The sequence below is a fragment of the Quercus suber genome, unplaced genomic scaffold (assembly GCF_002906115.3).
Source record: "Quercus suber isolate HL8 unplaced genomic scaffold, Cork oak 2.0 scaffold_371, whole genome shotgun sequence".
In the NCBI taxonomy this organism is placed as follows: domain Eukaryota; kingdom Viridiplantae; phylum Streptophyta; class Magnoliopsida; order Fagales; family Fagaceae; genus Quercus; species Quercus suber.
Genome location: NW_027069823.1, coordinates 493640 through 565728, shown reverse-complemented (window position 1 = coordinate 565728; position 72089 = coordinate 493640). Strand labels below are relative to the sequence as shown.

The 72089-nt window shown below is 35.6% G+C and overlaps 4 protein-coding genes and 3 long non-coding RNA genes across 15 annotated transcripts in view; all 7 read left to right on the top strand.

Moving 5' to 3' along the window:
- The window catches only part of LOC112036377 (disease resistance protein RPM1-like), a 69730-nt gene extending 55927 nt beyond the window's left edge, over window positions 1-13803 (top strand). For 5 of the 9 annotated variants that reach the window (XM_065760531.1, XM_065760530.1, XM_065760534.1 and 2 more), the window contains 3 exons: window positions 3782-3854; window positions 9832-12717; window positions 13337-13803. In XM_065760531.1, coding sequence (XP_065616603.1) covers window positions 9856-12672 — 2817 coding nt within the window. In that variant the 5' untranslated portion in view covers window positions 3782-3854; window positions 9832-9855 and the 3' untranslated portion in view covers window positions 12673-12717; window positions 13337-13803. The other 4 variants (XR_010623840.1, XM_065760528.1, XM_024069180.2 and 1 more) reach the window with 4 other exon arrangements.
- A 6556-nt stretch (window positions 13804-20359) lies between these two features.
- Window positions 20360-20852, top strand: LOC112036376 (uncharacterized). The gene is made up of 2 exons (XM_024069179.1): window positions 20360-20524; window positions 20640-20852. Exons 1-2 carry the CDS (start codon window positions 20360-20362, stop codon window positions 20850-20852), a joined length of 378 nt encoding a protein of 125 aa, XP_023924947.1.
- Window positions 20853-43152: 22300 nt separating this feature from the next.
- Window positions 43153-45434, top strand: LOC112036375 (disease resistance protein RPM1-like). The gene is made up of 2 exons (XM_024069178.1): window positions 43153-43535; window positions 44633-45434. Exons 1-2 carry the CDS (start codon window positions 43153-43155, stop codon window positions 45432-45434), a joined length of 1185 nt encoding a protein of 394 aa, XP_023924946.1.
- A 749-nt stretch (window positions 45435-46183) lies between these two features.
- On the top strand, window positions 46184-47989 carry LOC136061988 (uncharacterized). Its single transcript, XR_010623835.1, has 3 exons — window positions 46184-47094; window positions 47499-47546; window positions 47650-47989. It is a non-coding gene; the product is annotated as an uncharacterized LOC136061988 (long non-coding RNA).
- Window positions 47990-49816: 1827 nt separating this feature from the next.
- On the top strand, window positions 49817-51388 carry LOC112036373 (uncharacterized). The gene has a single exon (XM_024069177.1). It carries the CDS (start codon window positions 49817-49819, stop codon window positions 51386-51388), a length of 1572 nt encoding a protein of 523 aa, XP_023924945.1.
- A 3350-nt stretch (window positions 51389-54738) lies between these two features.
- LOC136061989 (uncharacterized) lies at window positions 54739-57254 on the top strand. The gene is made up of 2 exons (XR_010623836.1): window positions 54739-55664; window positions 56946-57254. It is a non-coding gene; the product is annotated as an uncharacterized LOC136061989 (long non-coding RNA).
- An 8829-nt stretch (window positions 57255-66083) lies between these two features.
- LOC136062000 (uncharacterized) lies at window positions 66084-67650 on the top strand. Its single transcript, XR_010623850.1, has 2 exons — window positions 66084-66495; window positions 67314-67650. It is a non-coding gene; the product is annotated as an uncharacterized LOC136062000 (long non-coding RNA).
- The last annotated feature ends 4439 nt before the right edge of the window (window positions 67651-72089 follow it).

Genomic DNA, 72089 nt, shown 5'->3' with positions numbered 1-72089 from the left:
ATGGGATTCATGTTCTATATATATTTTGTTAAAGATGGTTAGTATGTTACACGTATCAATCACCTTCGAATATTATGTTTGTGCAGTATTTTTCCGTTACAATTTTGTATAACAGAAATGTTTGTTTGTTTAATTACTTATGTAATTAAATATTTGAAATAGATGCCAAACCATACAAAACTTGAATTTGATACCTTGACATCTTTAAGAACTTCTTATAGTATTATTATTATTATTATCTATATATATATATATATATATATATATAAAACCGAAGCTTCTGAAACTCTCACAATTTTCCACATCATCACTATTTTTTTTTTCTTTTTATTTTAGATTCTTTTTATTTTAGGTTTTATATCTTATATAGAATCCACCAGAAAAACAATAGACAAAAGTTTGAATTTTTATTAATATCAATAATATTGAAAAACGTGTACAAACTTGGAGGCCTATTTAAGGGCTCCATAAAACTTGATGGAGAAGAAAATATATTCTAAAATAAGCCCTAATTAATAGCTAACCATAATAGGAACCAAATTTGACCTAAAAAACATTAAAAGAACCTAAAAATAAGGAAATAAATCACCTAGACCTAAAATAATGTTTTTTGCCTAAAAATACCGAAATTAAATAATTACAAAAATTAAATTGTAAATTCTATCCTACAACAACTTATCACAAAAATCATCATCTATATTTATTATTATTATTATTATTATCTATATCTATATCTATATCTATATATATATATATAATATATATATATATATATATATATATATATATAAAACTGAAGCCTTTAAAGCTCCCACAATTTTCCACGTCACCATTATTTTCTTTTTCTTTTTATTTTAGATTCTTTTTATTCTAGGTTTATATCTTCTTATATTTATTAGTGTTACAATAGTTTAGTTTAAGTAAAACTCTATTAGATATATTTTGTTGGCCTCTCCAAAACTTATCACATCATTATTATTATCTATATATAATATAAAATTGAAGATTAAAAATTAATTATAATTTTTTGAGATACCCCACGTTAGAATTAAAAAAAAAAAAAAGACTCACTTTAGGTTTCAAAAAAAAAAAAAACTCACATAACACGTTAGAATTTNTCGCTATTTTTTATATTTTTAAATAAATAAATAAATAAATATATATATATATATATGTATGTGTGTGTATATATATTATAATAAATATAAAAGTTTACCGTAAACTATTTCCTCAATTCAAAACTAATTATTCATAATTTTAGATTTAGTATTAATTAAAAGAAAAAAAAAACACACAATATAAAAAATAAAAAGCTTAAAAGTTACTATTGCATACTAAGAAAACAAATAATACTAATAAGTTAATGCAAATAATTTATCATTCTACCCTAACAAAAATTCAAAAATTACAAAACTTAAAAAAAAAAAAACAAAAAAAAAAAACTTTTTTCTGTACCGGCCGGTTCGCCCGGTACCGGCCGGTATTGCCCGAAATTGGCCGGTATGGCCGGTACATGGCCGGTACGGCCGATATTTAAACCGGTACGAAACCTTAATGTTTCGATACCGGTATGCAACCGGTACGGTACGTACCGGCCGGTACGGTATCGACTTCCTTGCTCTTGACCCTTAAGTGAGCCACCCAACAAAGAGGTAGGAACCTAGGACACACAGAGATTGATAGAAGAAAATATTTATATTAAAAAAAAAAAAAAACCTTTATGGAATTAACATAATAAGCCCATAAAGAATTAACAGAAAAGAGAAATAGAGAGGAATTTACCATCTTTAAAAGTGTCGCTTTTGTTAGCCTCAACCGTGGCTTTGTGCACAGAGAGCCTTAAGAACCAAGAATTGGTTGGAACTTAAAACTTACCTCAACCAAGAAAAATGATTTTGTATAAATTTATTCATATGCCCTTATTAATAAATGATACCCAATTAAAAAAAGCAAATTACAAACTGGGAAAAAAAAAGACAATCACCCAAGTTTATTAAAATGAAAAAATCATGCCCAGGAAAAAAAAAATCACATCTAATTAAACTCAAGGAAAAAGAAGAAGAAGAAGAGCAAAATGCCCTAATGTATTGACCAAACCAAAAATACGAAAAAAAAAAGAAAAGAAGGAAGAAGAAGAAGAAGAAGAAGTGAGAGAGTTCAGAGTTATATCACGCCCAGGAGAAAGAAAAACAACAACAAAAACAATTGGCACATGAGAAGGAGCAGTAGTTTTGTCATTTGACTACAATTACATTTCTCCCCCCACTCCTCTATTTTCTCCCCAAACCCCAAATTGGGGAGATAGCATTTTGGTGAGTTCGATGAGAAAACACTCAGGCCCCACCAATTCACGCTTGTCTCTTCTCACTAATCACATACCCACAAAATCAATTTTCTCTTCACTTTTCTCTCTCCCATTTTCCATCATCCTTAAAATCTCCCCAACTACACAGACCCTTAATGTCTTCAAGATGATGGTGAATTGAGAAAGTAGGTGAAGAAACCCTAAATGCATGAGGGGGATTTTTGTTTTCAATAAACTATAATGATCCCTTACATACTTTTGCAAGTAAGGTTTGAATTTCAAGTTCCGAGTCAACTTAACAGGCTTGATTAAAGATTTAGACTCATGAAACTTAATCAATCAAGACTCTATTGAAAATTTGTCAAGACACAACTCGATCAATCAAATGTGAGTTAAGCTGTGTATCGACAAGATAGTGACTTTCCTTTTCTTGAACTAATTCTGATACTTTGTAGTGATCGGGAAAATACAACTATTTGATACACTACTACATAGATGCTTGTGCAACGTGCACCAATTTATCAAAATGATGAATATAAAACTTTCCTTTGGGAATCCTCAGTCCAAAAAACTGTCTTTTGTCTTGTACCGTATTTTAGAAGCACTACCTCAAGTGCGTGTTGTTCTTCTTCACGCATAAAGAGATTTAATAAAGAGAAATATTATGTCTACAATAATTTTACAATATTTTTACAACAAATCACAGGTAGTTAGTTGTTATTAGTTCAAATTTGAAACTAACACTAAGATTACTTTTTTGCCTTAATAATAACAACCAGTAACAACCTGCCACTTAGAATTTGTTGTAAAAATGTTGTAGACATACCATTTCTCTTCAATAAAATACTAACTTTTTTAGGTAATAAAAAAAAAATATATATATATATATATATATTTTTTTTTTTTGAGGAAAAGGCAGTAAAATACTAATTAATACACATTAATCAAGATGATAACCTATTATCAAAGTAATTAAAAAATCAATGGCCTGGTCAGAGGAAGAAAACTCGTAGGATTTACCTCTGACCAATAATTTAATTACATGACCACGTGCTATTCAAATTTGATTGGACTTTTCTATTATAAATTTTGCTACATAAACTTTCTGCTAGCAACTTTAAGAACCACCTCAAAAATTTCATAGTTGTGTTGATATTATGGCTTTAACTTGATTACCAATCTTAGCCATACAGTTTCATATTCAACACCAATTGCTATTCCTTTACCCTAAATCAATGGCACAATCTCTGGCCTTTATATTTTTTTTCCTTTTCTCCCTCAAACATCCTTAGCCATAGATGTGATCTCTTGCAAAGCAAAACAAATCTTTGGGACTCTATTTCTAAGCCCTGAGCATACAAGAAAACTCCATTTTAAGTGAATTTTGTAATGTAAGATGTCATGCTCTTTTGCAAGATTAGCTTTAGACATGCATGTACATTATGTGGGGAATAACTAACATTCATTTATGGTCAGGTTGAAATTGCTGCTTTGTCTACTTAAGGAGAAACATAAGTGCCATTTAAAGAGCAGAACTGCAATTCAAAGAGTAGGTACTTTCATATTTCTGATGCTTTTTATTGGAACTACCTCGAAATGTTTATTTTGTTTTATTTGTTCTTAGCGTGGTAATCGAGCCCATTTCATTACTAATTTTCTTGAATTGTTAGTAAAGAACTTGAGTCGAAATTGCAAAATTTCTTATAATAATCTGATTTTAAAATGATCAAAAACATCGTGACAATGGATATTTCTTCTTTTGCATCTTTTGGCTTATTACATCATTAATGGTTACATTTGAAATTCTTCCTTACTCAATTTAGTGGGCACGTTAGGATAGAATCACTTTAATGGGCAAGGTTATATAGTTCAAATAATTATAATTCTAACTTCCTTCCACTGTTGCTATTTTAAAAAATTTGTCAAATTATTGACTCTCCTAAGCTAATAGGAGACGGTGAATTTATTCATTTAATCTAACAAAATTAATGAATATATAATATATATATATATATATATATATATAATGTATATTCTTTTCTCAAAAAAAAAAAAATAANACACATTAATCAAGATGATAACCTAAAAAAATAATTCCAATTAAATGACTACTAAGACACGTTTGCGTTGTCAGAACAATGTATAACGTGTACCCACTCTTGCAAGTGGCAAGTGGGATGTTGCATGCTCTCCTTTGAAGGTGCCGATAGTGTGAAAGTGTCCCGCTGTAATATATATATATAATATATAGCGCACATTATTCAATAAAGGATTTTACTAATGTGTGCCCTAAGGGCACACATTATTTTTCATTTTGGAAAAAAATTTCTCGGGAATTGAAAAAGTATTGACAGCTTTTTTAATTCCCGAGAAAAAATTTCCAAAAGTGAAAAGTTTAATGTGTGCCCTAAGGGCACACATTAACCGACCCTTCAATAAATATGATTTCAATTCAAGCCACAATAAACAAAGGGAAAAAGTTTATTAAGACTTAATAAGAGTATTGCTTAGAACTTTTTTTTTTTTAAATAATTTTTTAAGAAAAATAGTAATTGATTTTTTTTAATAATTTTTTATATTCTCATAAAAATAGTATTAAACTTTTTTAAAATAGCATATTAACTAATATCTTAAAAGCACCCATTATCTAAACCTATAAACAAATAAAAAAAAGTAAATAAATATAGTTTGTTTATCAAGTAATTAAAAAATCAATGGCCTGGTCAGAGGAAGAAAACTCGTAGGATTTACCTCTGACCAATAATTTAATATATATATATATATATATATAATGTATATTCCTAGTAAACAACCAATGTATCAAACTCAGGTTACTAATCAATAACACACTTCTCTACATATTTTCACCACCAAAATGAATTCCCAGATTTTTTCTCATGGTTTATAGTTTTTCTTGTTTCTTTGTTTGTCACAACCTTGGTTTTCGTGGAGCTTCCTGTGTCTTTATGTACTGATTTGATGATTGGTACTCAAGTCGTAGTACCAATACGTTCAACTGCGGGGAGATCACAGATGTGGGTTATCCATTCTGGGGAACTGGCCAAGCTGGTGCTTGTGGCAATCCTCAGAGCTCACCTGTGCGAAAAATATTACCACCATAGACATTATGAACATGATGTACAGGGCTTTTTTAGAAACGCTTGGCAACATTAATGGAGCCAGATGATGTCCTGCGTGATGTGCATATTACTTTACAATTTTATTTGAATTCATTTTTATATATATTAAAACTTATATATAATACTTTTTTTGTTGTATAATAATATTTATGTTTGCCCACAATATTGTTGAATACTTTGAAACTTGATTTTATTAATTCATATTTTATTTTAAAAAAATTGTATAACACTATAAGACTATAACAAATTATAATATTTACCGTCAAAAATAGATTTTATTTTTTAAACTGATTAAATAATTTTGAAATCTTTATATAAGAATTTAGAGCATAAATTTTATCAAAATTTAATTGTCTTTAGTTGGGATTCCATATCCTTAAAAAAAAAGCAGAAAATTCTTTGAAATTATCATCAATTTTTATTTTTTATCACTATGGCTCATACTACACAAAATAGTAGTAAAAAATCTACAAAGAAACCTACAAATTATGAGTTTTAAAAATACCTAACTTCATAAATAATCAATTAGAAATTTTCTTTTTCTTTTTCTTTTTCTTTAGTTCTAAAACAAAATACATTTATGACTTTCTCAAACCAAAACCTCAAACATCCAAGGACTCAAAGCAAATCATAACCTTCACAAAATCTACAATGTCCGAATTTAACATCAAAATTGTAAGCTACCGTTAATTACTAAATAAAAACCCAAGCCCCTTTCCTTGGTCAAAGCCTACTCATAGTAGTTAGGATCAAATAGTATTGCAATGTTGGAGTTATGTAGGTGTCGTTGAAAAGTTGAAGGTAAATGATATCGTTTTTTGTCTTAGTGTATTTGAGATAGGACGGCATGAAGCCAAGGGCTGTGGGCATGTGTATATAAAGGAGTAGAAGTTAGAAGGGTGAATGAAAGTACAAAGAGTTTTTTGCGTGTGAGAAAGAGAAAAAGTCTTGAAACAATCAAATGAAATAAATAGTAGTCTTAAAATATTGAATAACAAATGTAATAAAAATTAGTCTTGAAACATTAAACCAAAAGAAATAAAGAGTCCTTATTTTTAAATTTATTCTTTTATCTGATGTGGTTTAAGAGTATTTCAATTCTTTCATAAAGTGCACCACATGAAAAAACCTCATGCTCTCTCGCATAAGGTCTCTACTTATATATATATATATATATCGGAGGAATTAGATTGTGTGTTGACTATTCTCTATGTTGTTACAAGAAAGTCTATATTTTTCCTCATCAACTTATATAACTGGGTTTTTGTTATATTTCAGTTAAAAATAATTAGAAATCACAATTTTACTTAAATAAAACGAACCAAAACTGAACAAATTCTTATTAAATTACCTTTTATCTTCTTCAAAAATATTGATGTATAATCTTTTTTTAGACATTCTTTAATGAATTTTACTTATGGATATTTATTAAAATATGTTATATATTTTTCTTAAACTGTTTGACACAATGACACATCACACATATTACAACTAGTTTAACCAATTGTACAACTCTTTCCCATTGTTTAAAACTTCACCCTACTATTTCTCAAAAAAAAAAAAAAAAACTTCACTCTACTACTACGAGAGTTAAGCCCTTTTATAGTGATACTTTGAGTTAAGTAATGTGTTTGAGTTTGGTGAGAGGATGTAATTAAAGTGTGCGTGTATGTTTAGCAATTAGTTTATTTCTCAAAAAAAAAAAAAAAAAAAAAATTGTACAACAAAAGAACGTGCTATACTCGACTTTACACCTTAATTTACATCCACAACCACCATGGCCAAAACAACAGAGTCAGTAAGATCTAGGGGCAATTGCCTTGAACTTTAAAGCACAAAGCTCCAAATCGCTAGGTTTGTTCCTAGTCCCAAAAATTAACATCTAAATTAATACGAAAAAGAGGTAAATTCTGGAGTGTACTACAGTTATTAACAACAATCCAATAACCTATCTAGAATTTACTAGAGAAAGTCAAGTTCTAGAAACCTTAAAATTATTTGAAACATGTGTGGTTATGTTAAGGACCTATATATATATATATATATATATATATATATATATATATTTTAAATAAAAACTNTATATATATATCGATATTGATAAGAGTTTGAAACTTGAAATCAATTTTATATATATTATGGCCTACATATAATACTTTTTTCTTGTATAATCATATTTATGTTTGCCTACAATATTGTTGAATACTTTGAAACTTGATTTTCTTAATTCATATTTTATTTTTAAAAAATTGTATAACATTATAAGACCATAACAGATTATAATATTTACCGTTAAAATAGATTTTATTTTTAATTTGATTAAATGATTTTGAAATCTTTAGAAAAGAATCTAAAGCATAAAATAAGATTTTATCAAAATTTAATTGTCTTTAGTTGGGATTTCGTATAATTTTTTTTTAAAAAAGTGGAAAATTCTTTGAAATTATCAATAATTTTTATTTTTTATCACTATGGCTCATACTACACAAAATAGCAGTAAAAAATATACAAAGAAACTTACAAATTATGAGTTCTAACAGAGAATAAAAAATAACTAACTTCATAAATAATCAATTAGAATTTTTCTTTAGTTCTAAAACAAAATACAATTATGACTTTCCCAAACCAAAATCTCAAACATCCAATCAAAGACTCAAAGCGAATCACAAACTTCACAAAATGCATAATGTCCGACTATAACATCAAAAACGTATTCTACCATCACTAAATAAAACCCAAGCCCCTTTCCTTGGTCAAAGCCTACTCATACGGGTTAGGATCAAATAGTACTACAATGTTGGAGTTACGTAGGTGTTGTTGAAAGTTTGAAGGTAAATGGTATCATTTTTTGTCTTAGTGTTTTTGAGATGGGATAGCATGAAGCCAAGGGCTGTGGGCATGTGTATATAAAGGAGCAAAAGTTAGAAGGGTAAATGGAAATACAAAGAGATTTTTGTGTGTGAGAAAGAGGAAAAGTCTTGAAACAACCAAATGAAACAAATGATAGTCTTAAAACATTGAATACAAAATTTAATAAAAATTAGTCTTGAAACATTGAACCAAAAGAAGTAAAGAGTCCTTATTTTTAAATTTATTCTTATCTCTGATTTGGCTTAAGAGTATTTCAATTCTTTTATAGAGTGCATCATATGGCAAAATCTCATGCTCTCTCGCATGAGATCTTTGCTTTTATATATATTATATATATATATATATATATATATATATTGATATTGATGATTGATTTGGTCTCCCAACTTTGTGCATAGCAAACTCTATTCCAAGCTTTTCCATAGCGTACACTCTTACAAAATCTTACCATAATCTATGGTTGTAAGGAAAATCAAGTTTCCTATAATGTATTTTCACTTATCCACTTTCTCAAAAGAATAAAAAAATTCACTTATCCATCTTAATATTCACATTTCAACTACACTCATTTTATAAATACGTTGCTTCCTAACACAGGGGTGGCTGTTCATGCAACCTAGGGGTTCAAATGCCTGGCCTGGTTTTTAGAACAAGTTATATATAAATTTTTATAAATCTTTGTTTTGAGCTCATTAAAATAAAAATTTGAACACCTTGAACCTTTTTTCTTTTTTAATCCCAGCTGAAAAAGGCTTGAATACGATTATCTTATTGCTACTTTCACAATAAAATAATCATATTTTTGTTCTATGACCAACCAAGTATGAAATCAATTTTTGTTTCTTGTGCACAAAAGAATAGAATATTTATAGCAGTGATGAAGTGCACAAGAGAGAGATTGTTTTCTGATTTTTTTTTTTTTTCTAGAAAACAACCTAAAGAAAATAAGCCTTATTTTTCGTTTGGGTTTTTTGTTAACTAAAGATAATTTTTCATTGACCAATTTTTTTATACTACTAAACACTGAAAAATATGGAAAACTATCTTTACAAAAGGTTTTCTACTGAAACAAATAGTGTTATACAAAACTTGAAGTAAATTTTGTTCTTTTTTGTTGTCTACTTTCAATTCTATTATTAAAATTTATTAGTTTACATATGGCTTTTTACTAACCCATCCATGATAATTACACTATTAATCTTATGGAGGAATTAGATTTGTTGTTGACTATTTCTTATGTGTTATATATATATATATATATATTTTAAATAAAAACTTAATTACGATTATAATTAAATTCAATAATTATCATTTTTATTACGTAACATATGTTTCCGTGTGTGTTTGTAAAGTTATTAAGGAGACTATGGTCCTTGACCTTTCTGCTCACGAGGGAAAGTACTGTGACGCTCCTACTCACAAAGTAATACTGTGTAAAACGTAGGCGAATTTATTTCAGTTTTGATTTTATTTTTGTTTCATTTGGCACTGAGTTGGTTCATTTGCAATTTACAGTGGCCATTTAATAAGGGAGGAGAAATGGCAGAAAGTGCAGTCGGCTTAGTTATGGAGAACTTGGTCCCTTTTTTAGTCCAAGAAGCAAGATTGATGAAGGGTATTCATGACAAAGTTGCAAGCATGAAAGGTGAATTGGAGATGATTCAGTCTTTCCTGAAGGATGCAGATACAAGGGCTGAGAAGGAAGAGGCGAACAACGTTTTGAAAACTTGGGTGAAACAGGTGAGGGAAGAAGCTTTTCAAATAGAAGATGTCATTGATGAATACATACTTCATTTTGTAAAACAACCTTACAGGCGAAAGCAATGCTTCCATTTTCTCGAGAAGGCTTTTCAATTTACCGTAAAATTGAAAGCAAGATATGTGATAGCCTCTAAGATTCAACATATCAGCAACAATCTCAAGGAAAAGAGAGAGATGGCTGTAGGTTTTCACTTTAACGCTATAGATCAAAGGGAACCTAGCAGTGACACTGGAAGTGCTCCATGGCATGACCCTCGAGTTGTAGCTCATTTCATTGAGGAAACTGAGGTTGTGGGCATTGAATCTCATAGGAACAAATTGATAAACTGGCTAGTAAAAGGACCATCTAATGGCACTGTGATTACAGTGGTCGGCATTGGTGGTGTTGGCAAGACTACTCTTGTCAAGAAAGTGTATGATAATGAGAAGGTGGTTGCACACTTTAACTGTCGTGCTTGGATCACTGTATCTAAATCATACAAGATGGAAGAGCTATTTAGAAACATGATAAAACAGTTCTATGAGGCAAGGAAGGAGTTTGCACCTAAAGAAATTAACACAATGGAAGAGGTAAAGCTCATTGAGGTATTGCGGAATTATTTACTTGAACAAAGGTATGCAGTTGTTTTTGATGATTTATGGGATATGGATTTTTGGGAACATATAAAACTTGCCTTACCTAATAATGACAAAGGTAGTGGAATTGTAATCACAACTCGAAATGAGGATGTTGCTCCCACTCATAGTGGATCTTTATCTTGCTATGTGCACAAGCACTTACCTCTACCTACAGATGAAGCATTGAAACTATTCTACAAGAAGGCGTTCCAAGCTGAAGAGGGCAATTGTCCCCCTAAACTAGTTGGGCTATCATGCAAAATAGTTGGAAGATGTGAAGGTTTGCCACTTGCAATTGTGGTTATAGGCAGCCTTTTGTCAAGCAAAGGCAAGGATGTCTCTGAGTGGAGTAAATTGCTTGATAGTCTTAGTTTGGAGTTAGACACTAATTCACGTCTAAGAAGTATCCCTAAAATTCTATCTCTTAGTTATCATGATTTACCTTACTACCTCAAAGCTTGTTTCCTATATTTAGGTATGTTTCCAGAGGATCACTTCATAAATTGTGCAAGACTAATTCGACTTTGGATAGCTGAGGGCTTTGTAAAAGAAAAGCAAGGATTAACATTGGAAGAACTTGCACAAACCTACTTGAATCAACTCATTCATAGAAGCTTGGTTCAAGTGGCAGTGTTCGATGTAGTTGGCAAAACTAGATTTTGTCGAGTTCATGATATGTTACGTGAGATCATTCTTTCAAGGTCAGAGGAGTTGAATTTTTGTTTAGTCTCAATTCAAAACTACTCAAATTTTGACAAAATTGCTCGACATCTCTCAATTACGAACAATGTAAATACTCCATTGCAGAGTATTTCTAATTCCCAAACTCGTTCTGTTCTTATTTTTGGGTTAGACAAAGTACCCAATTCTTTTTTTACTACTTGTCTTGCAAATTTCAAGCTCATGAGAACAATGGATTTTGAAGGTGCCCCAATTGATTACATTCCTAAAGAAGTTGGAAACCTATTGCATCTAAGATATTTAAGCCTTAGAGATACAAAAGTGAAAATGCTTCCTAAATCGATAGGTAAACTGCACTACCTAGAGACTTTGGATTTGAAACGTTCCCTTGTGTCTGAACTACCAGTAGAGATCAGTAGGCTCCATAAGCTACGGTATCTCGCGGCATACATTCAAGACAACGATGTAGAATTCAATATTGGCTTTAGACAAGCAGTAAAGATACCCAATGGCATTAGGCATTTACAATCCTTACAAAAGCTTTCTAAGATTGAAGCCAACAACAATGCCCTTATGACAGAATTGGGGAGTTTGGGACAGTTGAGGAAGTTAGAGATCGCTAAATTGAAGAGAGAAAATGGGATAGCTTTGTGCACCGTGCTAGAGACAATGAGCCACCTTCGGTCATTGAAAATCAACGCAACAAGTGAGAAAGAAGTTCTTGAATTACAATCAATGTCTTCTCCTCCAACCCTCTTACAAACTCTTTACCTATCTTGGCGGCTAGAAAAGTTTCCGAAATGGATTCCCAAACTCGAGAGGATATTGAGAATTGATTTATACTGGTCAAAATTAATGGAAGATCCATTAAAGGTCCTTCAAGCTCTGCCTAATTTGATGCGTCTTCAGCTTCTTGATGGATACGGAGGTGAGCAATTACATATTGAGGGAGGAGGATTCCAGAAACTCAAGTTTCTAGTGCTTCATAATTTGGGAGGATTGAATAGGTTGATAATAGATGAAGGTGCCCTACCTCTTCTTGAAATGCTTGTAATTGGAGAATGCCTACAGCTGAAGGAGGTGCCCTCTGGCATCCACCATCTGAAAAGCCTCAAAAATCTGGAATTTGAAGAAATGCCGACCGAATTCGTTCTTAGTCTACAACCAGATGAAGGCCCTGATTTTGGGATAGTCAAGGATATTCCCTCTGTCACTTTCTGGTATAGGACTCATGGACAATACTACAAAAGCTACAACCTTGGCGATTCAGAATTGTTGAAGCATCTACAAAGGTGATTCGTGGAGGACCAAAGTGCCCACACCACTTTCAGAAAATTACAGGTACGTCCCCACCCAATTTTCCATTAGACTATTACATATATGGTAAATTACCAAAGTCTCTCACACATACAATTATAGCCATTTTGTGTCACCAAACAGCTTCAACCCAGTATCTTTTAGCTTGTGATAGAGATAAGATAACCATAAAATATTACGTTACAAAGAAAGATCAAAAAAATCGTTTCTGTTTGGTATCACAACGAAAATTTTAGATAAAAGAAAACAGCCCAAATAGTTACTGTAATCTTTCAATCTTCCCTGTTTGTTCCTCTTTCTTATACTACTATTTCTATCTAAACTGTTTCTATTGTACCAATTAGCTTGAAACTAATAAATAATTTTACAAATATCGTTGTGAGTAGAATGAAGTAATAATTGGACAACAAACATTACTCAAATTACTAAATTTGTAGAAAATTCTTTTACTATTGTTATAATTCACATTACCAAGTTTTTATTATGATAGGAAAGAAATTTGAGCTATCAAGTTTTACTTGCCTGCGAATTACAGTTGGTAAGCCTGCATTTCCCCCTTTCACATATTATATACCATTTTATTTTTAAAATTTTTATATTACATTTTATTTATTATTTATCCTGCAATTATTCTTACTGTCAGGCTTCAAATGCCAATGTTTCAAGGATTTTCAAGTGCTCAACCAACCAGAACATCAATAGTTGTTCTCCCCTGTATTGATGCCTTTGTTATTGTATTGTTGCAATTGTGTTGTCTTTTCTATATAAAGCAGATGAACCTCTTAACCTCATGCTACGCAAAGAATAATTTTTATTTGAAATGTATTTGTTGGCACTAGAGTGGTTTAAGTATGCCAAGTGTTTCGTTGGTATGCTTGCATGTAATGGCTTTGACGTGGCTAAAAGATATATATAATGACATTTGCTATGCTTTGTGAAAGAGTAAACTATATGTAAATATATATGACATTTGACCTATGAAAAAATAGATATGTATGTGTTTCCTTTATTCTTGCAAAGAGAAAACAAATTAGAAAACTGTTATGAACAAGGTTCTTTGTTCAGATTGGGGAGTGTCCTCTACTCCCTTTAAAGACTAAGATGTTGTATATTGGTGTCGTGCTGCCATTTCTGTTTTGTGTTGTTTTTGTTGTTGTGTTGCTGCCTAGTTCATTGCGGGTTCTTGTTTTGATGTTTGGTAAGTGTTTGCTGTGTTGATTCTGTTTTTGCTTCTTATTTTGAACCTCTTATATTGTGATTCTTGTTTCAATAAATCTAACTCACCCATCTAAATAAAAAACAAACTATAAAATTTTGCCATATGCACTGTTCATAATGATAAAAACTTTAGCCCACATCTAATCAACAAATTCAACACAAGTTCAATTAGTAGTATCAAACACTGTGGATTTAGATATAATGTGTCTCCCAAAAGGCCTTAATATCTTACAACCTGATTTTTGGCAACAAAATCCGAATCTTACATTCGAAATCCTAGAGTCTGATAAACTATATCTTCCTTGTTTCTTTCTCAAAACTTGTCAATGGATGAGTTCATAAATTAGCTTGTCATTGCCACTGCCGGGTCCTACTTGGAATTATTTTTTATCCTTACCAAAAAAAAGTGAAATTTAATGTTGTTGCGCTGAAATTTACTTGATGCAGTGAACATCTTGACAGCTAACAGTATCTTTGCTAATTTCTAATCCAAGTTGTATCCTTTCATTAGGTATTTACCAAATGATCAAATTTTGGATGTTTTCCTTTGTTACTTTGTTCCTATATATATATATATATATTACATTATAATATTATTAAGGCACAATCTGGTTTTCTTACAAGAAACACATCAAAATTAATTGAAAGAAATTTCTAGGATGTACTCATAGTAAAAATAGGAGAACATGAATGTAAAACCACTATGCCACTATTTTAGTTCCCATGTTAAATAGAGGGCTACTGAGCTTGGAGTGAGTCACTGATAGTCCCTAATTTAACAACCAATGCAGAGAGGTTGGAAATTGGAACCAATGGGACCTCCACGGGTGCAAGTCGGAACTATGTTGGTGTTGACACATAGTTCATTATGTGCATGAAACAATCAGTACTTGATTGACCCCTGCATATCTGCCTTCATTATTGTATTGCTATAATAATGATTTTGTTTCGCTGTATGAAGCATCTGAACCTCTTGGGAACATGATATGCAAAAGGGTGATGTTTTAGTTAAATTGTTATTAGTTTGAGGTGCTAATTGCATTGCTAGTGTCGCCTTCGAAAATAAGATATCTGGGTTTTTGTAAAGAGTTGCCTGAGCTTCAATATGTAGAGGTATTACAAGAAACTTGGAACTCTGCGTAAATAAAATCTCCATTATAATCTCAACAACACACTACTGCAGAAACTAAATCATGATGGGTTGCAGCATCAAAATTCACTTTGGTCCAAACTGGTTAGGGTGGAATCCAGCAACTGATTTTATCTGATGTGAGCATCTTAACTATTCATATGCTAACTGAAGCTTTTGTTTATAAGCTGGGCAGCTTCTCTAGGGTCAGGGGTTAGATTTTAAACAAGATTTTGGTTTCTGATCCACCACATTCTATCAAAAGAGATTGCTGCAAAGCATAAATTTCTCTTCTTCTGGATTGATTTGAAAATGCCTAATAGGAAAAGTATTTTTAATCTACTTACAAATAGGTTGAGAACTAATTGATGCAAAATTCAAAGACCTTATGGTATGAGACCATGTTATAATAATAAAGGAGCACTGACAAAGGGAAAAAAGAAAAAAAAAGACAGAAAAGACACTTGGGTGTCTTTTAAACCCCATTTGAAGCTGAAAATTTTTTTTTGGCAGGTTGGATGTCCCATACTTTTCACCAGAACAATAATTTAAGCCTTTCATGAGTTTTTTTGCTTCCACAAGTGTTTCCATTCAAGCTTGTTTAGGGCCTAAGTCTGCTAGCCGAGGCTTAGATTTAATTGATTAACTTCCACAGCTGTGAGAGGTTCATAACAATTTATCCTGAGTAATGAAGGGGGAGAGGTGAATTCTCCTAAGAGATTGGTGTGTTTTCAAAATCCCATTTATGCCTGTCAGGTTGCATGAGGTCCCTTACATATACCTTTTCGCAGCCAAGAGCATGATTTTGGGTTAAAGGCTTTTAAAAACAAATTTCCTTTAGATATTTAGCTCAAACCAAAGGAACCCCTTAAGCATCTCTTTCAACTGTAGCTATCTATCCTAGTGTGTATAAAAGAGCTCATTGAAGTCTAAAGTCCTCCTTAAGCCAAGCCCACCCAACTTGCTTGCGCTTGCATATTGAAGATCAGGATTATAACATGCAATCCCTTTCCACTATTTTAGCTCCCCACATGAAATTTCTAAGAGAAGCATCAATGGCTTTGCAAATAGATTTAGGAAGAGCTATAGTTATCTGGGGAAAAAAAGGGGTGTCATAGGATACATTGGCATGTATGAAAGAATTAATCAGTAGATTAATTCTTCTGGCCTGTGTTAATACCTTAGCATTCCCGACCCAAGTTCTTGCTTAAATCCTTTTTACCACATTAATAATAATAATAAAAAAATTAAAAAACTGCATTTTATTTATACTAAAGAATATAGGGAGTCCTAGGTACTTAGCTTCAGGTTCATCCATTTTGAAACCACTGCTGGCAAATAAGCTCCTTTAAATTCTGAAATGGATTGATGATTACTGGATTAACTGTTTGCACATACCAAGCTTGATAGATTGCCAGACAGTTCATTATAGCTGACTAAATAATGTAATTTGACATTGGTTAAATTAGTATTGGCCAGACAGCTAGAAAGCTTTTACTCTTCTCGTTTCATTTATTGTGATAGGTGAGACATCTAACCAATCAAAAAAATGAAAATATATTATGTTTTAAGATAACAAAAAAAAAAATTTTTTTGGTAATACACATCAGTGCTTGTTTGAATTCTCCCCGGATGTTTTATTCAAATACTATTTGTAAGCACAGAGAAATTCCAACACGTCAAGTGTTTCAATTCATGGTCACATGTAAATGTAATGGCAAGGGTACGCGATGAAAAATAATAATAATTAAAAATAAAATAAAATTCACAGAACAATATCCTCTTTATCTCTATGTACAGGGTAGCATGAAATTTAAAATTTATGATGACATGACACTCAGATATATTTTTATATTTATAATATTTAATTTGAATAATAGAATGGATCTATTTTAAATTAATGACCTTACTTGGTGGGATAAAGTTAACAGACCAAAAAAAATAAGCCAGGCATTGGTCTTTATTTAGCTAAACCCAGAAACGTTGCTTCCATGGCCAAGTTGTGTTAGACACTACAAAAATGCAAATATGTTCTTTGGGCCTTAGTTATTAAAGACAAAAATACCTTCAAGGAGTCCAAGGCAGGGAGTGTTTAAAGTTAATGGGTCAAACTTCTAGATGGGCTTAAACAATAATGGGCCCTTTTTTAATAGGGATATTAAATGGGCAATGAGAAATGGGTCTTTAGTAAACTTTTGGGTTAACTCTTAGGACTTTGGATCAGCCTATTAGGATTTATATTGAACCTTGTCGCTGATAATACCTCTATATAGAAATTTTTATTTAATTTTATCTTTGAGGAGCAATATAGAAAATTAGTTATACTTCAAGAATTGTATTTTTCTTATGACAACTTGTCTCCCACAATAGTATTCTAGTGAGACATATCCCATCCTGAAAGGGCATGCGAGTCCCCAATGTTTGTCCTTTGTGCAATTCCAATAAATAAAAAAAAAAAAAAAAGAGGAAAAGTTAACGAATACTCTAAGAGCATTAGTTTATGAAATATTTTTAAAAACTTTTAATAGAAACAGAAAAAAAGTAACTGTTTTTATTTTTTTACAATTTTTTTATATTTACTGATGAGTCCTAAAAATCATTAAGGTCGTCCATTAATATGGACAACCTTGCATCATTAGTAGACCAAAAGATGTAACCGTTCAAGCACATTCAACACATTAATGATGATTGTTACTCATCGGTCTTAAATGCCCATCAATACGATGACTGTTACACATGGGTAATAATCACCTCTAATTATGTGTAATAGCTATCCAAATCACCTATAAAAGGGACAGTCCGTCTCACTTGTAAAGGTATGTCAAAAAACTACTACAAAACACTGTCTATATACACAATATATAGGTTGGTACTAACTTAAGCATCGGAGGCTCCCCCACCGGGCACAACCCTGTGGTCTCTTCGATCAGTCCCTCCTTTATTTTGCAGGTCCTACAAGATTGTCTAATGCTTCGAATTTGACAAGTGACCCAATTGACGATTTTGGCATCATCAGTTTGGCGCCGTCTGTGGGAACGATTTGCCATTGAGCTCTTCCTATGACAAAGGGTCACTCACTTCAAACTCATAGACGATGATGCTAGAACCTGTATCCAAGAGAAACAGAGCATACAATTGGATTTGCAGTGAAGAGGAGATCAAAAGGCTAAGCCTTCTTTATTTCAAGATCCAAGAAAGCAACCCATTTAGCAATTTCGTCTTCAAAGAACAAAACCTCAGAATTTCCATCAAATCACCCAAAGGTTGCTCATTGTAAAGCTTAGACTGAACATGAGACAGACACGGACTTTGGAAGAACATGACAGGCCTTAACGACATGACCCAACTCTTAGTTCTTGAGGTAAGACGAGTCGTTTCTCATCCTGTCAAATGGTTTTATCACATGTTGTTAAAAGCCTAAAAACACAATAACCTCTTCTAATGCTTTATAAACATAAAAGGGAGTTTATTATGTTAAATATTCTTTTGCTGAAAATAGAGAGATAATTGTAGGTGGTCATGTAATTTTCGGCCACCCAGTTCAAAAGCTATGATGAAATTACCGTCAAAGAGCTTTTCTTTCTTGGTTTCACTCTTCCCTATTGTTTTAATTTGCATGAAAGGTGAAGTCAAATTTCATTAAAATGTAATTACCTTACCAAAATTATGATCTTAAATATAGGCATTACAAAAGAAAAGGTAGTGAATACCTTGATTGTTATTAACTATACCAGTCAAACCGGTCTCTTTGAGATCCTTGCCATTAAAGCCAAATATAATTATATATTATGGCATTGATATCCTAATTATAGCCAAAAAAGGGTTTTACACCTTTACTACATTTCCTATTATAACACGAGGAGATCAGCATTAAATAATTGGTATATTGATAGCATCTTGGTTGATATTCATATATTATACCATTAATTATGGCTTTTTATTTCACTACTTTTTCCTAATGCATCTTGCTAAGAAAAAAAAAAAAAAAAAAAAAAAGAAGAAGTGAAATATTATTGCATTGCCAAAGATAATAAATCTTAATTTTTGAACTACTTTTTCCTAATGCATCTTGCTAAGAAAAAAAAAAAAAAAAAAAAAAAGAAGAAGTGAAATATTATTGCATTGCCAAAGATAATAAATCTTAATTTTTGACGTTAGAGAAAGTTGAAGCCAAAATTTTGTCTTGCCTAAATTATATCATAATTTTAGAATTTAGACACTAAAGAGGCTAAAGTCAGATTCTACTATCTTACCAAATTTAGATACACTAGATTTGGAAATAAAAGAAAATCCAATAAGACTGGCTGGGCCCACCTAATTAGTATTAGGTAGGTGGAAGCCAGTGATAATGAATATTCTATTTTTTCTACTACAATTGCACCTTGTGAAAATTGTCATGATTTATGTATGATTTGCGTATGTTTGCCAAAAATGTTATATATACATGTCCAAGAAAACTAATCTTGTAGTAGTCATCTATGAGATTGAAAACATTCACAAAAGAGATGTATAAAAAATAAAGTTGACTGCAAAACCACATATGATGACGATGTGCGGTCTAGAGACGATGAATAGTTGTTAAAGAGAACTTGTCAAGAAGAACCTACCAAAAAGGAGATCAAAGATGGAAACGTTCTCTTCAAACCGGTATATTGCCTGGTATGTTATCTAATAATTTCAATTCGATCGCTTATAATTAATAAATCTAGGTCGTCCATCTGTTAGAAGATGGAGGAACCCTGAAGCTAGCCCATATGCATGACTCATAAGTCATAAGGCTAAATGGGTAATAAGATGAATGGACAATATGCCCATGCACCATGTTATCCACCAATAGCATGTGTCATCACGTACCTCTCATACATGCTTAATTTAATATTGATTCCTATGTCAATTCAAAGGATTAGTAAACAAGCAATTGACTAATGGCGTAAATACACTTTTGGTCCCTACATTTTGGGTCATTTCTCGATTTGGTCCCTAAATTGATTTTAATGCTATATCAGTCCCTGATTTTTGAAAATCGTTTTTAAAATAGTCCCTACTATCAACCCAGTTATGGAAGATGCTGATGTGGCAAACGGATGTGCCAGGTGTCAAAGCCAACTAATAAAATATTGCAGAAAATGCCAGCGTGTACCACTCAACTCCACGAGACCCTCACGTGACCGAGCCACCTCATGTTCCTGCCTCTTTTCCCCCACGTGACGATCACGTGACCGAGCTTATCAACTACCTTCAGCCACCCCATAAAGAGATACGGTCGAGGAGCCCTAAATCACTCACAGCCACCATAACTTTGCTGCAACTACTGAAGAGATGGAAGGAACCTCATCATCGTCAGCAAGCTCATCAATGTCAGCAAGCCTGAGGAGGAGAGCACCACGCATGTGCTATTGTCCCAGCCCTGCTAAACCGGTTCTAGTGGTGTCCTGGACGGAGAACAATCCAGGCAGAAGGTTCTATGGGTGTCCCAATTACTGGGTAAGTTAGTGGTTTAAAATTTTTCTTCATTAGTTCGTTTTTATAGTGGGCTGGGGTGATTTGGTTTGAAATTTTGGTATGGAATTTGGGTTTGAAATTTGGGTTTGATTTTCAGGTTGGTCGGAAATGCAAGTTTTTTCAGTGGGTTGATGATGAGATTTGTGCACATGGGAAGGTGCTTATCCCAAAACAGAGGCAAACCATTCTTAGACTCGAGGATGAGGTTTCAACTTGCAAAAAGAGGGAGAAGTGTTTGACAGTGTCTCTGATCTTGGCATTGATGATGTGTGGGATATGCCTTTGTGTGATTTTAGCTTTAGTGGATTAGCTGGGTGGGTTATGGTGTATGGCTGGGTGGGTTATGGTGTATTGCTGGGTGGATTAGCTAGTGTAGATAAATTAAGTGCCTTGTATTAAGGTTTGGCATGCTTTTTGTATGAAGGGTTGGCATGCCTCTTTGTTAGTGTTTAAACATATGCAGTGTGCAATATTTTGTGGAGAAGTGTATCCCAATGACCTTGTAATTTCGGCTGGAATGAAATGAAGTTCTCATTAGTTGAACTTAAATTGTATATGTTGTTTTACCTAAATTGCTCATTGTTTACTGGTTTGTATTGAATGACTGAACTTATTTTGGTAACTGTGTGCGATGTTTTGATTGTTCTGCAGTTACCAAATATTCCATGTACATAGTGACTGCAGTTACCAATTCTGCAGTTACCAATTCTGCCATGTACATGAATCTGTTGGACACACATATAATAGCTAAAAGTATACAAACCATAAACTGAAAATAATGGAACTCATTCCATGCCACAGTACTCATAATTGCAGCACAATGCAGAAACCACAACATTACTGCCAAATACACAAAGCACATAGGTCATTCCCTGCCATAATACAGAAATACAAATCATACCATAGCCGGCCAACAATCATAATCCAATATAGATATTCTGCATTAAATCCAAGTATAGCTATACATATCAGCATGAAATCCAAGTGCAGCTATACATATTAAGCCATTGTTCAAGCAACAAAAATAAAAGGTGATTGCACCACATATCACCCTACTTAGTTGCCACTGTTCAGCTATACAAAAATGGACATAAGTCAGCCATAGTTCAGCCACCATTACAAAAAGCATGCCAAAAGTGCAGCTATACAAACTGACTACAAAAGCATTACAAAAAGCACCACATAGTTTAGCTATACAAACTGACTACAAAAAGACAAAAGCTTAGATTCCACTAGCTGATCCCCTTGGCCCATGCACAGATGCTTGGCTCCCATTAGCACTCAATACTTCTCTGTACCTAGATGCATTCAAAGTGTCACTTGTGATACTCCCCTTCCTCCTCTTGGATGTTGAAGTGTTGGGGGGTGCACTGCTTGTTGCTGCATTATTGTTGGCTGGCCTATTGGAGGGTGCATTGCTTGTAACTGGAGTGGTGGTTGCTGCACTGCTTCTAGTTGGATGAGTCCTTGCTAGCTCATTGATGGCCACTCCACTTGCTCTACCACCATGACCATTGTTGCTTGTCTACAGATACATATACACTCAAGTTAACTTCAAAATGTAGAGAACAAGTACAAACAATTGTGATTCATGAATAAATTCGTATTATACTTGTTTTGGCCTAGAACTCCTTCTGTTTGGACCACTACCAGCAGCTGTAGGCAACGAAGAATTGCCCCCAACCTCACCTTTGCAACTTCTTTTGTTGTGGCCTTTATTCCCACATGATTTGCATCTCTTTGAAATACCTAAACCCTTGCTATACCCCTTGCTTGGTTCATTGGGTTCCCTTGCTCTCTTCTTCTTGGGCCGACCAGGTGGCCTTTTCTTTATTGGAGGCTGCACAGGTGGGAGTCCAGTTGGGGTCCACATATTCTGACCATTGATTGGATCAATCACTGGCTCATAGCATGCCTTGTATGTGCTGACTTTGTAGCAGTCATCAGTGTACTTCTCAGCTACCTTTCTGTTGAAGAAAATGCACGAAATAGCATGGCAGCATAGAATGCCAGAGATGTCCCATTTCCTACAACTACAGGTCCTCTTAGATAGGTCCACAATAAAGCTAACCAGCCCATTCTTAACCTCAAACCTTGTGTCAGAAGCCTAACAAGCCAACCATATATTGCTTCCCAATTTTTCCCTGTGCAATCTTTTACACACTTTAGGGCATAACTCAGACTCCACCTTCAAAATACTTAGTCTATTCTGTTGGGACTTGTTCATCAAATACAGTCTGATGTCCTCAAGCTGCACACATAATCAACCCACATGTTAGTCCATGCTATACAGTATATAACTTAAACATGAATTCATGAACCATATAAACTACATGACATTTTCATACCATACTGATAATGGGCTTCCCTCTGAATTTTAATATCCTACTGTTGAAGCTTTCACACATATTGTTCAGGACAGTATCAGTTAGACCATCACTCCTAAACATGTGTCTAGCCCATATTGTTGTGGTATGACCTTTCAACCAAAAATAGGCACCCTCATCAACATCCTTAATCTCATTCATTAACCTCTCAAACTCCTGTGCATAAGTAGCTTTTGCTACTCTCTAGAACAAATCCCTGATCAAGAGACCAGGATGTTGCTTTCTCAAGTTGTTGTATAAATGTCTACAGTAGATTCTATGTTCGTAATCCGGCCAGTTATCTGCAAATGCTTGCACTAAACCCTGCCAAGGTAAACAGCAAGCAGTTAGGAAAACCCGGCCAGTTATATTGTTTATATAAAATATTTGTTATATAAACTAAATGACATTTGTTATTTTATTTGAGAATAGACAATATAAACATAAAATATTATAATACCTTTTGCTGGTCTGATATGAAAGCCCACCTCTTGCTATCACCAATGTCAGCTAGCAGCAAGTTGATAAACCAAACCCATGAGTCCTTGGTTTCAGCTTCCACCACTGCAACAGCCAGAGGAAAGTACTCTTCATTAGGATCCCTGGCTACTGCAACCATCAGCTGCCCCCCCACCTTGTGTTTGAGATGGCAAGCATCCAATCCAATTAATGGCCTGCAGCCTGCCAAGAATCCATTCTTACACTCGGCCCAGCGTATATACAACCTCTCAAAGTATGGCACTCCAGTATGTAAATCCATCTCAGCTGTCAAGTCTCCCTCATTAAAAGTGTGAGTCTTCATCAGAACTGTACTACCAGGACTGGATCTCTTCAGTTCTGCACAATAATCCCAAAGTTGATTATATTGCTCTGTGAAAGTCCCATCTACAAACTCTTGAGCCCTTTCTTTAGCCCTGCTAGCCTTCCCAACACTGATATGCACCACATACTTCTCATGAACAGTATCTTGAATATCCTTCAGTCTTATGTCAGGTTGTCTCCTCACCTTTTTCATCAACTTCTTTGCAAGGAACTTGGCAGTACACCTTGGATTTTTGTAGCTCCTTGTACATGTGTGCTCCAAGTTCAGGGTCTTAAGTTGATAAGTCATCTCCCTGGACATCTTTGCTGGGTAAGCTGTAAACTTACATGGAGGTTGACACTTGGCTCTAACCCTTAGCTTATCATTCTTCACAAACCTCACCCCCCATCCACCACACACTGCATACTCATTAATAGCATCCTTGAACTGTTTAGTAGAAATAAACAACATACCCTTCTCAAACCTAAGGTGTTCAGGATTAGAGAATGGCTTAAACACTGGAAACTTGTTCCTCCTAGTGACATTGTCCACCTGTCCATGATCACCTTCACCATGACCCTCACTGCCACTATCATCAACTCCCCCATCATCTGATGACTCAGTGAGACTTAACAGCTCCTCACTGGTGTAATCTGAGTTCATTACACCAGCTCCCATCTGATCTGGCACTGGTGCCTCAACCTCATTTTCCCAGTTGTCATCACTATCTGTTCCAACAAACCTCTGGTTGGGGTTCATTTCTCTAGGCCCTTCCATATCACTATCATCATTACTGTCAAAGGTGATAGCCCTATCCTCTTCTGGTTCACCAACAACTGGTTCCTTACCAGGTCTCCTGCATTCTATTATTTCAATATCAGAATCAGTTTGGACACCATCTCCATTGGTGGGAGCAGGATTTTCACCACCATTATAACCACCCTCAGACCCAACACCACCATCCCTATCACCCCTATCATCCCTGCCAAAATCATCATCCATGTCATCTTCATAGACATACTGATGACCATTAAAATCATCATCACCACCAGAAGACCCATCCTCATCAAAATCATCAAAATCATCAAGTAGCCCTTACCATTGTAATAAGCATCATAAGCAGGTTCCCCCTCAGAATCACTAATACCCACAAAGTTAGCATGCTCATCACGCTCATCATGCTCATTTCCAACAGCAACCTCCAATGTTATTCCATTACCCCCATTAATGAGGATAGGATCATATACTGGATGCTCTACATATACATGAATCTGCCCATGACCCCTCACCAATTCAGTCATGAGCATTGCATCTTTATCATCCTTGATCAAGTGGAACACTCTATTCTCCTCATTATCCCCAGGCTTTATGTACCATAGCCTGCTCACAGCAGTGTACCCAAATTCCCTACAAATGGCCTCAATCTCTACCTTAGACCACTCATCAGGATGACAATTGTCTACTACCCCCACTTCACCCCCCACATACTCCTCAAGATTTTCAGTGAACTGCCCCCCATGATGCACATGCATAGTAAATAAATCGTCCATTATGCATGCATGGAAAAAAAGTACTGATTATTTTATTACAATAAAGACAAAACTAAACCAAACAGTCAAACATGCACTGACTATATACATTCTAAACAATAAGCTCCTTCATGGAACACAAAACAATGCCAAAAATATATATAGTTTACTGATCACAAGGAACACTCCTGGACCACATTGATCCCTAAAGGCCAAACAATAACAAACACCAACCAAATAGACAAATTAAAGCATAATGAAAGCTGTAAAGTGTGGTCCCTAATCGATGAGAGAGACAAAATTGCACACATAGACAGAACGCATTAAAAGAAGGAGACAGAGACATATAAAAAGAGATGGAGAGACAAATATACACACAGATAAACAGATATACACACAGAGAGACAGAAATACACACAAAGAAACTGATATACACACATATCTGTATCTCAGATGTCAGAATTGATGCCAAAAATCGAGCTTCAAATCGCAACGTTCTCCTCCTCCTCCAAATCATATCGTCATTCTAATTCGCACTGATTTGTCAGGGAAATCGTTTCACAGAAATGGTATTGAGTTTTCTCAGGGGACTGGGCTTGAGTTTTCTCAGGGAGCACGAGCTAATTTAGGGATTTCAGGTGAAATTTGGGGATTTAGGATTGAACTGACTGAAGTGTCTGAAGGAAGGCAGTTGAAACGTTGATAAGCTCGGTCACATGATCGTCACGTGGGGGAAAAGAGGCGGGAACGTGAGGTGGCTCAATCACGTAAGGGTCTCGTGGGGTTGAGTGGTACACGCTGGCATTTTCTACAATATTTTATTAGTGGGCTTTGACACCTGGCACTTCCGTTTGCCATATCAGCATCTTCCATAACCGGGTTGACGGTAGGGACTATTTTAAAATCGATTTTCAAAAATCAGGGACTGATATAGCATCAAAATCAATTTAGGGACCAAATCGAGAAATTACCCAAAATGTAGGGACCAAAAGTGTATTTACGCCTTGACTAATATATATTGAAACCATATAAAGAAAAAATACAGGAGATAATATTTCAGTTACAAATTAAAATCCCTGATTATCTTCTTTACATGGTGAATAAATCTACCTAGAAACCCGTCAATTATAATTTTGGCTAAGGTTATGAATTTATGGTGCTTAAGTATTGCAATTAAGGACCACTTAAGGTAAAGGCTCTCAGCCTCCATTATTTTTATCAAATTTAAGTATCTTAATTTTCGTTATTAAAGATGGTAAAAGTAAAATTTAATTAATTGCTTTACCAAATATCAAAATCTCGATCTGGACATTTAATAGCATGGAACCAGATTTTATTAGGATTGAAATTCATCTAACAAGAGATTCTTGCTCCCTTTAAATTTGGAACGTGACATGCCTAAATTATATCTTTTAGCATATGCACGTGCACAGCAAAATTGGTTACATGTGTGAGAAGTTATTTTCTTTTTTATCAACAATATCACATATGTTATACACTAGTGGACGCAAGTAGTGGAACTATGGAAGGAATAATTCTCAACAGAATTGTTTTTAGTAGAAATCCTATAAGCGCATAAATGATTACCAAATTCACGCATAATGATCATAAGCATATGAATGCTGCTTTGACTTTGAGAATGAACATGCTTCGAATTGTCATCATACAATCTGCTCTCAAAATAGTATCAGATTATATCCATATGAATTCTTTAAATGAAAAAGATATCAACAGTAGGAGACAGCATTATTCACATAGCTCATGATGTAACATGTCGTACCAAAATCTTTGGCTATGTATGCGTTTGGGGTTTTGAGTTTTCCTCCTGTATACTTGTCTGCTTATCGAACATGCTTTAACAATTGATGCATAAATCCACTACATGGTTTCATGAAAACTTTTGTGGTCTCTATATATTTGAGCATCATACTTTCACAAATTGAGCCATTATTTAAGTGCTCAGTATGAATTAAATTACATTTTCTTTATGTTATGCACATGCATATTTGTGCTATGCAAAAGGTATACTATGATAAAGACTATGTTATGGACGCATCAACCGCCCATAAGCCACAACAAATTTTATATATTTGTGGTTAATAACATTTGTGATTTCTTGCTTGACAATGTTGCTCCAAGCCTAATGTTTTACGCAGCAAGAATACATGTAGTACAACAACTAGACTAGAGTATCTAGACTATCTCGATTATACATATACTCTCAAGTCCATAGGATTAAGAATGAGAACTCATCAAGAAGAGCTTGCTAAAAAGGAGATCAGAGGTATGTGACATGATAGCATCATACCACCCTATCTCTATCTATATATAATTGTTGACACCGCCATAAGGTAATTTTGTACCAAGGCCAAAAATCATGAAAAGCCTAGAATCTTTCCATAACATCATGAATATTTCTTTCTTTAAAAAAAAAAAAAAAAATGCTATATCAGTATACTATATGTTTGATACATAATGGCTCACACAATGATATGTAAGAGACATGGTGTTAAAAATTTAGCTTGAATATTTATTGAATGTGAAAGTATGATGATAGATCATGTATCAAGCATAAGTAATCTTTTTAAATTGTAGTATATGCATAACCAATTAGGCATGTGTTTGGAAGAATCTTATCTTATGCACATGCCAATCTTGACCCTAATGGGATCACCCCTTAAAACAAACTGGAGCAAAGGCAAAACACCCTATAAATTCTTACCAATGGTCTCTTTTACTCATATGACAAGTGTTTAATGAAACACTTTGCAAGTACATGTATAAATTGCAGAATGACAGGACTTTAGACAGTTGATCATAACAATCAAGTGAATAGCCCGAGAAGAATAAGAAAAGACATTGGCCAACTAGGCCATTGTCTCACAAAGAGACAAAAAGCAAGGTTCATTTCACTGGTTGCCATCAAACGATAAAGGAAGTAATAATAGAGGCCCCCAGGATAGCCTCCATCCCTAAAGGAAGGGAATATAACCACGAACGGTCAACATGCCCTAGTCCTTGCACCTTCAAAAGAATGAAGCAAAAAAGATCTAGGCCTTAGACATGAAGTATCATGTTGAGCTTAAAAAAAAAAATCTTGAAAAGGGAAGAGCTCGTCATCTTAAAAAGGGAAGAGCTTGTCAAGAAGATCTTAGCAATAAAAAGATCAAGGTATGTGACAAAATAATATCGTCATTTAAGATAACACATTTATCTTTGTCTTTTTTATATTCGTCTATAAAAATTTACACCTAGTAAGGTTTCATGCAAAAATGTATGCATTACTAGACAGATCACAAAAGAGGTAAAACTCCAGGATTACAAGGAAATAAGAAAAATGTCTACCTAGGCTATTGGTAACTTATTATTCAAGCATGAATTGTTCTAAAATTCTTGTTTAACCAAGTCTTGGCAAGTGCACGTGCTACTTAATGCAGATATCAACATGGCCTCAAGAAGGTCCAAAATGACATAGCGTCAAGGAATATTTCCAGCAATAAGTGACAAGATTCCTTAAATGGATGTAAGTCATCAAAAAAATGGCTAAGTGATAAGATTCCGCCAAGACTGATGTAAATCACTGACGAAGCCTAAGTGACAAGATTCCTTAAATAGATGTAAGTCACCAAAAAAAGTGATAAAATTCCGCCAAGACGGATGTAAATCACTGACGAAACCTAAGTGACAAGATTCCTTAAATGGATGTAAGTCACCAAAAAAAGTGATAAGATTCCGCCAAGACGGATGTAAATCACTGATGAAGCCTAAGTGACAAGATTCCTTAAATGGATGTAAGTCACCAAAAAAATGGCTAAGTAATAAGATTCCGCCAAGGCGGATGTAAATCACTGACGTAGCGTAAGTGACAAGATTTCTTAAATGGATGTAAGTCACCAAAAAAATGGCTAAGTGATAAGATTCGGCCAAGACAGATGTAAATCGCTGATGAAGCCTAAATGACGAAGCTCCGTAACTAGATGTAAGTCACCCAAAAAATGGCTAAGTGATAAGATTCTGCCAAGAGGGATGTAAATCACTGACGAAGCCTAAATGACGAAGCTCCGTAACTAGATGTAAGTCACCCAAAAGTGGCTAAGTGACTAAATACCCTTAAACGAGTGTAAGCAGACAAGGATTCTTACACAAACGCAAGTCAAATGCAAATCAAGAATATCAAATGTGACAACCAGAAAATGAATAAAAGAAGAAGCATCGAAGTGATCAAAAATGGTCGTCCAAAGAAATCACCTCGCTCTTCAGTAGTGATAAAAAATGATCGTCCAAAGAAATCACCTTACACTTCAGCAGTGATAAAAAATGGTCGTCCAAAGAAATTAGCTTGTTCTTCAGCAGTGATAAAAAATGACCGTCCAAAGAAATTTGCTCACTTTCAAGACCAAGCTATGATCCCTCGAATGTCCAAAAAGACCTTCAAAAGGCAGATACTAAGAAGTCTTCACAAAAATACTACCGTTCCTGAAGAAGAAAGTGTTGAAGATAAAGAAGCCTGAGTCTAAACAAGTCAAGAACATTCCCTAAGCCTGACTAGCATAAAGCAAAATCAGACTTGGGAATGGGGGGGCAACTGATGAGTCCTAAAAATCATTAAGGTCGTCCATTAATATGGACAACCTTGCATCATTAGTAGACCAAAAGATGTAACCGTTCAAGCACATTCAACACATTAATGACGACCGCTACTCATCGGTCTTAAACGCCCATCAATACGATGACTGTTACACATGGGTAATAATCACCTCTAATTATGTATAATAGCTATCCAAATCACCTATAAAAGGGACAGTCCGTCTCACTTGTGAAGGTACGTCACTACAAAACACTGTCTATATACACAATATATGGGTTGGTACTAACTTAAGCATCGGAGGCTCCCCCACCGAGCACAACCCGGTGGTCTCTTCAATCAGTCCCTCCTTTATTTTGTAGGTCTTACAAGATTGTCTAATGCTCTGAATTTGACAAGTGACCCAATTGACGATTTTGGCATCATCATTTACCATAAAAATGGTATTAAAACTTTTCTAAAATAGTCATTAACAAATGTTTTAAGAACACCCATTAAAAACAACGGAAAACAATTAACTAGAGTATTAAGAGTTAGGAGATTTGTATAGCTATTTATTTGTTAGCATGAGAATTTAATAAAGTTCACATTAATTGTTTCTATTTGGCCCAAAGATCAATTTATTCTAATTGGACCCTATCTTCTTTCTATTATTAACGTTTAAACTACTCTAATCATGAATCATGATAACATTATTAATTTCTAATCTTTTTAATAGTACATCAATTTCTACAATATTGTAGCGACCTTTTTGTTTTTTTCTTATTTGTCCCTTTTCCTCTGATTGTAGTCAGCACTGGGGCAGGTAGAGAAGCTCGAGCAACTTGCATGAAGGAATATGGTAACCAATTTATCAAGATAATGACCACCCAACAAACCCAAACACTTAAAAAATTCCCTTTCATACTCGTCCCGCTCAATGCTTTGTCAAGCAGATCATCATCACAATCTCATTGCTCACCTCCAATCGTAGCCTACCGATCCCAATAAGGAAATAGCTGACTTTGTCTGTTGTATTTGTTTTCTTAATCTCACACAAGGTTCCTAAATTGCATAAGTGCATTGGTCAAGACTTGTTCCTTGTTCATGTTTGGCAAACTATAGAATAATAGAACTGGTTCAATTCTAACATAAGCTAAACCAATTGAACTGATTTCATTTTATCTATTTTGTCAAGAATTAAGTAAGAACCGGTTCTAATTAACATGCATTTCAGGAAAACGCCAAATCTAAAACAAGGTTTGGTGTTTGGTGGAACTATCAATGCCTAACCACTAAAATTTGAAATTTTGATTATGGAAGGATTGTATTTGAAAATAAAATTAAAATTACTACTATTTTGATATGTGAATATATCTAGTCCGATTTTGAACAAGTTTTTTTTTTTAACTAAATAATTATAGTTTCCAAACTAAAAACAATTAAAATCAATTATTTTGTTCTTAGCTGACCAGCTTTGTGGTTCAAGCACCCTCTTAGCTTTTGGCACGGATGGGGGAACTTCTCCCCAAAACAGTATCTTCAAAACTTGGTAGCTAGATCAAGATGAAGTATGAGGAGCACTTCGAGAGATGGGAAAAAAAATAGAACAAGAAGAACAGAAAAAAGAAAAGGTCATATTTGCTTGTTTACATGAATTGTTAAAATTATCACCATGTTGGTATGATTTTTATTTTTCTTTTACATAAAGTTGAAATACAACATTTCTATTGAGCAAAAAAAATAAAAAAAAAGTAAATAAATAAAATAAAATTCCCACACCTCTCTTCACTGTAAATTCATCTTTTAACAGAACAAATAAGGTTAATCCTAAATCCTTTCTTTGACAAAAAAATTGCTTTATTAGTTTTTTATTTTATTTTATTTTATTTTATAGAAGAGAGAGTGTGTGTCATATACTCATATTCATATAGGAGAGAAGAGAGAAAAATAAAAAATATTAAAAAACTTACGCAATGCTCACTTTAAATTAGCAAGTTGTAAAAAATTATGCAAAATGCCTCACCAAATTTGGGGTGTTTTATTTCATTTTTTTATGAATAATATCATACATTTTGCATTTTGATGAATTTTACATTAACCAATGAGAATGCTTAAAGCATCTCCAATGGCTTCTTTAAAGTCAATTTTAGAGAGAAAACACCCCAAAAACCCACTCCAACAGCTTCTCCATCTCCATTTTTTTTTCTTTAGAATTGCTCTACAGTGCTTCTCTACAAGTAGAGAGAACATTGTAGCATTTCCTGTTCAGTGTTCACACTTCAAACGTTTTTAGCTATTATAATAATCAGCTATTAAATAAAAAAATGTCTCTCTCTTTCCTCCGTTTCACTTTCTTCCTTGCTCACTCTCTCTCTTTCTCTTGCTTCTCTTTAGCAAAAACTCTCCTTGCTTCTCATCAGAAAACAACGGGAAGCAAGCTTTAAATTCTGGGCAAAGCTAGCTTTAAATTCTTTCTCTCTTCAGAGTACATCACGCAGCTCCCTCTCTTCAGAAACTCTTCTCTTGGGCGAAGCAAGCTTTAAATTCTGCCAATGCCATCTCCAACATCATTAGCTTTAAATTCTAGCTTTGTTCTCCGTCGGTAATGTGTGTGTGACAGGGTGAGAGAATGAGAAAGAGAGAGCTAGAGATGAAGAAAGAAAAAGAAAAGCAAAGAGGACATGTTGTGTGGAGGAAGAGTTCTAGAAAAATAAAAACAAGATGAGAGGAGTGGGGATGGGGATACGTGTGTGGAGGAGAAAAAGCAAGAGAGAGAGAGAAAAAAAAAACTTATGGATGCAAGGAAAGAAAGGAAAAAGAATAAAAAGAATAAAAAATCACAATTGAGAAATGTTACCACAATATTTTCACAATATTTCACAATAAATTTTAAGTAACAGATTGTTATTAATTAATATTGTGAGTAAAAAATAATTTCAATCATGGGTTTAAATTAGAACTAGTAACAACTTTTCACATAAATTTTGTTGTGAACGTATTGCTAAAAATATTGTGGAAATAACACTTCTCATTAAAAAAATATAGTTGTTAAAAAAAGAATAAATAATGAATAAAGAAATAATATTTAAATGAGATAGAAAAATGATAGAGAATCTATTAGAAGATGTATTTGAAAAAGTAAATAGGTAAAAGATAAATGTTACTGTTCACTGTCCAAACAGTACAAAAATATAAAGAAGCTGCTGGAGATGCTCGTAGAGATTATAAAAATGTAGTAGGTCCTTCTTTCTTTCTTTCTTTTTTTTTTTTCCAAAAGACCCCGGGGGAATAGTTTAGATCATTGTTTATATATTGCTATTGATGGAGCAATTGACAATGAAATTACAGATTGCTATTCCTTGATCCCCAAAACAATTGCATAACCTCCCTTCGTCATCTTTAGCCATTGATGCGATTACTTGTAAGGCAAAATACATCTATGGGATTCTGTTACTAAGCTCCACGCATACAAAAAAACTCCATTAGAAGTATTTTGAAATGTAAGTTCTCATGCTCTTTTTTGCAAGCTTAGCTTATACATGTACTTTTTTATGTGGGGAATAATTATCGAACATTTATGGTTAGATTGAAGTTGCTGCTTTGTCTACTTCAGAAATAAAACAAGTGTAATTTAAAGTGCCAAACGGCAATTTAAATTTTAAAGACTAGGTACTATTATGTTTTTATTAGGATTACCCTTAAATGATTATTATTCTATTTGAGAATTCAATGGTTGCAATAGGGGAAGGAGATTTGAACCCTAGATGTCATGGATATACTAGGAGGTGTCATGGCTAAACAATTTATTCTATTTGATTTGTTCTTAGCATGTGAAACAAACCCATTTTTTGTTGCTAATTCTTTTAGAATTGCTTGTAAAAAAACATGAGACGGAATTGCATAATTTCTTATAATAATTTGATTTAAAAATACACCATGAAGATGAATTTTTCTTCTCTTGCATCTTTTCGTTTTTTTTTTTTTTTTTTGGGAGAAAGTTTTGGTTAATTGTATCGTTAATTGTGGTTATTACCTCACTTCCAATCAAACCACTTGCTAGTTGCTATTGACTAAATCAAACTTAACATGTTCATGTTACATTAACTGATTAAATTTGTTATTTTCTAACCGTTTAAGTTGTGAAATAATTGGTGATTTATTACGTCAAGCCTTCTCAAGTGACAATTCACCATCTTTTCATCAACTGAGGAGTCACACTTATTTTAAAGCAAATTCCTTCATTTTAAATTGTATTTTTAAACAAATTTCCCCAAAAAATTCTAATTCTAACTTTCTCCCAATTCGCTATTATTTTAAAATTTCAATGTATAAATATATTTTAAAAAATTTATATTCCCTGTAAACAACCAAAGTACCAAACTCAGGTTCCTAATCAATAATGAACTTCTTAATAACGCACTTCTTAATTTACTATTCAGCTTATTTTTGCTATTATGTATGGGTCCCACTGCACTTTTTGGTATTATTCATGGGTCTCACTATACTATTTCAACTAATTTTTACCTTTATCTATAGTACTTTCAGCAAAATAAGCGGATTTCAAATAGACCCTTAGTGTCCGTTTGGGATCTGCACTTTTTCAAAAAGCTTAAACAAACTCACCCTTAGACGCATGAAACTTAATCAATTGAGACTATTGAAAATTTATCAAGACACAACTCAATCAATCAAAGGTGCGTTAAGCTATGTATCAACAAGATAGTAACTTCTCCTTTCTTGAGCTAATTCTGAGACTTTGTAGTGATCTTGAAAATACAACTATTTGGTGCACTACTACATAGATGCTTCTGCAACGTGCACCAATTTATCAAATGATGAATTTAAAATTTTCCTTTGAGAATCCTCAATCCTAAAGAACAACTGTCTTTTGTCTTGTACTGTATTTTAGAAGCACTACCTCAAGTGCGTGCTGTTCTCAGGGGCGACGTTATGTAGAGTTCAGGGGGTTCAAATGAACCCCCTGAGCTGGCATTTTTTTTATATAATATATAATATTTTTAATTTTAATTTTTGATTTATCCCTCTTAAAATGAAAATTTGAATACCCTGACCCTAAAATTTTTTTTAGTACAATTGAAATAAGCTTAAATATGATCTTCTTAACAATTTTTGGTCTTTTTAAACACACAAAAAAAGCCCAAAAAAAAAATCATCTTAAACCTAAAAAAAAAAAAGTCTATTTAGATCTTAACAAATTTGAAATAAACTAATAGAAAATTCTTAGTTTACATTATATATATAAGATTTACATTGGTAAGGTTTGGATAGCACTTCTTTCTACTCAAAGTCAAGTTGCGTTTTCTTTTTCTTCTTTTTTTTTTTTTTGTTGCCGGTTTTCTTGACTTTTGAGACAAAAAAATACTGTTCATGACAGTGCGTGCACTGTTCATGCACTGTTCACGCAATAAAAAATATTAAAAATGGGTCCCACAGCACTATTCACACATTTAAAAATTATTTTGCTACAGTATTTTCAGCAACAATCAGTTTTCAGCAACTTTCAGCAACAATAAGTTGTATCTAAATGGACACAATATTGTCTCTAAACAAATGTGTATTGTACATATTTTGCAAATTTGTATAATATTGCACACATTTGTTTAGTCTACAATATAAATCTTACATTAATAGCACAATATTAACATATCATTGTCCTAAACTAATAGATAAAAGTATTTTAAATAGTAATAACTAAAGTTCATTTAATGAAAATAATTAATATGTTCATTATATTAAGAAATAATGTGCTAAATGAACTTATAGTTTATTTTTTATTCTTTTATATACTGTGGGCAAATTTGTAATAAGAAATCTTTGTAAAGCACAAAATTCATCTCTTACCCAAAATGCATCTTCTTGTTGACCCCTCTAGAAAAAAATCCTTGAGCCGCCACTGGCTGTTCTTCTTCACGCATAAAGAGATTCAATAAAATACTAACTTTTTTAGGTAACAAAAAATATATATATATATATATATATTTTTTTTTTTGAGGAAAAGGCAATAAAATACCAATTAATACACATTAATCAAGATGATACCTAAAAATATAATTCAATTAAATAACTATTAAGACAAGTTGCGTTTGTCAGAAAAATCTTGCAAGTTGGCCAGTTGCATGCTCTCCGTTCAAGTTGCCGATAATGTGAATGTGTCCCGTTGTAATTTTTTTTTTTTTTTTTTTCTTTCGTTTAGCGCAGATTGTTCAAAAAATATGATTTCAATTCAAGCCATAATAAACAAAGGAAAAAGTTTATAAACGACCTAATAAGGGTATTGGTTTAGAACATCTGTTTTTTTTTTTTAATTTTTTTAAAATAGCATATTAACTAATATCTTAAAGTGACTCATAAACCAACCTCTAAACAAATGAAAAAAAAGTTAATAGATATAGTTTGTTTACCAATTAATTAAAAAAACCAATGGCCTGGTCAAAGGAAGAAGGCTGGATTTACCTCCGAGCAATAATTTAATTACATGACCACGTGCAATTCAAATCTGATTGGACTCTTCTATTATAAATTTCGCTAAAATAAACTTTCTGCTAGCAACTTTAAGAACCACTTCTAAAATTTCATAGTTGTGTTGATATTATGGCTTTAACTTGATTACCAATCTTAGCAATACCAGTTTCATATTCAGCACCAATTGCTATTCCTTTACCCTAAAACAATGGCACAATCTGGCCTTTATATATTTTTTTTTTTCCTTTTCTCCCTCAAACATCCTTAGCCATAGATGCGATCTCTTGCAAAGCAAAACAAGTCTTTGGACTCTATTTCTAAGCTCTGTGCATACAAGAAAACTCCATTTTAGGTGAATTTTGTAGTGTAAGATGTAATGCTCTTTTGCAAGATTAGCTTTAGACATGCATGTACTTTATGTGGGGAATAACTATCATTCATTTATGGTCAGGTTGAAATTACTGCTTTTTCTACTTAAGGAGAAACAGAAGTGCCATTTAAAGAGCAGGTACTTGTATATTTCTAATGCTTTTTACTAGGACTACCTCGAAATGTTTATTCCGTTTTATTTGTTCTTAGCATGGTAATGGGCTCTTAGCAAGGTCATCGAGCAAATTTCATTACTAATTTTCTTGAATTGTTAGTAAAGAACTTGAGCCAAAACTGCAAATTTTCTTATAATAATTTGATTTAAAAATGAAAACACCATGACAATGGATATTTCTTCTTTGCATCTTTTGGCTTATTGCATTATTAATTGTTACATTCGAAATTCTTCCATCATCTTTTTCAATTTTTTTTTTCTCTTTTATGTCATGTAGAACGTTGTAAGTACTGAATAATCTAAGAAAGTACTACTCCTATTATAAAAACTACTCTAAGAAAAACTTTTCCAAGTTTCAAAAATTTTAAAAACTACCACTCCTATTAAAACTCTACTACCAAGAAAGTATAGAAGTTTCTAATAATAATTTTTATTATGATTTTATTTTTTTTAATAATCTACCATGAATTTTTTATTAATAATAAATATTTTTTTAATAATATTTCATACTTCCACTTTGTGACTCCATGTGTGACTCATTATAGATGTTAGAACTATAATTAAGTGATTAAATTCACCATTTCTTGATAGTTTAAGCTTTTTGGACAAACATTAATTTAACATGATATTAGAGTATGAGATCTTGAGTTTGATCCTATCTTCAGTCTATTTAATAAGTGTTAGAATTGTCTAGTTAAATAATTAAATTTATTATATCCAATAGTTTAAACTTTTGGAGAATCGGTAATTTAGCAATAGACACATTAAGTTATTTACATGATTTACTTTACATGAAACTCCATCACCAAAGATTTAATGTTTCATTATTTACTTTAAATTTTTTTTGCAATTAATTATCATTTTCATTCTCATTAAATTAAAACTTGGACTTACATATTTCGCTTTTGTAATGTATCTCAAAGCAATTTTTGTTCTTTTATTTTTATTATTATTTTATTATTCAATTTTAGTTATATTATAAAAATATTTTCTTAGTTTACACGTGATTATAAATTCAGTTTTGCATCTTACCACGTAATAGCATTTATAATTGAAGTCGCTATAAATGTGTAAACACAATCTTCCTTATACAGGATTGAAATATTATAAATACTAGTCGCAAACCCGTGCAATGCACGGGAAAACTATTGTGTAAGTAGATGTTAACAACTATTTGTCTCTTCCCTTTTGATTGTACATAGTCGCTAATCTGTGCAATGCACAGAATAATTTGAGAAAAATAATATATATTTACTTTGCTTAAAAACTCACTTTAAAATGAATAGGCTGGCTTTCTACTCATAATATGACTCAACATACTCAAAAACTAGAACCACGTTTGATTAAAGGAAAATTGAACAATATCAACTATTACAGAAATGGTAAAAGAACAAAAATATATAACAAATGAAAGTTTTCCATTATGTTTATGCTTTTTGTTGTTCTAAATAAAATATTTTATAATGTATAATATTTTACATGTAAAATATTTTTAGTAAAATGTTTTCATTTTATGGTACTTAGTTGCATAATTGGGAGGGAATTTGTAGAGTAGACTGATGAGGGGGTTCTATGTAGTAAGTTAAGCAACGTTTCAAAGTTTTAAGAAAAATAACATCTCGAGTTTTAGAAACTCGAGATCCATATTAAAACTCGAGTCCTAAAGACTCGCTTTGCAAGTGTTTGGCTGGATGAATTGGACTGAAAATGCCACATAGATCTCTAGTCTTTAAGACTCGAGTTCTATGCGAGCCCTATAGTGGCGTTTTTAAGTCCTATAGTGACGTTTTAAAGTCCTATAGCGGCGTTTTCCTGCAAATTTTTTTTTATAAGTGTGATCACCCATACCAGGTTCGGGGAGCCCTATAGTGGCGTTTTTAAGCCCTATAGTGACGTTTTAAAGCCCTATAGCGGCGTTTTCCTGCAATTCAGGGAACTCAAGTCTTTAAAACTCGAGTTCCACGTGGATTTTTTTCCACACCAGACCCATCCGCTTACAAATCGTGACTTAAAAACTCGAGTTTGATCTTGGAACTCGAGTTTTAGACACTCGAGATACTAGTTTTCAGCACTGTTTTGAAACGTGACAACTAACTAAATTTTTTGATATTTATTGTTATTTGGAAAGGGTGTTCCATAGTTGGAAATGTTTTAGAAATCATTTTTTAGTGTTTTTTTTTTTTTTTTTCAATAAAATAAAAATAAAAATTCCATTGTTCTTAAAACCCACCAAATGCAAGCACAATTACACAACTACGCACATAAACCACCACCAGGGGCGTAGCCAGGAATAATTACTTGGGAGGGCCGGGTTGTAGTAGAGATATACTAAAATATAATTCAACCAATTTCATGTGATTCAAACCACAAAAATTGAAAATTACGACGATAATTTTTCGGTCATTTGTATGGATACTCTACGTTTCTAGGTTGATATAGACCTGTTATGAGATAAGCAGGTCGAATTTCATCTTGTTCGTTAATAGGGAATTGATATATTTATTCACGTGATTCTGGATCATGGTCTATTCCTTTAGATTGAATTCTTGAACATTTGGAGGGACGCTCAATAGACATTGAAGTATCAACATTTGTTTCTACAAATTACCTAAGTTTTGAATGTTTTTTTTTTTTTTTTCAATAAAATAAAAATAAAAATTCCATTGTTCTTAAAACCCACCAAATGCAAGCACAATTACACAACTACGCACATAAACCACCACCAGGGGCGTAGCCAGGAATAATTACTTGGGAGGGCCGGGTTGTAGTAGAGATATACTAAAATATAATTCAACCAATTTCATGTGATTCAAACCACAAAAATTGAAAATTACGACGATAATTTTTCGGTCATTTGTATGGATACTCTACGTTTCTAGGTTGATATAGACCTGTTATGAGATAAGCAGGTCGAATTTCATCTTGTTCGTTAATAGGGAATTGATATATTTATTCACGTGATTCTGGATCATGGTCTATTCCTTTAGATTGAATTCTTGAACATTTGGAGGGACGCTCAATAGACATTGAAGTATCAACATTTGTTTCTACAAATTACCTAAGTTTTGAATGACATACAACTTTTTCTTAAAAAATGCATCAATTAAGGCAAAATTTGCCAAACAGTATGATTCTGAAAAAAATTTAGGTGGATGACATGTGTTCAAAGTTTATTAGTTAGTTGGACTGTTTTTTGGAAATCGAGTATAGCAAAATCGACTTCCAACCAAAATCGCCAAAATCGAGTTTCATATACTCGACTTCCTACTGAAAATTAGCTCTGAGATGGATAAAAGAGGAAGTTGAGTATAGTAAACTCGATTTTGGCTAGGATTTTGGTTGGAAGTCGATTTTGCTATGCTCGATTTCCAAAAAACAGTCCAACTAACTAATAAACTTTAAACGCATGCCATCCACCTAAAATTTTCTCAATAATTATACTGTTTGACAAATTTTGCCAATTGTTTGTCATTTGCTCATTATTTGGCACCTAATTTCAATCCATTTATATATATATATATATCAATTCAAAAAATGATAAATTAACTTGGAAGAGAGATATAATAAATTATCATATAAAATTCATTCTTACACAGTCTCATGGCCCTCACCCCACTCGGGCCCACTCAAGAGACAAACAACACAAAAGTCAAAAAGGCTGAGTCATAGAGTCAGTGGGTCAAGAATAAAGAATCCAATAACAATAAACACAAAAAGATAAAGTCAAATAAATATAAATTGCTTTACTAGCAAAAGATATCACATACACATACTTGATATTTCTATTATGCGATTTAGTATTTAGCTCAGTTCTAGAGAAAAAGAGAGAGAACTGAGATGAGAATGACTGAATGAGATACCTTGAGGAATTGAGTTGAGGGCTTTATGACTTGAGGTTGAGCGATGAAGGCTAGGTGAGGTCAGCGGCTAGTGGAGCTACAGAGTCACGGCAAGCCGGAGAGGCGTGACCGCATGACGTGAGGATTGGGAATTCAAGCAGCATGAATTGAGGCCGTCAAGCAGAGCGCAGAGGTGTGACTGCATGAAGACTAGGAATTTAGGTAGAAGCGTGAGGTGATTTTTGTTTGATTAGGATTAGGGATTTCAAATTTCGTGTTGGGCTAGGCTAGAAGTGCCTTTAGTTTAGAAGGGAAGAATTTTGTACGATTAGGGATTTTGGGCTGGTCGGCTAGGCTAAATGTGGACAAATATTTTTGTATTATTTGAAATTGTATTGGACTAGTTGTTGAAAATAATTTGGGGGGGCCGGATTTAATTCTTGGAGGGGCCCATGTGTTTTTTTTCTATACTCTAAGGGAAAATTTAAAAATTTTGGATTGGAGGGGCCATGGCCCTCCCAAGGAGCTAAGTAGCTCCGCCCCTGACCACCACTGACAACCACCCAAAATTCTAGATCTATAAGGGGGGAAAAAAGTTATGATAGCCAACCAAAAACCCAAATCTAAAAATCCGACCAAATTTGCTCCAATCTCCACAAACACCAATCTCATCCCAACCACCATCAACTAATATCCAGTACAGCCATAACCCAAAAAAGAAGAAGGGGAAAACTTAACCCACATCGCAGCAAACGTATACAACCCAACTGCCAAAGTAGACAACCACCACAATACAACCCAACCTTCGATCCACACCCTCAAACCCAATGAAAACCCACATCTCTATGTCTCTAACTAACCCATAGCAAGCCTCTCAACGACGTCGACTTGAGCAGCGATAGCCACCTACACATTGATTTCTCATTGAGAGTTCTGGGTGTGGAAGTTTCGAGCAAAAGAGAGACAATTAGGGGTGGCTGACGGTGTGCATTTTAGGTGAAGGGACAAGAGGGAGATTTGGTAGAGGTTGGGTCTTTGGATTTGATACGGATTTGTAATGGTTGGTTAGTTGTTTGATGGATTTTGGACTGTGGGTGTGGCTTTTTGTTTGTGGCTGATTTCTGCGTTTAGGATTGGGTTTGTAATTTGTATTTGGTGGGAAAAAAAAGATTTATTATTATTTATATAAATATTGCTGACGTGGAAAATTGTGGTAGCTTCAAAAGTTTCGGTTTTATATATATATATAACCCCCCCCCCCCCCCCCCCCAAAAAAAAACCAACACTAAACAAAATCTGATTAAATTTTAGTCTCCTTTAAACAAATTAATGTTTCATTTTTTAATAAATCTTTTATTTGACCTTTTTATTATTGATACACACAGATTAATGGCCAATTGTACAAGAAAATTGTGAAGGAAATGAACACAAAACAAAACAAAGAAATTATTGGAGAAACTTCTATTGAGATTTCTGTAATTGAATTTCTATCTTGGATAATCATTAATGAGAGATACAATGCTTATAGAAATAATAACCAAAGTTTTACCACTGCTTATCCTTGGTGCAGTAGTCACTCCACAAGTATAAATGCCTGTGGGGTATGAGGAATAAAGGCCGGGGTTCAAGTCTTGGAAGGAACCAAAGTTTTGGCGCCTAATCTAACAAACTATTAATTTCTTATAAAAAAAACTACTAATCCAACCAATACAGTGATGACGCATGTAGTGCTTATAACAGAATTTGGCACAAATCACTTATCCTAAACTACACACAGTTTAGCAGCTTTAGATCTTTTCCCTTCTTTACTGCAAGTCGTTTTGGTCATGCTTGTATTTGCATCATCTTGAGCTTGAACGGATCAGGTAATTCATTGTCTATGCTATATTGGCCTTTACACCTTACAATTTACATGTACAACCACCATGGCCAAAAACATTACAGCTAGTATAGTAAGATCTATCATCTAGGGGCAACTGCCCTAACTTATTAAAAATGGAAAAAATGAACCTAGCGTCTTAATTAAGACGCTAGGTTCATTCCCAATTGCGCTAATTAACCTCTAAATTAATATAGAAAGAGGAGATTTCTTGAAGGTACTACAATTAGTAAAGATATATATTTCTTTGCTCAATACAAATAATTTGGGTTTCAGTTCAAAGCATATATATAGTGGGTCAATTAGATTACTATAATTATGTGACATATATTTTCATATGTATTGTTTGTGTAATTCGTATTGACTTATCGTTATTAAAATAGGTTGCTAGCTTGAGGAAACAATTCTTTGATTCTACTGCACCTGGTGGGCTTGCCGAACCTTAACCTTCTTGCTCACAACGTAATATTGCGAACCATAGGAGATTATTATTTTTTTTTTGCCATTTTACAGCTGAATGTGGATTTATTTTTTTTACATCTAACACTAAGTTGATTTATTTGCACTTCACTATGACCAGTGATCTAAGAAGGAAGGAGAAATGGCAGAAAGTGCATTCAGCCTAGTTATACACAATTTGGTCCCGTTGTTAGCCCAAGAAGCGAAATTACTTAAGGGTATCCATGAAGAAGTTAAAAGCATCATACGTGAAATCGATATGATTCAATCTTTCCTTAAGGATGCTGATATAAGGGCCGAGAAGGATCACATGGACAATGTAGCAAAGACACGGGTGAAACAAGTGAGGGAAGAAGCTTATCACATAGAAGATGTCATTGATGAATACATACTTCATTTTGCAAAACAACCTCACGGGCAAAGGCAATGCTTCTATTTTCTCCGTAAGGTTTTTCACATTATCATAAACCTAAAAGCACGACATGTGATAGCCTCTGAGATTCAAGGTATGAAAGTTCAAAATGGGTATGAAACACCCTTGAACGTTTAGACCCCAAATTATAAATTATCAATTCAAGCTTATAATCAAACAATTAATGTGCGGAACATGAACATAAGCCAATCACAGAATTGATAACTAATCTAAGGCAAATATAAACACATCCACAGCAGTAAATATAAGACAAAGATAAAGGGAAGGAAGATGCAAACACATGGACAACACACGATGTGTTATCAAAGAGAAAACCGAAGTCCTCGGCATAAAACGTCTCCGCCGCCCTCCAAGCAGTGAGATAATCCATTAGAAAATGTAGTTGGGATACATGAACAGCAATGACCCTCCAAGCCTAATCTACCCAGGTACCTAAGCCCTCCAAGCTTGCTGCTCCAACGAGGTTGCACCGAACCTTTTTCTTTTCTAGCTTATCAGATTCCGCTATAGCCCATAGCATCAACTAATCACCATTGGTTCCTTCCCAAACTGCTTCCCTTAGCACCAAATAAACATTCTCACAGACGTGGGTGTGGTGCGAAAATGATTTGGTCAATAACCTCTCAAGGGTATGACAATGGAGAGGAAGGGAGTAGAGGAATTTGTAGAGTCTCTAAGGTAAAGATTGTGGATGAATCAATCTTGTATTTCTCTAGGGTTTCTCTCACAAAATTCTCTTTGGAAGCTCTACATTTAGTGGGTATAAGGGTCTATATATAGTGGTGTATGTTTGGAATATGAAGAGACAGTTTTTTCCAAACAGGGCTGGTTGGCGGCTTGGCCTCGCGGCTTGTCCAAGTCGCGAGTTCAAGTCGCGAGATAACAGCCTGGCCAGCCTGGGACTTTTGTCCTGTAGTATGACAGCTGGCGCGACCCTTCAGCTCTCCTGTGTGCTTCTCACGTGCTTGCAGTTGGCGGCTTGCCAGTCGCAAGTCAGCCGCGAGTCCTAGCCACGAAACTCTGCTTCTTTGCACAAACTTGAGCTTTTCTTCACACTCTCTTCACACACAACCCTTACATGAATCCCACCTAAATACAGGGTTACTAAGTGCTAAAATTACAAGCAAATTGACACAGAATAAAGCCAACAAGATGGTTGATAAAATTCAACCTTACAAGGTATCAACAGGAAACTCGAGAACATCAAAAAGAATGGTGAAAGATATGGCTCTAATGTCATAGAGCAAAGAAGATCCAATAGTGACACTATAAGTAATACATGGCATGATCCTCGAATAGCATCCCTTCTCATTGAGGAAGCAAAGGTCGTGGGCATTGAGTCTTATAGAGAAAAATTGATAAATTGGTTGGTAGAAGGACCATCAAATCGCATGGTGATTTCAACGTTTGGTATTGGGGGGCTTGGTAAGACCACTCTTGTAAAAAAAGTGTATGAAAATGATAAAGTGAGAGCACACTTTGATTGTCATGCTTGGATCACTGTGTCTCAATCATACAAGATGGAGGAGCTATTAAGGAACATGATAAAGCAACTCTACAAGGCAAAGAAGCAGTCTATTCATGTGGAAATTGACACAATGAAACAAACAACACAAATGGAGCAAATAAGGCTATATTTACATGAGCATAGGTATGCAGTAGTTTTTGATGATGTATGGAAAAAAGAATTTTGGGGTTACATAGAACTTGCTTTACCTAAAAATGAAAAAGGCAGTAGAATATTAATCACATCTCGAAATGAGGATCTTGCTCCTTCTAATTATTTGTATATACTACTAGTTCTACCTTTAGAAAAAGCTTGGGAGCTCTTTTGCAAGAAGGTGTTTCAACGTGAAAAGGGGCTTTGTCCCCCTGAGTTAGTTAAGTTATCATGTGCCGTTGTTGAGAGATGTGAAGGATTGCCACTAGCAATTGTTGCTATAGGGGGTCTCTTGTCAACCAAAGACAAGATTATTAATGAAATTTCATAATAGTCTTAGTTCAGAGCTAAAAAGTAATCTTGATCTACAAGATATTTCCAAAATTCTATCTCTTAGTTATCATGATCTATCTTAAAACCTCAAAGCTTGCTTATTATATTTTGGAATGTTTCCTGAGGACTACTACATTAATTGTGCAAGACTAATTCGACTTTGGATTGCAGAAGGTTTTGTAAAAGAAATGCAAGGGATAACATTGGAAGAGGTTGCATAAGGCTATTTAAACTAGCTTATTCACATAAGCTTGGTTCAAGTGGATGTAGTCAATTCTATTGGCAGGACTAGAAGTTGTCGTATTCATGATATGAAGTTTGAGGTCATTCTTTCTAGGTTAGAGGAGTTGGGTTTTCATTTGGTCTCAATGCAAAACTACCCAAATTTTAATGGAATTGCTCGACGTCTCTCAATTCAAAACAATGTAAAAACTCCTTTGCAGAGTGCTACTAGTTCCCAAACTCTTTCTATTCTCATTTTGGGGTTAGATGAAGTACTCAATTCTTTTCTAATAACTTGTTTTGCAAATTTCAAGCTCATGAAAGTAATGGATTTTGAAGGTGCTCCTATCGATTGTATTCCTAAAGAAGTGGGAAGCTTGTTCCATCTAAGATATTTAAGCCTAAAAGATACAAAAGTGCAAATCCTTCCAAAGTCCATAGGTAAATTGTACAACCTAGAGATGTTAAATTTGAAAAATTCCCTTGTGTATGAGCTTCTAGCGGAGATTAGTGGACTTTGTAAGCTACGATATCTTGCAGCTTACAATTTTAACAGAGATAATAAATACAATATAAATTCTTTCCGTGGGATAAAGATACCAAATGGCATTGGGCGTTTAGAGTCCTTAAAAAAGCTTTTTAAAATTGAAGCCACTAGCGCTACCCTTATTACAGAATTGGGAAGTTTGGCACAATTGAGGAGATTGTCGATCTCTAAATTGAAGAAAGAGAATGGGTTGGATTTGTGCACTGTGATACAAAAAATGAGCCACCTACGGTCATTGCAAATTAAAGCAACAAGTGAGAAAGAAGTTCTTAATTTGCAATCGATGCCTTCTCCTCGTCCCCTCCTACAAAGTCTTGGCCTACATGGGCGACTAGAAAAGTGGCCAGAATGGATTCCCAAACTCAAGAGTATAGCTTCAATTTCTTTAAGGAGGTCAAAATTAATGGAAGATCCATTAAATGTCCTTCAAGCTCTACCTAATTTGATGAGTCATAAGCTTCAAGATGGATATAGAGGTGATCAATTACATATTAAGGGAGGAGGCTTCCAGAAACTCAATTATCTAGGGCTTTTACATTTGGAAGGATTGAATAGGTTGATGATATATGAAGGTGCCCTACCTCTTCTTGAAAAGCTTGAAATTGGAGATTGCCCACAGCTGAAAGAGGTGCCCTCTGGCATCCTCCATATGAACAGCCTACAAAATCTGCAATTTAATGAAATGCCAACCGAATTCGTTCTTAGTTTGTAACCAGATGAAGGCCCTAATTTTGGGGAAATCAAGCATATTCCCTCTGTCACTTTCAGTTATAGGACTCATGGACAAAACTACAATTGGTACACGCTTGGTAATTCAGAATTGTTAAAGCGTCTACAAAGTTGATTCATGGAGGACCAAAGTGCCCACACCACTTTCAGAAAATTACAGGTTCGTCCCCACCCATTTATCCATTATTAGACTATAACATTTACTGTAAATTATCAAAGTCTTTCACACATACAATTATAGGCATCATTTTTCATAAGCCGCTACATTTTTTCAACCAGCTTCAACCCAGAATATGATCAGAAACATTGTTCCCGATTGATAACATATTGAAATTTTAATGGTTCCCCTTCACTGTTTTTTCCTCTTTCTTATACTGATGCTTCTAGTAAATAAATAGCTTCTAGTATGATGATTAGCTTGAAACTAATCAAGAATTTTATAGATATCATTGTGAGTAGCATGAAGCAATAATTGGACAACAAGCATTGTTCAAATTCTAATTTGTAGACAACTCTTTTACTAATGTTAGTATTCACATTACCAAGTTTGTTTATTGTGGACAGGAAAGATGTTTGAGTGCTTAAGTTTTACTTGCCTATGAATTATAGTTGGTAAGCCTGAATTTCACCCTTTCACACATTATAGACAATTTTCTTTTTGCATTTTTTATTACATTTAACTTTTTATTTATATTGCTCTTGTTAATACTGTTAGGCTTAGCTTCAAATGCCAATGTTTTGAGGATTTTCAAGGGCCTGATCAAACAAGACACTGTTCTTTTCAGTTTTCCCAATCAACTGGAACATAAGTAGCTGTTTCTCCCATTCATTGTTGCCTTTGTCATTGTATTGTTGTAATGTGTAATTGTTTTAGTATTAAGATTTTTATAATGTGTAATATTTTCTATATCAAGCATATGAACCTCCTAAATTTATGCTACGAAAAAGAGTGAAGTTTTAGTTGAATTTTATTTGTTGCCTTTAGACTTTAGAGTGGTTTGTAAAGGCTTTGATATAATAAGATAAAAATTCTATATAATGACATTTGCGTATAATTTGTGAAAGGGTAACTATATTTATATGTTTTTTTTATTCATTGTGAGAGGAAAAAAAAAATCTGTATTGAACAGGCTTCTTGGTGCGGACACCACATGACAGCATATCTGTAGAGATTATCTTTATCATTTATGTTATCTTTATTTGAGTTTATCTTTAATATTGGATTAGTATTTGAGATTATTTAGGAGAGTTTATCTTTATCTTTGTAATTCTTGAAAGCTGTATATAAAGCTCCAGATGGTTTCTTTTATACTTTACATATTATTATTATTATTGAGAATATTTTCATTGAATTGTTTGGTGGTGATTCCAAACGCCTTAGGTGGGAAGCTTCCCACCTAAGGTTTTTCGGTAGGACTAATCTAGGTGGGAAGCCTAGGTTGTCCTGCATCAACTTGGTATCAGAGCCCAACCTGATCTCCTCTTTCAGCAACCCAAAATCACGACTGACAACCCATAGCCACACTCACCATCAGAAAACAAATCAACCACCAGACATGCCATTACTCAAATACTTACCCCACGAGATTTGCAAACCAAAGCTACCCAATTTCTTACCTCACGAAATCTGCAAACCAGAACCTGAACCAATCCGTACCATGTACCCTCTTTACCTACACGAATTCTTCATCCCAAAACCAATAGAAAATCCCACTACTCTCCCAAAACCTGTGACCCCAATCCGTGCCCGACTCTAAGGACTACCACTAGATCAGAAACAGAGAACATAAATTCCACCCAAAAAAAAAAAAAATTCAGATCCACAACCTCAAACCGCCAGATCGAGAACAAGAGAGTTGACATCCATCACCAAGCCGCCGATCCCACCAACGGAATGACGTCTTCGCACAACCCGCCGTCGAAATCATCTCCAATAACCACCGTCAACACGCCGTCACCATCACTCCCACCATGCTGCTTCATGGGTTCTGAGATCTGACTCACCAGCTCCAATCTCCACCTTCGAAGTGCCGCTGACAGTCATCACCGACGAGCCCAGCCGCCTTTTCGCCGTCAACTCCAAAGATTTTCATGCCGCTGCTTCTTCTCTTTTAGTTTCCTTTGTTTTTAGTTTCTCTGGTTTCGTTGTTTAGTTTTTGAACTTGGCAGATAAGACTTTAGCTTTATATTCTAGTTCTTTCTTTATTGTATTAAAAAAAAAAAAAAAAAGTCAAGTCAGGTCAAGCAGAAGTCTCAAGAAGGTTCTAGTGCCACTACACGTGAGGAACACAAGCCCAACTTCCCATTATTAATAGCGTGAGTCGCGTGACCCACTGTTCAGTAAGGCCCAAGTTGTTAAGTCAGCCCAAACAAGGTGTGGACTTTCCTATCTTCACGAATTGAAATGCACTTTCAAATTTAATATCAATATGTCTACTATGTGCCTCAACCTTACCTTCAGTAACATGCTACTGCCTTTATCCTTTTGTTCTGCTTAAACTTTCACATGAATTTATTATTTTAGCTGCTGGTTTATTTTCTTTCAACCTTCTATTTTAGCCAAAAAAAAAAAATCCTTTAAAGTAATTAATTCTCAGTATTAGTAGTTGAACTAGCCTAATCACATTGCAACATTTAGGTCATTTTAATTTAATTCTTGTTAAAGCTAGTACTGCTTGAATGCAACAACCCGTGGAATTCATGCTCTTCACATATAATTTAACTTGAGTTTTATCCTTACTATTCACTTGCTAGAATTAGTTTGTTGATCTCTTTGCATGCATTTGTGTAGTGGTTGTCTAGTAACTAGTTCTGAAGAACAATCTAATTCCAAATCAGAGTCTACTTCTAAATCCCAGTCTAGTCCCCAATCCTGCCTAAACATGGATCCTCCACCCCAAGATGAATTAAGAGAAGCCATTGCTGAGCTTACTGCCCGTCTAGGCCATTTAGAGGCTAGGTATGACGAGGATAATACACATAATGGAAGAAATAATAATAGACATGGCACTCACCTGAGGCAAGACCATAGAGACAATGAAGACAACTCAGCTAAGCATATCAAAGTAGAGGCCCCTACCTTTGATGGTGTTAGGAACCCCCAGGTCTACAATGATTGGGTGCGAGAGATGGAGCATTTCTTTGAGTGGTATGACCTATCTGAGGATAGAAAGGTTAGGTTTGCCAAAATGAAACTTGTAGGAAGAGCAAAACTCCATTGGGATAGTGTTGTCAACCACCTCCGTAAGACCCGCCAGCCACCCATAACTCTTTGGGAAGAAATGAAGGCCAAGCTCAATGAAAAGTACTTCCCAGTCTCTCATCTAGGCAACTTGTTGGATCAATGGCATGATTTGAGACAAGACAATAGGTCTGCTACTGAGTACGTAGAACAATTTGAAGAGTACAGGATACGTAGCAATGCAACTGAAGATGAGCCAATTACCTTGAATAAATTTAGGAAAGGTCTTAATTATGATCTTCAAAGAGAATTGGTGGCCCGACAGATCTTAACTCTTGATGATGCTTATACCTTAGTGCAAGATTTAAAGCTAATCCCTAGGCCCCAAGGTGGAAGGAGGTTTGACAATCACATGTTGCCTCACAACAATTTTGATGGTCCCCAAGGTAAATACCTCCAAGGTACCCAAAATAGGCTTTACCCCAACAATAGACCCTTGCACATAGAAGAGAATCCTCAGGGTAGATACCAACAAGGTCCTCAAACTAGACCCAATCCCAACAATAGGCCCTTGCGCCCAGAAGACAAAGGGAAGAGTGTAGTTAGAGAGACATTTAGGCCCAATTCTAGAATCCAGTGCTTTAAGTGTCAGGGCTTTGGTCATATGGCTGCCCAATGTCCTAATAAGACTTTGTTGATTGAAGAATTGGATGGAGAGGAAGAGGTAGAAGAAGTAGTCTATGAGCCTAACATTAAAGACATTGTAGAAATAGGAGAGGATGATTCCACCCACTTGGCTTGCATTAGAGCTCTACCATCTTTTGATAATCTCAGTGAGGGTAGTCTTGATACTCCTGTAATGAGTGTTGCTAGGTGTACTCTAGCACAGTCCAAAGAAAGTGATGATTGGAAAAGAAATACTATCTTCCAAACCTTTGTTAAGTGTGGAACCACAAATTGCAAGGTTATCATTGACAGTGGAAGTTGCATTAATGCAGTTTCTTCTAAACTTGTCTCCCTCCTAGCTTTGAAGTTAGTGGCCCATCCTAAGCCCTATAAGGTTTCTTGGGTAGATGATTCATCTATCACCATCAAGGACAAGTGTCTTGTTCTTATTCATATCCTCTCATACAAGGCTCAGATTTCATGTGATGTGATTCCAATGGATGTAGGACACATAATTTTGGGACGACCATGGCTCTATGATTTAGATGTCACTCTTTATGATCGCTCGAACTCTTGTTCCTTCATGCACAATGGACAAAGGATTTAGCTTAACCCCGTCAAAACTAAGTTTGTTAGTGCAAGTAAGGCTAGAGAAGAGCCCAAGAAGCAAAGTATGAACCTCATTAGACCAAAAGAACTTGAACGAGCTGTCAATCAAGACTCCATCATCTTTGCTTTGGTTGTTAAGGAAGCTGCACTAGATACCTTTGAAGAACCAAGAAAAGAAGTCTGGTCAGTGCTTCAAGAGTTCCAAGATGTTTTCCCTAAGGAGCTTCCAAATCAATTGCCTCCTATGCGTGATATTCAACACGCCATAGATCTTGTCCTGGGAGTAGCACTCCCAAATTTGCCCCACTATAGAATAAGCCCTCCTCAACATGATGAAATGGTTAGACAAGTGGATGAGCTCTTGCACAAAGGATTTGTGCGTGAAAGTTTAAGCCTATGTACAGTCCCTACACTTTTGACCCCAAAGAAAGATGGATCCTGGAGAATGTGCGTGGATAGTCGCGCAATCAATAAGATTACTGTGAAGTATCGTTTTCCTATCCCTAGGTTAGATGATATGTTTGATATGATGTCAGAAGCCACAATCTTTTCGAAGATTGATTTGAAAAGTGGATACTATCAGATTAGGATCCGCCCAGGTGATGAATGGAAGACTGCTTTTAAGACAAATGATGGTCTATATGAGTGGCTTGTGATGCCCTTTGGTTTATCAAATGCTCCTAGTACTTTTATGAGAATGATGACACAAGTACTAAGGCCTCTCATGATTTGTGGTAGTGTACTTTAATGACATCCTCATTTATAGTAATCAAAGGAGCAACATTTGGACCATCTTAAACAAGTTTGTTCCACTTTGAGGAGAGAAGATTTGTATGCCAACCTAAAGAAATGCTCTTTCTTCACTGATATTGTCATTTTCTTAGGTTTTGTGGTCTCATCCAAAGGATTTTCTGCTGACCCACAAAAGGTCAAGGCCATAGTGGATTGGCCCGAACCCAAGAACATTCATGAGGTTCGCAGTTTTCATGGGCTTGCAACCTTCTATCGCCGCTTCATACTTGGATTTAGTACAATCATGGCACCAATCACTAATTGTATGAAGCAAGGCGAATTCCAATGGTCAAATGCTGCTAGTAAAGCATTTAAAGAAATCAAGAAGAAGATGACAGAAGCACTGGTGATGCGCCTCCCAAACTTTGATAAGGTCTTTGAAGTGGAATGTGATGCGTCTAGTGTAGGCATAGGAGGAGTTCTTAGCCAAGATTGTCACCCTATAGCTTACTTTAGTGAGAAATTAAATGAGGCTAAGAAGAAGTATTCAACAAATGACAAAGAACTCTATGCTGTGGTACAAGCTTTAAGATATTGGAGCCATTATTTGACACCCCATGAGTTTGTCATTTATTTTGATCATGATGCTCTCCGCCACATCAATTCCCAAAAGAAATTAAATGCTCGACATGTCCCTTGGGTTGAGTATTTGCAAAGATTCTCTTTTGTTTTGAGACATAAAGCTGGTGTTGAGAATAAGGTAGCTGATGTTTTGAGTCGCCGAATCACCTTACTTTTTGTGATGAGCACAAAAGTCATAGGGTTTGAGAAGTTGCAAGAGGAGTATGAATCTTGCCCAGATTTTGGAGAAGTGTAAACTACACTTCGGACTAACCATCTTCAGGTTGTTGATGATTTTATCCTCCGAGATGGCTACTTGTTTAAAGCCAATAAGCTTTGTATTCCCCGCACATCAGTTAGAGATTTTTTGGTTTGGGAAGTGCATGCGGGAGGACTTTCAGGACATTTTGGACTTGATAAGACAATTGAAGAGGTAGAGAGGCTGTTCTATTGGCCAAGTCTTAAGAGAGATGTTGCTAAAATAATTGGTCAATGTCGTCAATGTCAATTGGCTAAGCATTGTAAGCAAAATACTGGCCTTTACACTCCTCTACCAGTTCCACACTGTCCTTGGGAGGATATTAGCATGGACTTTATACTAGGTCTTCCCCGTACCCTTAGGAAGTTTGATTCCATCCTTGTAGTGGTAAACCGGTTCTCTAAGATGGCTCATTTTCTTCCATGCTCTAAGACTTTTGATGCATCCAAGGTAGCCAAGATTTTCTTTGATGAGATTGTTAAGTTGTATGGGTTACCTAAAACAATTGTGTCCAATAGGGATGTTAAATTCATGAGCTATTTTTGGAAGACCCTTTGGCACATGATGGGAACAAAGTTGAAATTCTCCACAGCATACCATCCTCAAACTGATGGTCAAACTAAGGTTGTCAATAGGAGTCTAGGAAATCTTTTGAGGTGTCTCATAGGTGAGAATGGTAAGACGTGGGAATCTATACTCCCTGTAGCCCAATTTGCATACAATAACTCAGTCAATAGGTCCATAGGTATGAGCCCATTTGAAGTTGTTCATGGTTATACACCTAGGAGACCTTTAGACCTTCTCCCAATGTCCTCACATGATAGGGTTTCTGTGTCTGCAGTAGAGTTTGCTAGTCACATGCATGAGCTGCATAAAGAGATCAACAAACGAATTCATGCTAGTAATCTTAAGTATAAGACTCAAGCTGATTTACATCGATGTCATTTAGACTTTGATGTAGGAGATTATGTTATGATTCGTATCAGGCTTGAACGGTACCCTTCAGGAACCGTTAAGAAATTGCAGGCCCGCAGTGCTGGCCCATTCAAGGTATTAAAGAAACTTGGACCTAATGCTTATGTGATTGATATACCTTCAGATTATGGTATTAGTTCTACTTTTAATATTGCTGATTTAATTGCTTTTAAAGGTCCAGCAGTTATTCCCTAAGACCCTTTTGATGATCCTCCCTCTTCTTCTTTGGCTAACCCTGTTCCGAGCCCTACACCATCTTGTTTCCAAAAGGCACATGAAGATATTTTTGATGTTATTTTGGATGAGCAGTCTCTTTTCACTAGGGATGGAACAGTTCAGCGCTTCTTGGTTCGCTGGCGAGGACGGCCTGATTTTGATTGTACATGGATCACCAGAAAGGAGTTGCAGCAGCTTGATCCCGCTCTTTTGGAGGCTTACTTGGATTCACTTGCTACCACTTCATCTCTACCTCCTATCACTCGCACAAATGAGCGTCGGCGGAGGCGCCTTGTTGACCCTGTGAGCTTGTGTCTTGATGGAGTTTATTCTGATGTCACTTGATCCTCATGAGCTCTACTCGACGGGGTCGAGTTTCTCCCACCCTAGGGGAGTTGGTGCGGACACCACATGATAGCACATCTGTGGAGATTATCTTTATCATTTATGTTATCTTTATTTGAGTTTATCTTTAGTATTTGATTAGTATTTGAGATTGTTTAGGAGAGTTTATCTTTATCTTTGTGATTTCTGGAAGCTGTATATAAAGCTCCAAATGGTTTCTTTTGTACTTTACAGATTATTATTATTATTGAGATTATTTTCATTGAATTGTTTGGTGGTGATTCCAAACGCCTTAGGTGGGAAGCCTAAGGTTCTTCGGTAGGACTAATCTAGGTGGGAAGCCTAGGTTGTCCTGCATCAACTTGGTATCACTAATCTAGGTGGGAAGTCTAGGTTGTCTTGCATCACTTCTTCTTCCGATTATGGTGTATCCTCAACTATTTTTAAAGACTAAGATGTTGATTTTGGGAAAGTCAAGCCTCTGTCACTTACTGACAAGGGGCTTGTGGAGAATACTACGAAAGATACAAGCTTGGTGATTCTTGGCCATGAAAGTGTAAATGCTAATGGATGGCAGTGTGTCAAAGAATATAGGCACAATGTGATTTTCTTACAAGAGACACATCAACATTAATTGAAAAAAAAAAATTTGTAGGTGAGTACAATATTCATAGTAAAATATAGGAGAACGAATATAAAACCACTATGCCACTGTTTTAATCCCCATGTTAAATAGAGGACTGCTGAGCTTGGAGTGAGTCACTGATATGGACCTCTTTGAACTTTGTTTTCCTGAGGCCTTGTGTGAAGTTTGTGCTGCATGTTTTCATCCATATTTCGTCTATTGCAACCTACTAGACTGTGGTCGAGCTTTACTGACATTTTGGTGAGAGACTGCATGTGATGGAGGTCCATCAAAGGGGCCCAGCTTTCATCAGAGAGTGGTCTGACATGGTAGACTATGGTCGAGCTTTGTTGACATTTAATTTGGTGAGAGACTGCATGTGGTGGAGGTCCATCAAAGGGGCCCAGCTTTCATCAGGGAGTGGTCTGACATGGTAGACTGTGGTCGGAGGTTGCTGTCATTTTGTTCTGTTAGAGAACTGTGGTTATATACTTACATTAGGTATGAGGATTTTTATTTGTCTCAATGAAATGGTGGAGCATACTGATGTCGTGAATGTCGATGGATATATGTAAATGGAAATTCAAATTGATTGACATAGGCTAAAGGATTGACCTCTTAAGAACCTACTTACAAGGTGTTTGTCAAAATGTCTGACAGAAAGATTTTTGTGACATGAGGATTTGAAAGTGTATTTCTGGGATTAAATTTGCAATATCTTTTCTGGTTTAGTTGGAGAGGCATAAGTTTTTGTTTTTGTACCTCTTGCTAGAGTAACATTCTTCCTCTATCCTCATGCTATCTGCTTCAGAAGCCTCATGCTTTCCTGCTGCTTGCACCAACGCCTTCCATGTCCACTTCAAATTACCTTACCTACTACTCACTCCACAAACTTCTGCCAAGCCCATCTCTCCATTCTAGAGGGCCAAATTCTCTGCCATTTCATCGTTCAAGCTGCTCTTACTGCCTCCCAAGCCTAGCCCATCTCTCCATTCTAGAGTGTATTTTTATTCATTATAGCTATTAAATCTACTACTTTACACTGGAATTTGAATTCAAATTATATTTGTGGATAGTCATATGAATTTGGTGAAGGTGCACTTTTGCTAAGCATTTCTTTAGTGGTTGTTTTGATTTTATTTTAATGAATGGTAAAATGCATTGGGGAGAATTTAATTAGTATCCAAGACTAGGGTGCTTAAGTATGATTAAATAATTCCTCTATATGAAGTTTTTTAAAAAAGCTTCTTTTTTATTTCCCCAAAAGTTTCTTAGGAGATCAGATAAGGCTTTTGTGGGTCTTTCATGTGTTTTTCATGATGTGGTTGCGGGCATTTGTTGTTCCTTCGTGGTTGAACCAATGTTTTTATATATGAATCATTATTGTAACATTGAGCTGCAACGACTTTATATATATGATACTAATATTGAAGTTTTTTGTATTTCAATGTCCTCCCCCATTTGTGTATTACATTATGAATGACCTCTTTGTATTTCAATGTACCCTGAACGATATAAATGTTTTGTTCCATAATTTTATCAAATACAACACTTATTCTTAGCTATAAATGTATATATATTTTGAGTGAATTGTCAACCTCAGGTCCTCAAGGATATGCTTTTGATTCTTTGGAAAAAGCAGATAATAACCATTTGATTCACAATGTTTCGTACTTGATGTTTCTTTATCTTGGGGTCTTTTGCATCATCAAGTTTTACTTTATTGATATGCAGAATATAATGTCAGTATTGTGAGCTTGAACATTATTTGATGTTTTTCAGGTCACACATACCCGTTAGATATTGGATTCAAACAGATTGCATATAGTATAAAGAGCATCCACTCAAATGGTTCCAAAACAAGAAGAGGATAGAATCATTGGTTTCCTGCTGCTATCGGAAGTTATGTATGTGCCGATTGTTGGAATTTCTTTTAGAAAGAAGCAACCAGTAATGATGTCAATTTTCAGGCACTGTTGCTACTTGTAGGCATGTTTCATCTAAAAATAGCAAGGAGTGTTTTTGGAAGTGAACTTTAGGAAGAATTCACTATTAATTTGTTGAATGTGTTTATGTTATCACTGTTAAACATGTTTTTGATGTAGTGTCTCATTTGTGAAACTTGACTGTTATAAGTTTAAGATTTTTTGCTAAATAGAATGTCTTGTTTATTTCCTTTTGTTTTTGTTTTTAATACAGGAGAGCTTCACTGATCCAACCAATAAGATAATGAAAACTTCAAAAGAAAAATTTACAAATAAAATTTGTTAAAATCTATTATATGTTCGCAACTAGTTAAATATTGATTTCAAAGATAAAACCAAAAGTATTGATAGATAGCATTTAAAGGATGTTATGAAAGGGAAGAATCCCATAACAAAAAATAGGGGAAAAATTAGAAGAAAATTCTAGGTTAGGAGCCATTTAACTCAGTAAATGTTTAGAGTAAGTAGTTTACCTAAAAATTAAAAGTTCTCCCTTGGCTGCTACTAATCACATTCAGGATGAGGGAGGAAAAGTTCACATATATTGATTTCTTCTCTCTCTACCCCACAGAGTAATAGAACAATTTTGCATGAGAAATGTGGAACAACATTTGACAACACTGTATGCTAAGGTTCTTAGAAAATATTTTGCTGTACTAATAAAAGAGAGAGTCTCATGTCTCTAGTGGTAGAGGCTCTTATGGATGATGTATCTAGTTTCTCAATCCCAACGAAGACCATTGAGGACATTCCCCAATCCCAACAAAGAATTATGTAACAGTAATCTAATTTCTTTTATATATTGTTTACAGAGGGACCATTAGTATAGGATGTACCTGGTTTACATGAGCAATAAAATTTTTACATTTTCTATTAAATAATTTCCATCTTTTATTTCTGTGTACATCGTTCATACATAAGGTATCTCTTAATTTTCATTGGTGGTACAATTTTGAAAAATAATTAAGCACGTTAGAATATACTTGTTTGTCACTCTGCTTCGTTCACTGCTCCATGAGGGAGAGAATTTGCAGTTGCAATTGCTACTAATGAGAACCCAGTATTCCACTGAAACTTTGAAGTTCAATATCTGTTTTCACTCTGATTCTCCTTCCTAAATTCTGTGGAACCTTCTCTAGGATTCAACATTGACCAATTCTAAAGGAAAGTTGGCAGCTATTCAATGAAGAAAAGTGTAGTTTTCTTCTTGCAAATTGCACAAATGTCTTCTTCGAAGTTTGTGGACTAAAATCAATGACAAACTTGTTGCGATGGTGTTATCCTTTTCTTGATTCATTCGCATTAGAAGACTTTTTTTCATGCAGAAGTTGCACAAATATATCCTTATCATGATTTGATTATGCATGTGGAATTATGATTTTGAATGATTAAAGGTTTCACACCCAACCTAATGTAAAACGTTGCTCAGTGATTTCTCGAATATATGAGTGCTTGTTTTTCCTTTATCATTAAGTGACAGACGTGATTATTTATCTATATTTAGTCTTTTTTTTTTTACCATCTCAAATATTTGTCATTATTTTTTTTAATGGTAAAATATATTTACCATCTCTAATATATTATTATTTTTTATTTGAGAAACACACACACATATATAGGGGAAGAGAGATGAGATATGGGAATATACTCACACGCCAACACCAAAACTGCATGCAACAGTTAGTGTCGCGGAGCAAGTAATAAACTCATTCTCAATATCACACCTTATCGATGTAGAATGACTCTAATATATTATTGTTTGATGTTTTGGGAGCAAAACATTGTTACATAATTAAATAGAGGATTAAATAATTCTAAACAACGTATTAAATATATGATTTTCTGCACACAAAAAAATAAATAAATAGAAAAGAACAACTTTAGGAAATCTACTAATGTAACTATGTAAGATTAGTTAGAATTAATTTGGAATGAATTTATTCATTAATTTTGTCTAATTTTTATTATTTTATTATTAATATTCATTAACTTGTCATTACCACATTCTATTTTTTCTCAAAAAAACACTTATCTAATATTAATATAAGAGATTATTATTCTTATTCATTAATTAAGTTATAATTAATTTTCCTTAAAAAACATACTTATCAGCTTCTTTAGTACTTGTAAGGACTCACTTTGGGAATGCCCCAAACAATACATTTTTAGAGAGTGGGTTAAAGAAATTGGCCTTTGCAGAAAAACAGAGCCAAAATGATGAACTCACCACCGTTGAAGGCTAGAGCATACAAGTTCTACTTTAATGCTGCTCTTCGGCACTGATCCGAGGAGTTTGATCTTTTTCCACCTTCTCTCATTTTCTCCTTTTTCTCTTTCTCTTTCTCTTTCTTTCTCCCTTTCTTCTTTTTTTTCCCCCCTCCAACTGTTCTGTTGGTTTCTCTTATATAGTCCTCTTCCTCCCATCTCTCTTTTCCATCTGTTGATCATCCATGCGCTTTTCCTCTGACCGTCCGTCCCATCAGCTGTACTATCAGTACTCAAGTGATTCATAATAACCAAGGTTGCCCTGTCCAAGAGTCACATCTCCATTAGTGTGGCTAGAGGGTTAGGTGAACGCATTTAGTGTGGAGGTGACAACCTGTCCTGCGCATGTTCCCCCACCTGGAGCTAGCCTCGGTCCGCCGAGGACAGGGTTATCCTCGGTGGGGATTTTTAAAGCTCAGGCCTTCATATATCGTCCTCGGACGATCCTTCTTCCTCCGCATAGGCCCTGGGCCGGATGTAAAGTGGGCCGAGGTCACCAGGCCCACAGGCCTCACAATAGCCCCTCAAAATCCTGCTGTCCGTATCCTTGGACGGGGAGGAGGATTTTGATATCCCCGGGCCCTCTACATGATTCACCAACCCCGGTCCATGTCGGCATTGGAGTCTTTTCGCCTGCCCAAGGTACGTTTCTGGTGCTTCGAGGCCCAGTGCCCTTTCACATTAAATTTTGGCGGCTCCACGTTTCCCACTTCCAACGGTGTGATGGTGATCGCTTGGTGGGGATTTTCCGCTTTTATGGGCGGGAAGGTATGCTTGATTAACTTTAATTGGGGATATAAATATTTGTTTGAACCGCTTGGCCTCCTCATTTGCGCACTTACGAACTTCAGTACATATTCTCTGAATTTGATCCAATTTCCACATTGACAAGCGCCCCTTTCCCGCGTAAAAAGCTTGCCCAAGGAGAATCTCCCAATTTTTGTAAGTCTTCTTCTCTCTATAGCACAAAATTTTCTTTGGTTTCTCTCTCATTCCCTTTCTCGGGTCCTTTAGACATTGCTAGGAATGGGTAAGTTTAAGAAGTTAGTTGAGTTTGAAGAGATGACGGAGAAGTTCATTGCTGATTGTGGGAGTTTTGTTTGTCTTTCTACAAATCCACACGCCTTCTCGCACCATTTTCATCTGGTCAACAAGGAGGATTTGGAAATCGTTCTTAGGGCGGAGCTTTTTCTGAACGAGGTCAATAACCAGGTTAGGGCCACCCACAAGATCCTCGGATACAATCCAGCCCAGAAGTCGTTCCTTGTCCCAAAGCATGTTATCAGGGCTCGTGATCCTCAGCTTAGGCAAATCACTGTGGTAGAGGACGGTTTTGCGCTTTCCGAAGGATCTTCTATTTCGGAAGGCATTCCGTTGGCAGGCTCTTCCTCGTCCAATAAGTGGCCGAGGCCGAGGAAGGGAGCTCGGAGGAAGTAGAGGAAGTGGTTGAACTAAGCTCGTCTGAGGACGAATTCAGTGTATTTGACCGAGCTGATCAACCTGAGGATCCCTCCAGTGATCTAGGGGACCCCCACTTGTCCGAAGCCGATCTTCAGCCCTCAAGAGTTGGTACCCAAGCCGAGATGGGTCCTAGGAGATAGCCCCCAATCAGCCTTCTTGACTTGCTTGAGGGCAAGTCTGGAAAAAGGGTGCCGAGGGAGTCACAACCCCAGCCTCCTCTACCCGGTTCTCAGCCTTCGCCTGCGCAGACCAGGTCTTCATACATCCCCCCAATCTATGAATCTCGGCTTGAGTCCCCCGAGACAAAAAGAAAGAGGCCTTCCAAGGGCAAAGACCCAGTGGATGGGGACAGATCCCATCCTTCTCCAGGGGAGAATGAAGCCCGACGACCTTCTAAACAACTGAGGCTGGGTGGTCAGCGAAAAGGAAAAGAAATTGTTCAATAGTCCGAGCCCCAGGCCTGGTTGCCTGGCTGCCTGCTGCCATGCTCCATGGAAAACCTTTGATAGACGACACTACTATCCGAGATTTCCGAGGACGTAAGGGGGCTCATGTAGCCAATGCCCTGGAGAGGACCCTTCTCCTACCCTTTGACATGGCTGAGCTTGGGAGCATGAGGGGGCCAGAGGTTGCCGACATCCTCAAGAGATACCTGGGCATGGTAGGACCTCTAGTACTTGTTTATTTCGTTTGAATTTTATTGCCTAGCACCTCCCCTCCCCTTTACGGCGTATCTGTTTTGGTTGGCAAGCTATCCAGGCTGTTTTCAGGCTGGATGAGGAGGTCGACGACCAGAGTAACGCTTTGGTGAAAGAACGTGACAAGTTCTTGAAGGCTGCAAGTACCCTTAAGAGATCCGAGGCAAATCTCAAAAAGGCTATTGAAAATCTGGAGGAGGTGACAAAGGCTAAAGATAGTGCGGCCTCTAACTTAGCCGCGGGTACGAAGCAGGCCGAGGATCAGACAAAGCACTTACAGGAGGTCGAGGGCCAACTACGGGCTGCCAAAGAGGATATCACCGACCTAAAGAAAAAGTTGGCCGAGGCGGTCTGGACAAAGGGTATTGCCGAGTATGCTAGGGACGAGGCCGTGAGGGCCAAAGAACTGGCTGAGTTTGCGAGAATAGACGCTGAGCGTTCCGTAGAACAGGCGGAGGAGGAGGCCTTTGCTGAGGGGATGGCCAAGACTGAAGCTACCTTCAAGGCTCAAGTCCCTAAAGTGTGCAGGCGCTTTTGTTCCCAAACCTGGAATGAAGCCCTCAACCAAGCGGGGGTTGATGCCTCGTCTGACCTTAGGAGGGCAACGAGAGTGTATTACCGCCTTGCAATTCGCAAGGTTGTACCCATTACTTCCGAGGAAGAGTCTGCCTTACCAGAGGCAAGTGAAAGTCGGACCAAAACTGCTGAGGACACATCTTCAGCTGACAGACCTTTTGAGGAGGCTGAGCCCCGTAGAGCGTTGGAGGGGGTTAGAGTTGACAGTCAAAAAGCGCCCTAATATGCGATGAGGCTTCCTACTGACTCCCAAGCCACACTCACTGCCCCCTAGATCCTTCATATCGTGGAAGGGTCCTCTGAAGTAGCCCCTTAGAGTCAGGGTCCCTAGGAGTTAGTTGAAGCCTTTCAATAAGCTCTTCAAGATAAGCTGCCCACCGAGTTGGGGGGAATAAGCCATTTCGTTGGGTCACCCCGTTTCGATGGCATGGGACACGCTTATTCGTTTTCTTTTTCTTTTCATTTTGTTTTTTGCCTTGGCGACATTGTAACGAAACTACATATTTTCTATTTGAAATATATATTCAATAGTTTGCTTTTGGTTTTTTAATTGGTGCTTCCTTTGACTCATTATATTTTAATGTTTTGCTCAATACCTTGGTTCCGTTCTGGACTTAGTCTCATGAGACAATCAGCTGTCCTTCAAGTTTGTATCCGAGGACCGTACCACAACTCGGTTCCTTCTAACGCTTTTATTCTTCTGCAAATAGCCAACTTTCCTATAGGTCTGAGTCCGAGGACCATGCAAGACCGTGGTTCAGTCTAACACTTCTGTTCTTCTGTAAGTAGCTAGTTTCCCGTAGGTTTGGGTCCGAGGACCATGCAAGACCTTGATTCTGTCTAGTACCCAGGTATATTTGAGTGGTTAGTTTCCCCATAGGTTTGAGTCCGAGGACCATGCAAGATCGTGGTTCAGTCTAACACTTCTGTTCTTCTGTAAGTAGCTAGTTTCCCCATAGGTTTGGGTCCGAGAACCATGCAAGACCTTGGTTTTGTCTAGTACCCAGGTATATTTGAGTGGTTAGTTTCCCCATAGGTTTGAGTCCGAGGACCATGCAAGACCTTGGTTCTGTCTAACACTTCTGTTCTTCTGTAAGTAGCTAGTTTCCCCATAGGTTTGGGTTTGAGGACCATGCAAGACCTTGGTTCTGTCTAGTACCCAGGTATATTTGAGTGGTTAGTTTCCTCATAGGTTTGAGTTCGAGGACCATGCAAGACTGTGGTTCGGTCTAACACTTCTATTCTTCTGTAAGTAGCTAATTTCCCCATAGGTTTGGGTCCGAGAACCATGCAAGACCTTGGTTCTGTCTAGTACCCAGGTATATTTGAGTAGTTAGTTTCTCCATAGGTTTGAGTCTGAGGACCATGCAAGACCTTGGTTCTGTCTAACACTTCCGTTCTTCTGTAAGTAGCTAGTTTCCCCATAGGTTTGGGTCCGAGGACCATGCAAGACCTTGGTTCTGTCTAGTACCCAGGTATATTTGAGTGGTTAGTTTCCCCATAGATTTGAGTCCGAGGACCATGCAAGACCTTGGTTCTGTCTAACACTTTTGTTCTTCTGTAAGTAGCTAGTTTCCCCATAGGTTTGGGTCCGAGAACCATGCAAGACCTTGGTTCTATCTAGTACCCAGGTATATTTGAGTAGTTAGTTTCCCCATAGGTTTGAGTCCGAGGACCATGCAAGATCTTGGTTTTGTCTAACACTTCTGTTCTTCTGTAAGTAACTAGTTTCGCCATAGGTTTGGGTCCGAGGACCATGCAAAACTTTAGTTCTGTCTAGTACCCAGGTATATTTGAGTGGTTAGTTTCCCAATAGGCTTGAGTCCGAGGACCATGCAAGACCTTGGTTCTGTCTAGTACCCAGGTATATTTGAGTCGTTAGTTTCCCCATAGGTTTGAGCCCGAAGACCATGCAAGACCTTGGTTCTGTCTAACACTTTTGTATGGGGTAAAGGAGATTGTCCTCAGCATTGGCCATATTAGTTTTGGCGTGATGACGGCCTCGGCCCTGCTTCGTCAGAAGTGGGTCATTCTGTGGACCGAACCCTTGACCCCGCAGTGCCCTGGGTAAGGGTGGTTTAGGACTCTAACCTTACACGTGGCAGTAATGCCGCCTTCAGTTGAAGTTTCTGCCCTCATCAGTTACGAGGCGTCTCCTGACTGTTCGCGTTCCGCGCTTGACGTTTGGACACACGAGGCTCGCTCCCATTAATATCCTCATGGATTGATGCAGATCGAACGGTTGATAGCCGCCTTGGAATTTGGTCAGGATTAATGTCGCCGATAATCCTTATTTCGAATTCTGCATAGATCAATTCCTATCAATCTTCACATTCTATTTAAGGCTATATGGGGGGAAATGTCCTTTTACGCTCCACGAACCCTCTACTATACCAGGAAACATGTCCCTTCAACTTTCAGAGCCCCTTCAATAACCCTGCCAGAATTGTGATAAGAGTTTGGAGAAATGGAACGGCCTTGGATGGGAGTGAGGGCACATAGGCCAGAGGTCCTTCTCCATCGACCGAGAGCCATTGTGGCTATAACCCACGTCAGATCTTCAGCGTGGCAAAGTTTGGGCGTCATCCTGATGGTGCCGTGTATAGCGACCAAGAGGGAGGTCCCTGAAGTACATAACGCTCTTCTGCGGGGCGCACCCACATCGGTGGAGGTGTGCAAGATTACGTCATGTTTGGTGCCCGAGTGTTACCGTCTCCAACGGTCAACCACCGTGGGGTTGGAAGAGAATTAAGGGAACATCGTGGGGAAGGGCCGTCAGGTGCCCTTGCATCTGCTCATCTCTTCGTGCCAGCACCACCGCACCGGCTTGGGCGTTGTTGGTAGCCTTAAAACAGGCCTGCCTCAGCCCCCTCCCCTTTAGTTAGCTTTAGAACAGGCCCGTCCGGGCCTTTGTTTGTAGAATTGGTTTTAAAACAAGCCTGTCTGAGCCTTTGTTTGTATCTTGTATTTCCTTTTCATCTAATAAAATATTGCCATTTTTCTTCTCTTTTCCTTTGAATCTTCTACTTCTCTGCATTGGTTTTTTTTTTTCTTTTTTTTTTACAAACGCGTTGTTGTGAACTTTCCGTAAATTAGCTACTTAGGAACGATTGTCCGTTGTGCCTGCTAGTGCACAAATTCTCCCCACAGATGGTACCAATTGTAGGGACTCACTTTGGGAATGCCCCAAACAATACATTTTTAGAGAATGGTTTAAAGAAATTGGCCCTTGCAGACGAACGGAGCCAAAATGATGAACTCACCATCGTTGAAGGCTAGAGCATACAAGTTCTACTTTAATGTTGCTCCTCGGCACTGATCCGAGAAGATTGATCTTTTTCCACCTTCTCTCATTTGCTCCTTTTTCTCTTTCTCCTTCTTTTTCTCTTTCTTTCTCCCTTTCTTTTTTTTTTCCTCCCCCTCCAACTGTTCTGTTGGTTCTTCTTATATAGTCCTCTTCCTCCCATCTCTCTCTTCCATCTGTTGATCATCCATGCGCTTTTCCTCTGACCGTCTGTCCCATCAGCTGCACTATCAGTACTCAAGTGATTCACAATAACCAAGGTTGCCCTGTCCAAGAGTCACATCTCCATTAGTGCGGCCAGAGGGTTAGGTGAGCGCATTTAGTGTGAAGGTGACAACCTGTCCTGGGCATGTTCCCCCACCTAGAGCTAGCCTCGGTCCGCCAAGGATAGGGTTATCCTCGGCGGGGATTTTTAAAGCTCAGGCCTTCCTATATCGTCCTCCGACGATCCTTCTTCCTCGGCATAAGCCTTGGGCCGGATATAAAGTGGGCCGAGGTCACCAAGCCCACAGGCCCCACAGTACTAAAAGCCTATCATTAAATCTTAATAAAATAAAAACTTCATTTTTTCATAAATTAAAAATAAATAAATAAATAACTTCATATAAAAGGCCAAAGGCCCAAACCACTCCTCAAAAGTCAAGACTTCCTCCACCAGGGAGAGAGAGAGAAAGATTCTTCTACCTAAAGTAATTTCAGGGCCTTTTCGGGTCGATCTGGTAGTCTTGGAGCTCCGGTTTCGTCGGGTCGTCCGAGTTCCAGCGGTAAATTGAGAAGGTTTTCGGAGATGTAAGAGTGGTGAAAGATATGGCTTTAATGCCATAGAGCAAGGAAGGCTCAACGGTACGATCCTCAAATGGCGTCCCTTTTTCGTTGAGGAATCTGAGTAGGCATTGAGTCTCATAGACGCTAATTGATAAATTGGTTGATAGAAGGACCATCTAATCGAATGGTGTTTTCGGTTGTTGGCATTGGTGGCCTTGCCAAGACCATTTTGAAATGCCCTCAAAAGTCTGGAATTTTATGAAATGCCGACTGATTACGTATGATTCTCTCCAATCTGTATTTCTCTTTGTGGTTCTTCATCTTATTGCCTTTTATTTTCATTTTTTTTTTTGGTAAAAATATTGGAGATTTTGTGTGTGGATGTGGCATTTTGCTTTATGTTGTTAATTTGTTTTTTGTTATTTGGGGTTTTTCTTGTTTTGGCTGTTTTGTTATCTAGGAGTTAGGTTTTTTTTTTTTTTTAGTATTCTGATTTTATTTTTTTTGGATATTTGAATATGAAAATCCTTTCAATCCAAACTATTACTTTTGTTATCTAAGTTGTTGTTGTTCCTGTTTGATAAATATACTTGTTGGAGAAAGATTTGGATGTTTGACTAACAGTGATACAATGGAAGTGGAGTCTTTTTTTTTTTTTTTAATAGAAAAATAGTGGAGGAGGGGGGAGGTGGCGTTCAAACCGTGGATATCCCAAATTGGAGTCTTTGGTATTTGAAGGAAATGATCCAAATCATTACTTCAAAGTTTCAATCAATTCTATTTTTCTCTCTCTTTCTCATACTGTGCCTTCTAACTAAAAAGTTTCTGATGTAATTAACAACTAGCTTGAAACTAATTAGTAATTTTATAGATATAATGTGAGTATCAAGAAGTAATACTGGCCAATATTGGGAGATATTTTTAGTGAATCAATGCGCATTTTGTCCTAAGATTGCTATTGAAACATTATTGTAGGATAAACCTTAATTTTTACGATGGTATTGTTCTTGCAAGAGGGCCTAAAATTTATAAGCTTTCAGAAAATTCTTTTATTAACATTATGGTTCGCATTACTAAGTTTGTTCATTATAATTAGGTAAGACATTTGAGCCATAAAGCTTAGTTCCTTTCCTACAACCATCAAAGCCCACGTCTATAGGGATTGTCAAGTGCCAGATCAAGCACTGTACTTGCTCTTTTTAGTTGATCAGCTATATCAACAGTGGTTGATTCTTCCCTGCATAGCTGCCTTCGTCACCGTGCAGCTGTAATAATGTTTTAATTTCACTGTATCAAGCATATGAACCTGTTGTAAACATGATAAGTAAACGGGTGATGTTTTACTTGAATTGTATTTAATAATTAGTGTGATTAAGTATGGCATGTATTTTACTGATATATTTGCATTTAATGGTTTTGATTTTAGCTAAAAATTCTATTTTTGACATTTGCCTATAAGTTTTGAAAGAGTAAACTATATGCGTATGTTTTCTTTATTCATCCAAAGAATAAAAAACCTAGGAAACTTTTCGAACTGGTTCTTTGTTCTAATTGGAGAGTTTCTCTAACTGTTTTTAAAGATTAAGATGTTGTATCTGGTGTGGTGCAGTCAAAACTATTTTATTTAGTTTTATGTGTTGCTGCGATATTGTTGCCTAGTTTGTTGCAAGTTTTGTTTTGATGTTTGGTTGGTAACTGTTGTTGTTTTGGCGGGTTGAAGCAACTTTTGCTGCTTGTTCCACCCATTTCAATTAGAGATGTTTCATCAAATTAGTTCTGGATATATTACATTTTGTATAGATAAGGATGTGAGCATATACTCTTTTCATTGATGAATGGTAAAGATTGTTCTCATTCGGTTTACTAACAGCAAATGTAATGTGCTGTTTGTTTGGTTGCCTGATTACGAGAATATTGCATTCTCAGTTAATGTGAAGCTGTTCATGCCATGGGTGAGGATTTTACTAGTAGTATCAGGCTATCAGCATCTGAGAAAGTAGAAAGCATAAAGTAATAGTGGAAGGGAAATTATGAAATTGATATTTTGGTTGGCGTTTGAGATGTTGCTTCGATAATGTTTACCTATTGCTTTAACAGTTTGGAACCAAGGGGTTTCTTTTTTCTAGCATCACTAACCCTTCTCCAGTTTCAAATGCTAAAATCTTCATTGGAGTATCTGACGTTGAATCTTAGGCTTATAGATAGTAATTCAATAATTTAAATAGAAACTTCAAAAGAGGTATTTTGTTGTTTCGATAGACATCTAAACAAACTAGGTTTTTTTTTTTCATAGGCATCGTTCATAATGATAAAAATGTTAGTCCACTGCTAAACAACAATTTCAACACTGGTTCAATTAGTATTAAACACTTATTTACTGATGAGAGTCTCTCCTAAAATACTTTGATATCTTACACTCCCACAGACTGATAGATCATATCTTCCTTACTACTTTCTCAAAACTTGTCAATGGATGAGTTTATAAATTAACTTGTTATTGCCTCCTGTTCTTACATGAAATTTATCTTTTTTCCTTGTTATACATGTGAAATGCATAGTAGTCTTTTCCAGAGATGTAAAATGTGAGTAATTATTGAGTACTCCAAGGGTAGAATGGCATGATAATCCCTTCTCTCACATAATAATGGATCCTACTAATTAAGCTTAAGGTGGGATACACCATATATGTGAGAGAAGGGAGTATCACATCATTTTACTCGTAGGATACCTAATAATCTTCCATAAAATGTAAACTAGTTGGGCAGAAATTTTCTTATTGTAATGAAAATCTTGACAACTGACAATTTCAAAACAATTTTCTAATTGAACTTGTTACTTTTTCTTTTATAATAAGTATTTACTAAATGATCAAATTTTGGATTTTTTTTTTCTTTGTCCTTTCGGCAATGAACTGTTAATGATAACAGAAGGCTGCATTTAATCATGCTGCATTTGGTGGCCAAGAAAGCCCAATAAAAACATATTATCAGTATATAGAACTTCTGTTTTTGTATTTGGCGTAACAAACATAAGTCTATGTTTGTTTATCTTTTTCATACCAGTTTCTTAGCAACCAAAAAAGGAATGGGTGATTCTATTTTTATTCCTTTTTAATTATTATTATTATAATTATTATTTTGGGTTCTAAACATGGCAATTGGGTTGAACCTCAAGACAAGTTTGGTGCACAGTAGAAGGCGAAATTATGAAGGTTCTAAGTTGTACTAAGTGATTCTTAATTTAGATATGGTTAATGCCATATGTACTTTTTTCAAATTTTGTTCTGAGCAAAAAGTTTTTATTGCAAGTTTGTTTTGTTCATTTCTAAATTCATGTATGGATTCTAATGAAAGGTGGGTGTGATCTAGGAACCATGAGTCTCTCACTCTCTATGTTTTCAATTTTACCTGGCTTATTTTATCCCCCCTTTGGTTTTGTCTTGTTTATGAGTTTTGAGTTTTGAGTTTTTTCTTTTTATTTGTGGTTTTATGCTTGTAATATTTTGTTAACAAATGCAGTGCATACTGCACATATAAGTTTACCAAGAAGATAACACCCAATCAATCGTTGCATAAAATTCCATTTGTAAATTTTTCTTGTGATAATTTTTATCACTATTCAAAAATGCTAATCAAAATCCTACTCTTGGAAATCAATCCTGCGATGGAAAGACCTATTACTGAAAGGTCTACTCTGGCAGAGTGGAATAGAAGAAACACTTCTATTTCTGGTTTGATTCCAGCTTGACCATTGACCCTATCAGCTAACACTTTGTTATGTGTACCATCTTTCGAGACCTACAATTCATTTGCAAAACTTCTCTAATACTGAACAAGGTCTCGTCTATTTCACTTGAAATGATTGGAATTCATTTTTAGCTTTTCGAATTTGACAATGTATTGATTTTCCGCTATTTAAAATTTATAAGGATATGACATTGAAATACTGAAAAAACACTTTTAAATTTATAATATTAATCTGAATTTTTTTTTTTTGATGAACAATATTAATTAGATTTATCTCAACCAAATACTCTTTAAAATTTGAAAGGGAAATATATTTAATTATTCAAATGAATTAATATTAATCTGAATAATGAAATATATATCCATTTCAAATTAATAAACTTATTTGGGGGCAAAAATAGCCAAATATCACTATTTTTTGAAATTATTAGTGTTTTACCACTGTTTGAGAAATATTTAGTAATGTACCACTTTTTTGAAACTTGAGTTTCACAAACTCAAGTTTGACATAAAAAGTCTACTCAGAACTCGAGTTTATGAAACTCGAGTTCCTTGTGATAAATCTATTTGCTTGTGTTTAAACAATGAAAAAAAGAAAAAAAGAAAAAGAAAAAAAGAGATAAATCAACAATTGTGGCCTCCCATCCCACGTGACAAAAGAAAGAAAAAAGAGAAACCCACACCTGGAAGAATAAGAAACAAAACTGAAAGTCAATGTGAAAAAAAAAAAAGTCAACAATTGTGGCTATGTGAGCGCTGTGTTTCTTACATGGTACTCGAGTGTACTAAACTCGAGTAACAGATTGCAACGAACTCAAGTTCCACATAATCGAGTTACGTGTGGCATTTCTTATGGAACTCGATTTTCTAAAACTCGAGTTCCATGTCAAACTCGAGTTTTAAAAAGTGGTACATTGCTAAATATTTCTCAAATAATGGTAAAATACTAATAATTTCGAAAAAAATAGTGGTATTTGGCTATTTCTACCATTATTCGGGTGAGATAAAGTTATTGGGGCTGTAAGGTTGAATTTATTCAATCAATTTGTTGGCTTTATTTTGTACCAAATTTGCTTGTAATTCAGCGAATAGATACCCTGTATTTAGGTGGGAATTATGTAAGGATAATATGTGAGAGAGTGTGAAGAAAGCTCAAGAGTGTGCAATTCAAGGGAGTTGCGACTGGCTCGCGACTGGGAAGTCGCCAGAATGGCACACGTGTGAAGCATGTAGAGGGAGTTAAAGGGTTACGCCAGTTGCATCACTATAGGACAAAACTTCCAGTCTGGTCAGGCAGTTAGCTCGTGACTCAAACTCGCGACTCATTCCAGTCGCGAGCCTGAGTCGCCAGAATGCCCTGTTTGATGAAAACTGACTTTTCGCATTCCTCACTCACCCTATTATAAATACCCTCATACCCACGAAATGTAGAGAGCTTCCGGAGGGAATTTTGAGAGAGAAATCCTAAAGAAAAACAAGATTGACTCGTCCACAATTTTCATCCTTTGATTCTCCAAATTCCTCTACTTTCACCCTCTCCATTGATACATCCTTGAGAGGTATATTAGCCAAATTCTTATCTCACCATAGCCATATCTGTGAGGAGGCATTTTGGTACTTGGAAAGCAGTTCGGAAGGGACCAATTCATTTTGGTTGATGCAATAGGCTATTGCGAAATCCGATAAGCTAGAGAAGACAAGGTTCAGGTAATCCTGTTGGAGTAAGAAGCTTGTAGGGCTTAGGTGCACTGGGTAGATTAGGCTTGAGGTCATCTGCTATTCATGTATCCCAACTTTATTCTTTAGTGGATTATTGACCGTTTGGAAGGTGGCGGAGAGGTTTTTCGCTGAGTATTTCGGTTTCCTCTTCGATAAAACATCGCCATGTTATCTTTGTATTTGCATCTCTCTTCCCTTAATCTTTGCTTTTTAATTACTACTATAGTTGTGATTAATTTCGGTTTAGATTGTTGTACCAATTCTGTTTTGGCTTATTTTTATATTCCGCACATACATTGTTTGATTATAAGCTTATTTTGGTAATTTGTAAATTGGGGGTCTAAACGTTCATTAGTGTTTTACACGCTATTTGAACATTCAATTGGTATCAGAGTGGGTGCACTTGC

What these genes read in the sequence shown, in the direction of transcription:
- LOC112036376 (XM_024069179.1), top strand. Translation starts at nt 20,360, where the DNA reads ATGGAAGGAACCTCATCATCGTCAGCAAGCTCATCAATGTCAGCAAGC. An exon ending in ATGGGTGTCCCAATTACTGG is followed by an intron (nt 20,525 to 20,639) that starts GTAAGTTAGTGG and finishes TTTGATTTTCAG; the next exon opens with GTTGGTCGGAAATGCAAGTT.
- LOC112036373 (XM_024069177.1), top strand. Translation starts at nt 49,817, where the DNA reads ATGGATCCTCCACCCCAAGATGAATTAAGAGAAGCCATTGCTGAGCTT.
- LOC112036375 (XM_024069178.1), top strand. Translation starts at nt 43,153, where the DNA reads ATGGCAGAAAGTGCATTCAGCCTAGTTATACACAATTTGGTCCCGTTG. An exon ending in GGTATGAAAGTTCAAAATGG is followed by an intron (nt 43,536 to 44,632) that starts GTATGAAACACC and finishes AGGTATCAACAG; the next exon opens with GAAACTCGAGAACATCAAAA.